The 57,065-nt window shown below is 43.1% G+C and overlaps 1 protein-coding gene across 1 annotated transcript; it reads left to right on the top strand.

Annotated features, from left to right (window-relative positions):
- The first annotated feature begins 1,654 nt into the window (after positions 1-1,654).
- Positions 1,655-48,670, top strand: GCGR (glucagon receptor). Its single transcript, XM_014061398.2, has 14 exons — positions 1,655-2,116; positions 31,269-31,410; positions 31,506-31,614; positions 32,193-32,300; positions 33,430-33,545; positions 33,670-33,776; positions 34,867-35,020; positions 37,390-37,549; positions 38,918-38,978; positions 39,231-39,300; positions 44,847-44,935; positions 45,886-46,024; positions 46,134-46,175; positions 46,996-48,670. The coding sequence occupies exons 2-14, from the start codon at positions 31,357-31,359 to the stop codon at positions 47,293-47,295; spliced, it is 1,509 nt and encodes a 502-aa protein (XP_013916873.2). The 5' UTR covers positions 1,655-2,116; positions 31,269-31,356; the 3' UTR covers positions 47,296-48,670.
- The last annotated feature ends 8,395 nt before the right edge of the window (positions 48,671-57,065 follow it).

Genomic DNA, 57,065 nt, shown 5'->3' with positions numbered 1-57,065 from the left:
CGAAATAGCTAACATTGCAAATTCTGAACAACCTTTATTATCGAAGCACGCGTTCTTATACATTCTGAAAGGCAGCGTAACACGGAAACACTTAACCTCATTTCTTATTGTTTACCTTGAGGAGAAAACCTTATAAGGAGATTGGGTCTTACTTCTCCTTTTGTCATAGGTACTGAGTACGTGTCTCTAAGCAAACTTTAGCTGGCCCTTGTGGTCTTGTGAGACTATTGAATTCTGCGGTTAGGCACTTGCTTCCTGTTCTTTTGCAAGCTGCAACTCTGCCTATGTGGCTTTTTAATATAGAAGTAAAGGGGCCCCAAGAGGCTGTCCAGCCTGACCCAGTAGGTTTCACACAATGTCCAAATCTCACTTTATGTCCTACTTTATCACCCTGTCAACAAAAGTGTGCATAGTTAAGGCTATGGCTTTCCCAGTTGCAATGTATGGCTGTGAAAGTTGGACCATAAGAAAGGCTGAGTGCCAAAGAATTGAGGCCTTTGATCTATGGTGCTGGAGAAGATTCCTCTGAGTCCCTTGGACTACAAGGCAGTCAGTCTTAGAAGAGATCAACCCTGACTGCTCGTTAGAAGGCCAGATCCTGAAGATGAAACTCAAGTACTTTGGCCACTTAATGAGAAGGAAGGACTCACTGGAGAAGAGCCTAAGGCTGGGAAAGATTGAGGGCAAAAGAAGAAGGGGATGACAGAGAATGAGGTGGCTGGATGGAGTCACCGAAGCAGTAGGCATGAGCTTAAATGGACTCCAGAGGATGGTTGAGGACAGGTAGGCCTGGAAGAATGTTGTCCATGGGGTTGCGATGGGTCGGACACAACTTTGCAACTAACAACAACAGATAGACAGAATTGCATTACAGACTCAAAAGATTTGTTCTTTGGAAGTTAGTTTGTGGAACGGCCACACTTCTATGGCAGAACTAGGTATTCACAGGAAAGAAAAGCTGAAATACTGTAAGCAGTCAGTGTCACTTAACAACCTCTTTACTTAATGACCAAGGTATTGGTTCCAATTGTGATCACTGTGAAACTACCTGTATGGGGATTATTTACATGATCAATAAAACATTGCAAAATAAAGTATTCTCAGATACAAGGCCTTTTTTTTTTTAAAGAGAGAAATCTGACATTCATAAACTGAATCACACACAAATGATATCCAGTTATTGAAAATTCAAATATTGATTATGCACGAAAACAAAGTTGGGATATGATGCTGAACAGAGCTGAGGACAGAGTTGATGATTTTTCTCCAAGCATGCAAGCCACATTCTTGATTTTCTAAGCTTGAATTTATGAATAGGACTTCCTGTAGGTTGTGAATCTGATACGGGAACAGATTCCTCCATTAATTCTCATGTGCTATTCATCCATTAAAAGGGGAGTTATTGCTTCTAACTGTCTTGCGCCAGGGAACCAAGGACACCGTCTGTCTTACTCCAAGGCCTTTTGACCATTCCCGTGTCCACGGGTTCACGCACACGGGTTAGAAAGTTGAAGCGCGCCACGCGGGGGAGACTTGTGGCTCTTGATCAGGCAGACCCGAACGAGGGAGGGAGCCTTGCTCCCGTTACTCATCGGGAGTTCCACGCACGCCGCAGCCCCACAGTCCGGTGAGACGGATCAGGTGAGAGGCCCCCTCCTCCGTAGTCTTGGCGCCTCCAGCCTCGCTTCTGCCTTAACGGCCGAGGGGGGCTCCGGCGCCGCAGAGCAGGAGGAGGAGTTCTCCAAAGACCTCGAGGGCTGAGCTATAACTTGCGGAGCTAGAGAAAGAGAGGCGAGGGAGCCGCTGAACCAGCCGCGGGGACGTCCGGAGGAAGGTTCGGAGTCTCTCCGGCTCCCTGCCCACACCTGCCGTCGGAGAAACGGCGCGATCTTGGCTGCCTGCCCGGCCCCGGTTCCCCTGAGGAGCCAGTCGGTTCCCTCCCCCGACCCGCTCAGTGGCGGCTGCGGCGGGTCGCGGCTCTGAGAAAAGTTTTTGAGAGAAACGGAGCTTGACAATCGACGGCGTGGGGCGGAGAAGAGCAGCACGAAGCTTGCCGGCCCCGCAACCCTTTGCCTCGCGATGCGCCCTAGAGGCGCCCAGAACCGACGCCAGCCCGGTAGGTCCGCGCCGGGAGCCCGGGGACGGGACGGGGATGGTGGCGCCCTTCTTGGGCCAGGAACTGGGGGTCGTCCGGCTGGAAGGTCCCTGAGCCTCCCGGGGTGAGGGTGGGGGTGGGGACAAAAGTCCCGAGGTGAGTTTTCCGGGGGGGAGTCGTCGTGGCAGTTCGTGGAAGGGAGCCTTCGGGGCTGCATTTGGGAGCTCTCTCGGCTCCCGCCGGGCTAAGAGGGAGCGAGCTGTGCACACGCGGGGCCGGCAGCCTCTTTTCGCCTCCATCCCTACCTCGGATGGTTTGGGCGCTCTCCGGTTGGAGGGTTGCTTTGGGGAGCCAAGGGAGTCTGGCTTCATCCGGATCACCCATGCGGATAAAACGGGACAACAACTCCACCGGGTGCAGAGGGTAAGTATGGTTGAGGAATAAACACGAGCGAATTCTGTAAACTTTCAACTAGGCAGCAACGAGGCAGCTCCCAAATATTCCCCTCTTCGAAGGCGCTCCTCTTTGATGGGGGGTGGGTGGGGGTGCAACCTAGATAGAAAATTCCCGCTCCTCTCTTAGTAAGTAAGGCCGAGCGGGCTTCCCTCCATCTTGCGCTGGACCTGGAGCCGGGCATGGCAATTCTCACAGCATTATGGGTCTTTCACTATTTTGCTGTTGACAATTAGGAAAGGGCAGATATCCATCCATGAGGTTGGTTTTATTTATTCCTTATGTCTATTTGACTGTATCAACAGGTACTGTTGAACAATAGACCAAGTAGAAACAATTTGGATTCTTTTATAAGTTAGGATGCATGTGCCTAGTATATAAGGTAAAGGTAAAGGTTCCCCTTGCACATATGTTCTAGTCATTCCTGACTCTAGGGGGCGGTGCTCATCTCCATTTCAAAGCCAAAAAGCCAGCACCGTCCATAGATGTCTCTATGACTAAACACCGATGGTGCACAGAACGCTGTTACCTTCCCACCAAAAGTTGTTCCTATTTTTCTACTTTCATTTTTACCTGCTTTCGAACTGCTAGGTTGACAGAAGCAGGGCTAGTGATTCGAACCACCGAACTGATGACCTTTCTGATCGACAAGCTCAGCGTCTTAGCCACTGAGCCACCATGTCCCTTGTCTAGTGTGTGTATGTGTGTGTGTGCGCGCGCGCACACACACACACACACACACACAAAATTACATTTGATTTACAGAAAGAGAATGAATGAGCCTCCATTGTAAATTCAGCTCAGAACTTTATGGCTTTTAAAAGCTAGCAAATGGATACGGTCTGACTTTTGGTGAACTGCAACTCACTTCACCCAGTGCTTTCACTGCTGCAGTCACCCCATATTGCTTCTGCAGGCTCTGCTGTGTCTTGTTACTTTAGTAGTGCTCCAATGCTGGCTACCCTCAGCCTTTGGTCCCCTGTCCGTGGCCTGGCCTGGCTTAGTTCATTAATTACCTAACACTTGGCAGAACTTCCACTTAATTAATACTAATGACAATCTGCTGCATGTGCAGAAGAAAAGGTGGCTGCAGGGAGAGCGTGCCCAGTGCTTGAGCAAACAATATTTAGCAAAGAGTGTGTCCCATCTGAACTCTTACACAAAGATGGGAATAGGGAAAGTGGGGGAGGGGGGATTAACCATCTCCCTTCTAATCAAAGAGCAACATACAGTTTAGGTTACGGCAAAGGGGGAGTGCAATGGACACTATTATTGTCCATTCAGGTGATTCGGTCTAAAATTTCTAGATGTATAATGTCATCCAGAGGTCTTCAAACTTGGCAACTTTAAGCATAGCTGGCTGGAGAGTTCTGGGAGTTAAAGTCCACAAATCTTAAAGTTGCCAAGTTTGGAGACCCCTGATCTAATCTCACAACATCCCCTGGTAAAATTAAGAAGGATTCTAGGATAGTATCCTTGATGTGTTTGGGTTCACATTCAAATTAGAGCTGTTAGAAATGATTTTGCAGTGGGAATAAATTCCTGGCCCATCTGAAGATTGGCATTTGAGAATAGACCCTGTCTCGACTGGGTTTACTGTCAATATTATTCTTATCCGTATACCATTTCATACAAAACTTTCTAATGTGTCAGGAGTATCACATAATAATCTTTGGTACTCTTTGCAGCAAAATAATGGAACGACAGCAAAATCCTAACCAAGTTGGTAGCTAATGTTTTTGGCACTGTTGGGTTAACTGTGTCTCTGTGTCATCCTTAGTGAGAACAAGGTTTATGAGGATCTGATCATAGGGATATTTCAATGTATCATTTCTTCATTGTCAGGTAAAGTCAAGACTTACAGCAATTTTATCAAACTTTTGAGCCATGCATAAAGAGCAGACTTTTTTTTTTGTCCCCAGAATTAGTTCTGACCTCTGAACTTTAGTCCAGACAAGAGTAGAAGGTTTAGGTCATAAGCCTATAATTTTGCTAAACTTGTTTTCTTCTTTTCAACTGTGACAACACTTTGGTTCTTTTTAGCAAATTCTTAGAAAAGCTGCCTTTGACCAATAGTTCCCTTGTAATCTATTATTTGGTTCTGTAATATGAAATGGAGCACTGACATGACCTTAAAATGCCTTGAAAGACTTTTTCCTATTTCTCAAAAATCCAGTTTCCAATCCCTGCCTTTCTGTCCCAATGTAGTATGGTCTGGACATTTTGTGTATCCATTTATGTTATACACCAATGTGTTTCAAAAGTGAAAAGTAGAACAAAATTGTGGAAAGGTCTAGAGTTTTAATGATAATGCTATACAGTAATACACAACAAATAAATTATAAAGAAATATAAGTATTCATGTTATTTGTGAAAAAAATATATTAGATTCATTTGATAGGTATGCCACTTTTTGAAACTTCGAATTAATTGAAAACTGTTATATTTGACATAGAGAACAGGGCTCCCATGTCTGGGATGTAACGTTAGAATCCTGTCTGTCTGTCTGTCTTTCTTTCTTTCTTTCTTTCTTTCTTTCTTTCTTTCTTTCTTTCTTTCTTTCTTTCTGTCTGTCTGTCTGTCTGTCTATCTATCTATCTATCTATCTATCTATCTATCTATCTATCTATCTATCTCTGTGTGTGTGTGTGTGTATCCCTGTTTGGTGCCTTGCCAATACACTAGACTACAACTCCCATTCTCCATAACCATTTTTGCATTCTAGCTCTCTGTACCCCATAGCTTTAAATGGGTGAAAGGAGATGCATGTATCAAATCTGCAGAAAAACAGCCTGCAGAAGATGGTTATAGACAGATTCCAAGCTGCATGTTGCCACTGAAATTATAAAGATTTCCAGGAGCATATCTCTTCTCTAACCTGAACTGTTCTCTCTCTGTTTACATGCTTCTTTTTACTGAAAGATGTCTAATATGGTTTGTAAGTTTCCGATAATCTTTGCTTTCCTTATCTTGAGTATAATTCATTGAAGCCTCCATGACTTGGAAGTTGGAAGAGATCACTACTGTTTTTGTTGCAAACATAGCAAACAATCTGTTCTGTGCACGCACGGAATGATCCTGGTTGTAATAGAGAAAGGTTATGCATCATGAGGTCATCCATGTTCTCATCTAATGTAACCAAACTCATATTGGAACATTGTTGATATGATACTTCCTCATGTCCCAATTAGCATGAACCCGAGAGTAAATCCTGAGGATTAGGGATGAAACAGAATTAGCCTTTCTGTTCTCTGCCTGACTCTTTCCCAGTATTTAATTTATAATTAAATACTGAATTTAATCAGATCTGGAAGCTTTCACTGGTTCTTTCTGTATGTGCTTAGTGATCAAGTTTTCTTTAGATAACCAGAATTTTTAAAAAGCATGAACCCCATCTATTGACGTATATATGAGATACGATACAGTAGTCCTCCTTATTAGAGGGAGTTTATTGCATCTGTGCTGAGTTTTAGAGATAGTTAAATGGTTGTGCAGCTGCTCCACTGTGTGGCCAAATCAAGATCATTAATCCCACAGTATTTTCACAGTACTCCTGATATTTTACCATGCCATCAAAAATGCTTGATCACTGGTCTTACACCTCCGTGGTAAAATCTTAGCTTGGGCTGGAAAACCTTGACTTAGCTTGTCTTAAAAGCATAGTTCTCTTACTTCATCATGGTTCCATTACACGCTGAGAAGAAGGAACAGATTCATGCAACTCAGAAACAGGCATGTTTCCCAACATTGCATTAGAATCTACGGCCTGATCAGAACAAGTTGCAAGGCAAATGAAGTACTGAACAATCTTTTTATATGTTTACTTAGAAGAAAGTAACCCTTTGTGCAGTGGGGCTTCCAGCAAAGTATGCCTGTGATTCCAGTTGAGCAGAGCAATCCTATAATTAGAGCATTTTGTGGTTCCACCACTAGAAAAAGCACAGGGGCTGCTTTGCTTGCACACCTGCAGAACATACCGTATTTTTTGGACTATAAGATGCAATTGTGTATAAGACGCACCAATATTTCAAAGAGGTAAGTAAGAAAAAAATGTTTTTCTCCTCCCTGGCCCCCAGGAGCACTATGCAGGCTTCAGCAGGGCTGGGGGAAGACAAAAATGCCCCCGTTTTTGCAAACAATGTGCTGTTTTTTGCAAAAAACGGGGGAATTTTCATCTTCCCCCAGCCCTGCTGAAGCCTGCAGAGTGCTCCTGGGGGCTGCAGGAAGGGAAAAATGCCTCAGTTTTTGCAAAAATGAGATGCAGGGGCAGGGATTCGGGAAGCCAAAAATGGCTGTATTCAGTTTATAAGACGCACCAACATTTCCATGCTCTTTTAGGGGGGGGAAGGTGCACCTTATACTCTGAAAAATACGGTTGTAAGTGTAATAGGAACACCAGGGGATGTCCTTCTTGTATCTTTCCTGTTGTTTTTTTCCCCCAGGGAAAAAAAGTTTCATTTGGTTTGGCCTATTGTGAAAGGTAAGAGGTCTTTGGCTGTGTCCCTAACCAAAGCCTATTTTGTATGTTCTGGGCTCTTTCTAAGGTCGGGATTTCCTAACCTCAGAACAGGCAGCTATGAAGTCTAGATGGGAGTAGGGGAAATATTAGTTTCCCCAAGAAATTGAGTATAGAAACAAAATACCCCATGCCACTGAGAACAGCACTTCAAGTCCTAACCCAGTTCTTTAGTTGGGTTGGCTGTGAGTATAGCAACTCGAGTTAAGCAGATAAGGAGTGTTCAGTATTTCAGGCCCAAGAAACAGAGAGCAATTCTACTTTTTGGGTTTATAGATAGAGATCCAAAGATAATGATAAAAGAGAGGAAGGAAGGGGGCCTTTTCATGTTTGTTTTTTATCTTTACACTTTTCATACCATCGGTTGCAAGTAAAGAGATATCCATACATCAATTCCAAAGCTGGCATTCATTACCCTTAATTTGGAAGCATTTTGTGAGAATGCAAATGTTATCATACTTACAAATCCAAGCTTGCCTTTGATCTTCTTGAATGCTGATGCCTGTAAGACATCATAGCTTTGTTGTCAGAGAAGCAAAGAGGTTCTGCAGTGATTGGGAAGAGAATTGTGACTTCAACTTCTCTCCCCTTCATAGAAAGATCTGGTGGTCCTATAGCAGTGATGGCAAACCATTTCGGCACCGAGTGCCCAGAACGTGCACCGGGGCACCGGAAACCCTAAGACCAGCTGGCTGGTGCACATGCAAAGACCAGCTGGCTGGCGGGCACGCATGCGCACGCCGGAAACCAGAAGAGTAGCTGGCGACGGCATGCATGCCCACAGAGAGGGTTCTGCGTGCCTTCTCTGGCATGCGTGCCATAGGTTCACCATCACAGTCCTATAGGATATCATTGGAGAAGGCTTTTAATGGGTAATTGTATCTTGAAAATGTTCCAGTATTTGTGAGAGCAACATTTTTCCTGCTGAGGTCCACTTTCCCTTGCAATAACATTAACCAATAAAATGAATCCCAAGTGTTATTTGGAATTGCTCAACAAAATCTGACTGGGGAATTGTTGCTTTCAATGGCCCACAAGAAAAAAAAAATCACACTCTTCCCAAATTACATTGACCCAGGATGCAGCAAGAAGAAAGTTGCAAAGGGGGAGGAGAGAAAATCCAATGAATATTCTGTCCCACTGCAGCTTTTGAAAAGCCTGGCTGTGTGCTGCAGTGGACTGAGCTTAAAAAATAGACGGGGCTGCCCAGCTCTTGCTTCCTGTCTGTCTGTCCATCTACCTGTCTCATTTGATCTGTTTTATGTAGCAGACTAGGAGAGACTGCTTTTATCAGAGGTTTCATTTGTTTGCTTAGGCCAAAGGTCACCGAAATTTTGAAGTCACCAAATGGCCCACTCTCTCTCTACCGGTAAGTTCTAGTTTTTTCCCCTTTGACAAAAGGTAGGAATGAATTAATACTGACAGGTATTTTTTACATTTGTACTTCTTCAAGTAGAACTAAGAAGTACAGTACATATGATTCATCTCTCTTTTTTATATACCTAACATCTGTGATGCAAACTACAAGTAATCCTTGTTTAATGATTGCCTTAGTTAGTAGCCATTCACAACAGTGATGAAAATATAACTTTATACCAATCCTCCCATTTATGATCTTCACAGGTCTGTGAATCAAAGGAAAGCTGAAGTAAGTTCATAAGCACAGTTGTGGTTACATGTTTATGGAAATTCCCAGCCATCCAGGTCATAGTTTTCCCAAAGGTGCTTTTTCCAAAAAAGCTGGACTTTGTTTTTCCTTGAAGACGTCTTGCTTCTCAGACATCTTCAAGGAAAAACAAAGTCCAGCTTTTTTGGAAAAAGCACCTTTGGGACAGTTGTAGTTACATTTAGCAACCCTCTTTGCTTAACAACCAAATTGCTGTTCCCAATTTTGGTCACTAATCAAGAATTAACTGTAGGTTGAAATAGAATTAACTCCACAAATAAGCTTCTGACCGGGTATTTTTGTACCAGAATCTTTCAGGCTGCATCCTTACCTTTGGCTCTGCTTCTTATAGATGCGGCAGATGACGTTTAGCCCCAAATTGTCTACTTTTGTGCAGTGAATAAGAACTCAACATACTTTAGGATTTGAGCCCTAACATTGTCAAATATACCAGGGAGCTAACTTGCAACAACCTAATGGCGCACCTGCTTTGGATGTGTACTTCTTTTCCATTGGTGGGGATAGTCAACTGGGTTACTTTTGATTGCTATCCCTTTCCTTGTCAAAGGCCCAAGGGGCGATCGCTGAGCTACTGCCACAGGACTACATGCTTCCCTGGAAAGCTATGGAGCGATGGGAGGCCCCAAGCAGGGTCCTTTGGATTGCATCTCATCCTCTCCTCAGTGCCCTTTGTGCCTCAGTTCCAGGCTGGGTTGTGTCAACAGAGTGATTGCAAAGAGTTCTGTTTGAACAGGTCTTACTCACCATGAGACTTTGCAGCTTGGGAAGCAGCCTCAGAATAACAACTCCTGTTGTGTCACCAATCCCAACCTACCTGGTTGGATGAGAGCCATTCATCGGCAATTCCTCCAATAAAGTCAAACCGACAGGACTAGTTTTAGATTGGAATGACAGAGCTGTGATTTCCCCTTCCCATCTCTGATGGTTTCCTCCCATCTTATAAGATTGCAGTGAAGGCTGTAGGATTACTGATTTGGTTTAGAACAGCGGTCACCAACTGGCAGTCCGCAGAAAAATTATTTGCATTTTTTATATTGCACTAAATCAGGGGTCCCTGGGCAGGATATGTGCAATGAACGCTTGTGTTGCTGCAGAGAGTCTCCCCTTTTGGGATCTTTTTGTGGGGGTCAGAGGGGGGTCAGAAATTCCAACTTGGAGTCTGCTTCAGCCTCCTGGTGTGTGGCTTTGGGCAAAGGCTGGAGGGAAGTGCCGCTGGTGGCAAAGAGCCAGAGAGGTTTGTTCCGGTGAGACTGTATCACGGCCTGGAACTGGCTGACCATCTCAGCCCACTGAGCCTTCAGGTGCCGGTACCTAACCTTGCATTCCCATAAGTCTTCCCTCTGCTTGGAAAGCCTATGCTCATAGTCCTCAGTGAGGTGCTTCTGCTGAGCCTGCTTCTCGGTCAGATCCAATTTGAATTGAGCCAGCTATTTTGCCAATGTGTTCTCGTGGTGTCTGCTTAGTTCCAACAAGTGCTTCCTATTGGAGCCCCAAGGAGCCCGGGCGGGCAGGCAAGGACAGGCTGGGAGGGGAGGGTCGAGTAGAGGCCGCCGAGGCCCCCCTCAACATGAATGACATCAAGTTGGCCACGCCCATCCAGTCACAGGACCACCTAGCCACGCCCACCCAGCCAGTCATTAGGCAGATCATATTAGCGGCCCACAGGATTTAAAATTATGAATTTAGTGGTCCCTGAGTTCCAAAAGTTTGGGGACCCTGGTTTAGAAGAAGATTCGGGAGCAGTCTTTGAACACGAGCACGTGCACATGTGTCACTTCCCTACCCCATCCCCATGAGTACTGGTGATTATAACTCTTCTTCCCAGTAGTACTGTCTTCCCTAGGCCAAATAGCAGCGGATCTTCTTTCCATGCCACTGAGTTGTTGATTTTGAAGGGGAGAAAAAGAGCAAAGCAAAGGGAACTGGAGTGCAGTATAATATTCAGACAAAAGCTATGTGACCCATGAGCTCAGGGAACTGCCAAGATGTGCGCCATCCAGGCATCCTTCTGCAACTCATGACGTTGGAGCCAGTGCTCACTACGGGATACCTGGCTGGGATAGCTGGCCAGGCTTGGCACGCGAACTCTCGTTAACCAGCTCTTCACCAGCTGTGCTGGCCAGTCTACCCGTGTTCTTCAGCCTCAGCAAGCTGTCTTGTTGGAAAGGTGCAGTTGGTTCTTCACCAGCTAAATTGATCATTGATCCTGAACTCATAGAATTGGAAGGCTCCAAAAAACTCAGATCAGAATCGATGTTCCAAATCTTGGTCTTCAATACGGACCAGACTTTGCTTTCCCTCCTGAGTTGATTTAGAGACAAGATTCTCACAGTATATACGATCAGAAGAAAAGTTATTTCTGCTATAAGACAGGCGGGCAGAATTGAAATTGGGGACCAAAACTGTAATAGTACCAGGCACCATTCAGATGAGAAATTACTGTTAGCATATACTGTTAAATAAGTAATAAAGTAAGCAACCTTCCCTTACTTTAACACCTTCCGTATGCATGAACTTCAGTTCATAGGATTCCTTCAGCAAAATGACCACTAGTGTGAATTTAGGGAGTTAAAGCTCACATATCCGGAAGAGCCTGAATTGGGTGTGGGGGGGGAGGATATACCAGATTGTAAACAATGGATCTCCCCTCTGACTCTTCATTACAGTGACCACTTTGGGCAAATTCCAAGCTCAATTAATTCTGATTGTTGGACTCCATCATATATGCAGGGAATATACTCTTGGTTTGCATAAGTGGGATAAAGTAACAGAGCAGAAGGACAAGAATCTCGGAAGAGCATCTCTTCTGTACAATATCTCAGTATCACTTTTTCAGTGCCTTCCTATTCTCCGGAGTTGCTAAAGCAACATCAGCCATTTGTGCTAGCATTTAAAATAGATGCAGGCCTATGAGAAGTTTGTTCCTACATCCCAAAATAGATACTACTATTCATCTACATTTGCTCTCTGTCCAGACTGTCTTTTTTTTTAAAAAAAAAATCCTATTCTGCTTCCAGCCAAGTGCCAGCTTTTCCTATCTTCCACAGTCAGGCAGTTTTCCATCATTGTATTGCAATATAAGGTAGGAACTGATAAGTTATTATGAAGGAGCTCCTCCCCCTACATTACCTTCCAAATGACAGAGCCCATTGGAATGAGCTGTTAAAATCAGAAAATTTCAGCCAACCATGAAGAGCTTCTATGAAACCTATGAAATGCCATTACCATTATGGTAAAGATTATTGCAAAAAAGATTGCCTGGTGTCTGTCTTCTTTAGGCTAATCATTCCCTCATCCTGACAACTTGGTAATACTGAAAAATGAAACCATCAGATTTTCTGTGGCTATTTTATGCACAAAGATAGGAAGAGGACTGGGTCGAAGAGATTACCCATCTGGCCATGGGATTGTAGAGCTGACTCAGTTGATCTGTTGTCATTTTTTCAGCCTGTTGTTTTCATCTAGCAACCTGCCAGCAAGACTAGTGAAGGGGAATGAAAATCAGAATTAAGGAGGAAGATCTGAGGTGGAAAAGCAAGTGAGAAGAGCAGGGAGGGCAGCTGTTGAATGCCTGCGAATGATAGAGCTAATGAGCTTCTCCTTAAGGAGGTTAGCTAAAGGTATTGGATCTCTATTACTGGAAAAAAGCCAACCCCACATACCTCATCGCATCAGTTCCTCCTCAGGGCTTCTCTTTGTTCCCAGCCAAGCAAGGAAGCCCCTGCTGGGCTGGATTGTAGCTTCCATGCCAACCTGGTCATGGAGTATGTGCCATTAACACACTAGGGGCTAATCCCTTAGCGTCTTAACAAGAGAGGACACACACCCCTTTTCTCCTATTCCTACAATCTTTATCTTGAGTGCTGAACATCAAGCGTTAGTGAAATGTTGGTGCCTGGGTGTTGTTGCATGTGTGTTTGCGTATATGTGAGAAAGAACAAGAGAAGAATCAAAATGGGAAGCAGCTCTGATCTTGCTTGTCTGCAGGTGCCGCCATACCATGGACAATGGTGGATGGTGCAGTACAAGTAGTCCTCGACTTACAATAGTTCATTTAGTGACCGTTCAAAGATACAGCATCACTGACTTATGACAATTTTCCACTCTTACAACTCATGGTAGGATTAAGCCGGTTTACATCGGTTCGGTAGATACATAATTTTTTGCTGAGCTTGGCAAACCAGTTAGACATGTTCCGGAAAATCGGTGTTTTTTGGAACACATCTGGTTTTCATTCAACTTCCTTCCAGGTGGGGAGGAACCTTCCCCAAAAGTCCAAGAGGTGAGCGATGGAAACCTTTGATCATGTCACTCAGGTGAAAACTGTCTCAGGCGGCGCAGGTGGGGCCTACACATAAGGCGGCAGCCAAGGGCCAAAGTGCCAGTGGCGCGCCAGAGGGTTGGGGAGGGTGCTGAAGCGAGTGTGCATCCTGCTGGCCGCGCCCATGCCGGGTGCCCCTTCCTGGGCAGAGTTGGAATGCCTCTGGGTTTAAGTGCCAGTAGATGCTAGCCTTTCCTCCGGGGGGGCTTTGGGCAAGTCCGAGAGAGAGACAAGCCCATTTCAGTGCCTGGCGCCCAGATGCCCTCGCTTCCTCCAAGCATTTCTTTGCTTACCTGATTTCCAGCTCTGTCGCATTTCTTACCATCGTGTGCAGGAAACAAAAGTTTGGGAGACTAAAAAAAAAGTTCAATCAATAAATTCCAACTTCTCACACACACACACAAAAAGATCTCGTGAAGTTGGAATTGATTGATTGAACTATTTTTTTTAGTCCCACAAATTTTTGTTTCCCTGCACACTATGGCGAGAAACGTGGTGGAGAAATGCGACGGAGCTGGAAACCATGTAGGCAAAGAAATGCTTGGGGGAAGCGAGGGCACCTGGGCAGTGGTGGGTGGGACAAGCTCCGCGTTGTGATGCTGCAATGGAGAAATGGGCAACGGAATGGCTGGCACGAGGGAATGAGGAGGCCACTTTATTTCTTTCTTCTTCCTCTCCTCCTCCTTCCCTCGTGCCACCCACTTCGTTTCCTGTTCCTCCATTGTAGCACAGCACCCAGGATCCAGTTTGATAGCGGGGTTGTGTGGGTGTTTAACAACTGATTCACCCAGGATCAAATTGGCCATTGCGGGGCTGGGCCATGTCTCCCACACAGGCCAACCTGACCCTGGGCGAACTGGTTGTTAAATTATTTAAATCCCACCACTGCTTACAACCGGTATCGCGTCCCCATGGTCACATGATTTGGATGCATGACAACTGACTCACATTTATGACAGTTTCAGTGTCCGTGAGTCATTTAATTACCTTTTGTGACCTTCTGACAAGCAAAGACAATGGGGGAACCAGATTCACTTAAGATGTTATTAATCTAACATCTACTATCTGTAGTTCATTTAGTGACCAAAGCTATGACTTTCTTTCACACTTGCATCCGTTGCAGCATCCCCACAGTCAGGTGATCAAAATTCAGACACTTGAAACTGACTCATACATATGACGGCTGCAGTGTCCCAGGGTCATATGATCACCTTCTGAGACCTTCCAACAAGCAAAGTCAAGCCTAATGGCCTCTTGCAGGACTCTGCCAGCCAAAACATTTTGGCCAGCAGGGCTGCAAGAGGCATCCATCCCGTCTCCCCCTCCCTCTGGCCGGCCCGCACAAGAGAACTACGATGTTGATCCAGCCCTTGAAGAAATCCAGTTTGATACCCCTGTTGTAGGCCTTTTATAAAGGCGTGAAGACTTGGTTGTGTGCCCAGGTTTGCAGCCCCAGGGGGGTTAAGATGCTCATTTCCTGACTAACATCCGTACTAACCGTTTTATTTGGTGCCATGGATATTTATTCTGTACTGTTTTAATAGGTTTAATAGTTTTTACGTCTTATGACGTCTGCTGCCCAAAGTCCCTTGATTAGAGGGGAATCTATAGAAATCAAGTAAATAAATATGTACTCAGAGGAAGGCTATAAGATGAAAATCTATATTTTTCTGTTATCTTTTTGCAAAGGTCTGTTTCAGAAGAATTGACTAGAGTTGCTGTTCTGTGTGCACCTATGTTTAATTAAGCAACATTGACATTCAGAGTAAACATGCATGGGATCAAGTAACTTGTGTTATTGAAAGAGGGGAGAGTGATATCCTCTGAAATCAGGGCCACACTTCTTAGTGAAATAAATATGAACCTACAAACATCAAAGACAGCTGACCCTGAAATTGAAGCATCCAGCAAAGAAGATACTGAGCTGTATATTCTGTCTGACTGTATTCGCCCTTCTCTCTTCCTCTTCCTCTCTCTCATCTGTCTGTCTATCTGTCAATCTTATCTATCATCTATCTATCTATCTATCTATCTATCTATCTATCTATCTATCTATCTATCTTATCTATCTATCCATCCTATCTACCTTTAATCAATCTACTATCAATCTATTCTATCTACCTTCTGTCTGTCTGTCTGTCTATCTATCTATCATCTATCTGTCTATCATCTATCTACCTATCATCTATCTATCCTATCTACCTTTAATCAAACTATCTATATCTATCTATTCTATCTATCTATCTATCTATCTATCTATCTATCTATCTATCTATCTATCTATCTATCCTATCTACCATTTATATCTATCTATCTATGCTATCTACCTTCTATCTATCTATGCTATCTATCTTCTATCTATCCATCCATCCATCCATCCATCCATCCATCCATCCAATCTATCTTTTATCTCTACCCTATTCTTTATGTCATGCAAAGGTGACAAATCATGAAAAGTTTAATTCAACTGACAGTCACAAGAACCAATGGCATTTACTGCAGAGTTCTTCAAAAACCCAAATGAGAAGCTGCTAATATTTAAGATATGTGTTAATTAAAACTAGTCTGTAATCATAAGATTAATAACCAGTTTGATAATAATTTGGTAGAAAGGTCCTATAAAGTATGTGAAACCCCACCACCAAAATAATAGCAATGGCATAACATTTTGCCACAAATGGAAAAACTTATTAAACAGAAAATATGAAATTACAGAATAAATTACAGGAACAGCATTAAATCAGTGATAAACTCTTTTAAACTCAGTAAAAAGTTACTTCTGGAAAGTCATGTGTAGGATTGTACCATTTCTGATTGCCATTCTACCTTCTATTGCTATGGAACATGGTGTTAATTTGGAGTTTTTACTCCCTTCATTTCTTCTGTTATCATTTTTTAAATAATTGTTTTTCCAGGATCCTAAAGTCTTCTTTTCTTATCAATGATGGAATTCACTCTCTGTCCAAAGAAGTGGCAGAGGTTACATTTTTACCACTGTAGTGGACATCTCTTCTTCTCTATAGAAAAATCTAGTAATACGAAGTATATTAAATAATGATACTAACTCAAATTCCAGGTTATGTCCCTCTAGCAGGCAGCACCAACAGAGTGAGAAGAGAAAAAGTTGAGTCTGATGACATACCATTACACCATTCTTGTATTACTACTATAAGGTTAAGGGGCAGTGAAAGAAGATGTATAAAATAGCCACAGATTCCCATTTCTTGCTCTAGCCTTATTTCTGCATTACTCTAGGATAGTTCTGAAAAATATTATAGGGCAATTAATGGAGAAAAAATCTCTTCTTGACTTTAAACCAGCTAACTAAAATGAAACTTCAATATACAGCAATGATGACACCATATATTTTTCCACTAATGTTTTAAGTCAGGACTGGACTGCTATTTTCAAGGTCAGAGCTGCACTTTAGTATCTTCAAAATGTTTGGATTCCTGAAAATTGCAGGAGGGGATCGTACAAATGCTGTGATTCGGCCATTTTTTTCCAAGAAGAAATTAAGGCGGAAAAAATAGTCTTAATGTGCTTATGTTGCCCTATAATAAACATATTTATTATACTCCTCCATCCAATCAAAAGTTTGATAGCATATCAAAAATCAATTGTTTCATTGTCAAATATTGGCCAGGGTAATTTGGTGACAGTCTGAGGAGTGCAAATTGGGATTCACCATGCTCCATTTGTCTGGCTTTTAAATGCTGTGCTAAGCCCAGAATGAAAAACTCAGCAGCTTGGAGATATTGATTCCAGCTACCCCAAAATATACCCTTGAGGGCAGAATCTCTTCTAGGAGAGAGGGATTCTGTCCGAAATGGTATTCTACCAGTTTGGACTGGTTTGTTCGAACCGGTAGCGGAAATTGCAGGTGGCCCCGCCCACCCTCCCCAGCTCTCTGGCATCCCATTTAGGCCCTTTTTTCACCAAAAGCGCATGCACAGAAGGATGAGCGCATGCACGCACTCACATTTACGAACCAGTAGGGAAAGGAAGGGAATAGCGCTCCTGAATGCTGCCTAACTTTCCTTTGTTTCTTTCTTGTAACCAAATCTATGTAAATGCCACAAATTGTACAGGGATTCCTGCTTGTTAACTTTGATTCTGGGGGCTTATTTTTGGAACTGTAAATGCTCCAGGCAAAGATGGAAATAGAGCAGTGACGTGCGGTGAGGGTTACCGTTACCGTACTGTTTATGGCGGGCATAAACACGAGACGCCTGTCGGACACAGTGGCGGGGGTGTTGCTTCTCGCCGCTGCCGCGCTCTGCCGCCTTGCCGCCCCACCTCCTCCGTCCCCACCGCAGGACTTTCCAAAAGACTCGGGCCACTGAAAGTCAGTGTCTGACTTTCTACGGAGAAAGGCACGTGGAAATCCACAATTGCACGTGCTACCGGCGGAGCAAGGATTCTGGGGAGCTTTTCCACCTTCCCCAACTGAGCTGGGGGAAAAAACCACGTGAAGAAATCGAAGGTGTTTCTCCTCCGCTGCCGGAGCATCGCGCCCCGCTGACCTGGGCATGCTGACCTCCCTTCCCTTTAGCTCCGTTTCCCCGTGCCCTCGTCTTGCGCGTCTGGACGAACCAGGCATGCAGGTCTCTGACTTAAGGGCCCGGGAGGGGGGATCGAGGAGAGGAATTCCTGGACTGCGATCCTCAAGACGCGGACCCATCCTCACGGATTAGGTGACCAGGGCAAAGGGCTCGTCCGTCGCCACTCAACCCTTCGGGATTCCCCGTAGCCTCGTCGGAATGGAGCACTAACCTCAAAGCTGACCCTGGGCGCTGCTGAGGAATAGCAGAGCCGGGAGCAGCAGCTGCCACCCGCAGGCGCGGCCGCCCATTTCCCTGCGATATGGCTGGAGCGGCTCCACAGGTGGAAGGGCGGGAAATCTCAGGCTCCAGAGATGCCTTTTGTTGCCGCTTTCTACTCTGCTCCGCTGCGCCCGCCTCTTCTTGTCACCCGCCCTTATCTCTGCTGCCCTCTGCAGTACGTGAGCCTTCCAGCCCTTGGCAAGCCGCAGGTCCGGCGGAAACCATTCCCACGAGGATGGGGTCCTTCCCTGGGGCTTGGGTGCTCCGGGGTGTAATCCATCTCGGCCGCCATTCAGAGAAATGTGTCCTGATTTGTGGCCAGGCGGCATGTTTGCTGCCTGGCCACAAACCAGGACATGTTTTGCTGAATGGCGGCCAAGCCGGCATGGCTTTAACAAATAAATAATAAGTGGAGGGGGGGGATAGAAGCGGAGCTGAGCCTCTTGCCGCTGCGGGCCTGGCTTGTGGAGTGCCAAAAGGGAAGGGGGCATCTTTGAACACCCCCACCCCCTCACCCCTCTTCGCCTTTCACCTCCGTGGCTCTCGCTCCAGCCTCGTCTGGGCTGTGGGCTCCTCATTTGAAGAAGTCAGCTTCTTTTTACCACTTAACTATTCTTCAGGGATTCAGGGAACTATTTCTCTTTCAACTAGTGAACCAACCAAATAATACATACATGTTGCAGTGAAGAGCGAGCCTCCTCCTTCTCCCCCACTCCTCTCTCCTCTGAAGCGCGCCCTCTGAAATAACCCACCCAACGTAAGCGTGCTCAACTGCAACAACAAGGCGTGATTTGCTGCTCCCAGATCAGGAGGCGGGAGAATCAGTGCCTCCTTTGCATATAAAATGTTTTGCTTTTTAACTCTTTCTTAACTTTTAAAAGGTGAAAAATTCCTTATGCAAAGGAGGCCCCGAGTTCTCTCGCCTCCTGCTTTGGTTAACACTAAGCAGACACCAAGCCATTGTGACTTGGAATCTGGTAGCAACTATCCTGGCTTTAATTATTTAAAAAAAATTCTTTAAAATTATTTCCTTTCCCTCAGGAGACTGGTGAGGCCCCGCCTCCCTTGCCTCTAGTGACTGCACGTCCCTGAAATAGAGAGACATCCTGGAGGGGCTGAGATATATCTTAATATAAGTAGCTGTGTAATAGTAGCAGCAATGAATAATTCTATATATTGGTAGCACCCCATTCCCTCCACAGAACCTTGTTATTTCTTTAATGTAAGACCTAACATCTGCTGGGTTCATTCTAGCTCCTTCTGACACAAACAGTAATGCTTTCTAGATATAGATGACTGCAATGACTATCATTTTCTTTTCATGGTCTTGTTTTGATCATTTTCTTTTGAGTATAGGGTTCCCCTTGTTCCCTTCCTCTGAAATAATGGCAACAGAGGTCAGAATCAATAGATTTTACTGTAAGAGGCCAAGAAATTTTATCCTGGTTAGGATTAACAGAGAGGTTCTATTTTCACAGTTAACTTCTAACTCAACTTTATTATTAGCATTCAAAAACAAATTTCTTCCATATCATCCTGGATGATGAAGTTTCACCTAGTGATGTACCCAGAGCTCGCTTAATCGTGTTTTTGATCTCTAATCCTTGCCTTACACACACTCCTGTCTTGTGATACATTGCTAAAATGTACAATAGGGCTAATAATATATTGTGTGTGTGTGTGTGTGTGTGTGTGTGTGTGTATAATCACCAAATGCCATCTTTTTCGGATGCTCTCATAATGAATTCCTGCCATGGTCAGAGCAAGGAGTCTTCAAGGTCTCTTCCAGCACTTCCATTCCATGACTTTATTCACAAAAGAATCCCAGAGTAACTAAGGATGCTCTCAAATGGAGGGTTGTTAGTATTGCCAACCATTGTTGTTCTATTGTAAAATAAAACTCATCCCGTACATTTCAGAAGGGTAAAAAATGGACTCCCTGTGGATTTTACTCTGCTAGTCATTACCGACCATAGCAGGGGTCTCCAACCTTGGCAACTTTAAGCCTAGCGGACTTCAACTCCCAGAATGCTTTGCTGGTGAGGAATTCTGGGAGTTGAAGTCATCAAGGCTTAAAATTGCCAAGGTTGGAGACGCCTGGACTATAGGGGGCAGTGCTCATCCATTGAACCAATGCTGTCCAAAGCCATTTCCCCATTCATGTGGCCAGTATGACATCAATATTTCAGAAATGTAGTGATTGATTGTATACTTATTTATCAGAGAAGAGAAAATTGTATAATATAGGCCATGGATAGCTTCCATTTTTTTAATGCCCCCCAAGAGGTCCAGCCATACCACATCAAAATAGGTAGATAAGACTTTCAATAGGAAGAGTCATCATGTTTTTTTAAAGACAAAATAGAGGTGTAATGCACTATTAAAATGTAGTGCACTGATTTTGTCCATTAATCACCTAGTGCCCACCCCCCTTTTAAAAAGATCTAAAAATTTCAGTTCTGGCTTTACAGTGTACACCCACTAGGACCTTGTAAGCCATGGATTCAATCAATCTCCAAATTTTGAAAAGTAAAATTAGAGTCTCTGGCCATAAGGGTTGCCTGCTTTTGTTATATATCATCCAGATGTTTTAATGTAGTGGGCAGTGCTATTCTTGTCCTTTCCTTCATTCTTTATTCACAGCCTTACCATATTTTTTGGAGTATAAGACGTATCAAGATTTTGAAGAGGCAAATTAAAAACAAAAGTTTTTGCACTCTACAGACCTCCCAAAAATGGCATGGGCATGCATAGGGCATGCATAGCCTTTAGGAGGCTTGTAGAGTGCTCCTGAGGGCTGGCAAAAATGAGCAAAAAATGGTCCATTTTTCGTGGAAATGGGCCCATTCTAGTCCAAAAAAATGGCATGCATAGCCTTTAGGAGACTTATACAGCTCCTAGGGGCTAGGGGGGGCAAACACGAGCAAAAAACGGCCCATTTTTGCCCTCCCCAGCCCCCAGGAGCACTCTATAAGCCTCCTAAAGGCTATGCACGGCCATTTTTACAAAGGGGATGGAGTTTCGGGAGGCAAAAATGCTGTATTCAGTGTATAAGATGCACCCAGATTTTCATCTTCTTTTTTTGGGGAAAAAGGTGCGTCTTATACTTATATACAGTATATATTCTCCTGGACTATGAATCAGAAACCTTCTCAACATCATTTTGCCCTGTGCTATAATCTGGGCACATGCTTATATTTATTGTTCTTGGAAAAACTACCAAACATCATTGATTTTTATTAACTATCAGGAGTTCCAACCATAGGCTTCTCAGTTAGCCACCCACCTACTGATTGATTTACTTTGCAAAAGTGCGTCAAAAATTGGTAGGTCTATATTCATATTAAGTAGAGAAGTATAAATTAAGGCGTTTTTTCCATCTATAAAGGCAACTGTACAGTGACACATTTTACTCTGTGCCTAAAAATAACATTTCAACCAATGCATCTCCAGTCTCTCTCTGGTCTCTTGAATGGATAGAATCCAGAGCTCTCTGTCTGATAGGAACCAGGCATGTAGGTCAAGCCTCCCTCCAGATGGTTCATCAAATTAAATGAGGCTAAAAGTGAAGATAAGACATTCGAAGGTAACTGAAACTATGTGTCAGGATAGTCACACATGCAGTGCTGTTTCTTGAACTGCAATTCTCCGGATCTAATATGGGTACTTCAGAGATGGTATTCAGCAGGTTCTGACCAGTTCTGGAGAACCAGTAGCGGAAATTTTGAGTAGTTCGGAGAACTGGTAAATACCACCTCTGACTGACCCCGTCCCCATCTATTCTCTGCCTCCCGAGTCTCAGATGATCGGAAGGGAATGGAGATTTTATAGTATCTTTCCCCAGCCACGCCCACCAAGTCATGCCATGCCCACCAAGTCACACCCACAGAACCAGCGATAAAATTTTTTGAATCCCACCACTGGGGCACTTGTTGTTCGGAAACCTGCAGAGTTCTGACAAATAGTTGCTCCTAAAATAAATTTCATTTCCATAACCTCTTTATTTTTCTCCTCTAAAAGTTATCATTCTGTTCTCCCTTCCTCCCTTCCAGTAAAGTTGAAGAATGGCACTGACCCATTTCAAGCCACATAATCATTTATTTAGGGGGCTTCTTTCATTTGGTAATAACTCCCCCATTCCCAATTTGTGACTTTAAGCTCTTCCATATGATCACAGTTCAAAGATGCCCCACTAACTATTTTTAGAAGATGTCTCAGGATGCAGCATTATCTTATTCTCACCCTGGAGGTAGTCGTTTTATCTGTTTTCTGTCATTCCCCAGTACAAATCTTGGCATGCAAATGATTTATGACCTCTCATTCATGATCTCTGGGAGCAATATACTGACATATCTAAAATGCTTAGAGAGTGCTGAAAAGCACTATGGAGCAGTATATAAGTCTAAATGCTATTGCTATCTTATCAATGAGAAGATAGGGACTAGCACTGGGATGGCGAACCTATGGCACACGTGCCACAGGTGGCACACGGAGCCATTTGTCAGGGCATGCGAGGCATTGCCCTTTCAGTTGGCCAGCGAGCATGCGTGCACTGGCCAGCTGAGTTCAGCCTTTTGTAAAGCCATTTTTCACCCTCCCCAGACTCCAGAGGATTTATAGGAGCCTGGGGAGGGCGAAAACAGCCTCCCCCACCCCACAGAGGCCCTCCGGAGGCTTCAGGAGCTTCCCTGAAGCCTCCAGAGTGCAAAAAAATGGGCAAACCGGAAGTTCAGGAACAAACATCCGGTTTGCTCGTAGGGTCGTTTTTTGCCCTACGAGCTCCTGAAGCCTCCGGAGGGCCTCGGGGGAGGGAGGCTATTTTTGCTCTCCCCAGGCTCCTATAAAGCCTCTGGAGCCTGGGGAGGGCGAAAAAAGCATGCAAAAAATGGGGATGGGAGTGTTTGTCCTGTACGCATGCGCGCTGAGGGGAGGATCGCACATTGCATTATGGGTATGGCACACCCACGCACGACCCCCCCCCCCCTGTGCTCCCTCCACTTATGGTACACGAGCCAAAAAAGGTTCACCATTGCTGGACTAGCATCTGCTACATTCCTCTTGGCTATTTGAGGCTGCTAAGGTGCATCTCTCCCTCTCCATCATTAATTATAACCCTCAATGGCCATTTTGGCTTGGCTATAAAAAAAAAAAAACCCAAGAGAAATAGAGAAGTGCATTTGAGCTGATGTATTGATTATCTGCATTTTTGCAGCCCAAATAGGGGTAACCCAAGTGATAGCACTCTTCATATACCTTAAATAAGGACGTCATAACGAAAAAAAGATTTGAGATCTATTTAAGGTACAAAAGAATGCAATTGCCTTCCAGACAGACAGATAGATCCTCTTTGAGTGTTAAGGGGATAAAATTCATAATAAGGAATATTTTAACAGTGGAACCAGTTACCCAGAGAGGTTGTGGGCACTCATTCACTGGATGTATTCAAGCAGAAAATAGATAGCCATTTGTCGAGAAATTGTAATTAGGACTCTTGTGCTCAGCAGGGGATCGGACTCGATGGCCTAAATGGTCTCTTCCAACTCTGTAATTCTGAACTTGTCAGGACAGAAACTTTCATGGACTGGCTTCCACTTCATCAAATGAAACTGAGGAAGTGGACTCACATCCATTAAACATTACGTATATGTCCTAAAATTTCAGTCTACAAGGGCCCATAAGACTCCTTTTTGTTGTTGTTTGTTGCAAGGTTCAAACAGAGGGAAGAAAACCATCTCTCACGGATGCACTAATCTGAATTTCTGCATTGAGCAGGGAATTGTGCCTGATGGCCAGAATAATTCTATGAGGAGCAATAACCCAACTTGTTAGTCACTAGCAATCTTTGCTGGAAAGTTACACTGGATGACTTGAGATTTTATGTGAAGTTTCTTCTCTTCAAATATCTCATTTAGGCAGGAATGTAGTTGTGATTGTCAAATATTATCAGCTTCATCATGAACTTATATAAAACCTGGTCCAAAAGGAGAAATACTATTAGGAATTATTGGCTATTATTGCGCTTTCATTTAAATTATACTCTTTTTTACTTTAATTATTGCCATTAAAGGTTCTTCTGGAATATCAAGAATTTGTGCTGCATTCCTGCAGTTTACAGAATATTAGTCGATGGAAGGAAATGGCCTAATTTAAAACATTAAGAGTTTAAGATTCAAGGATCCGATAATTGGCTAATTTGCTGAAACAAATACATAGAAAAGATGGAAACAGATGGGAAAAAAGCCTTTATGTTTCATGTTATGCATTGTTTCATGGGTGGATACATTATGATAATGAAACATTATGATGCACTAAAGAATTTAAGTGGCTTTAATCTTTTAAACGTTTTGCTTATTAAGGATGAAGTTGGAATGCTCATCTAGTGTAGTTCAATTTATTGAGAATCTGTTTTCAGTGAAAGTTTCCAGTGTTTATGGAGTAATGCAGGGGTTTTTCCCCCCTCCTTGAAGGTTCTTTCCCATTTTAATTTATAAGCAAAAAGTAATTGTAGTCTTACAATTGTATCTTACAATCTTGCAAGATAGATTGAACTGTGATAACATGAGTTTTCCTTTCCTAACCCGCTGAGCTTATGTCATGAATCAGTATATTTGGGTGCTGTAGAGAAACAGTTTTAGGAAGTCCTTGATACTTTCTTCCCAGGGGCCAGGGTCATTAGTCATTAGAGCACGTTCACCAAGCGTGGAGAAGAGAGGCCACTCCGGCAGGGAGAACACATATTTCCAATTATTGTGATTGAGCTGAGCACAGTCAATGGTGTATCTTCTTTGCCCTCTTCCCAAGGCAGACTCCAAAAACCATTAGGAAGGCCTGATCTGTAATGTAGCTTGGGTGAGACTACTTGAATGTGGCTGGTGCAAAAAAACTGGCTTCTAACCAGAAAATCCCTGCCCAACAGAGCTGGACTGCAGCAGGAAGAGGCCCTTTCAATTCAGGGACTGGGCCAGGAAAGTAGCATGTCCAGCTGGGCTAAGGGGCATTAAGAAACACAGACTGAATTATTTCTAAGGAAGATTTAGAGCAAAGGTTTTCTTTTTCTGGAACAATCTACAGCTCCCAGGATAGCGTGTGACTGGGCTTCCTTGGAGGGTACTTCTCTGCCAGCAATACAGTAAAAAATAAACTCTTCCAGTGGAAAGGTAAATCGCTAAAACTAGTCTGTCCTCCCAATGCGTGCATATACCAGTATCTCTGCAAATTCCAGCAACCCGACAGCTCTTAAATTCTCCTGGGTGTGGAATTTGAGACCATCTCCAGATGTTGCAAGCTGAAAAGGGGCTTCCTCCCTCACAGCAGGGAAGTCTGTGTTAAAGTTTGATAGCATAGTACCAAAGGGGCAGTTTCCAGAAGGACGTGACTCTTTCTTATCATTCTGGCTTTGAAGATACAGTAATTCCCAGAGGGTGAAATTTGCCTGTGGGGTTCACAGTCCAAGAAACCTGAGCCAAAGTGAGCAGAGGCTGTACAGGCTCTTTCCAATTAAGAGACACATTATATTTGTCTTATTTTAATATGAAGAAAGCTCATCCCAACAGAATGGACAGCTCTCGATGCTGCTAGCTTCCTCCAGCCTCTCTGATTAATGAGCTTTCTAGCTCCCAGGCGGCGGCAGTTAGACGCTATTCAGAGGAAACATGATTTTCCCAAGGATAAGAATAACTTAATTTGATGAATAAATAATAAATAAATAAATAAATCCTGGGAGCAGGATAGAACTTGGGGTGGGGAGGGGGGATTTTTGCTGTGGATTTAATGGGGAATTTTAAAATGCACTCTAAAGACAGAGAGCTAGACACAAACTACCCAGTCCCTGATCAGTAAGACTCTGCTTCTACCTTCAGAGTGTTGAATTTAGATGTAGAGCATTAAATCAGGGAGTTCTAGGCTTTATTTCCAGGTCTGAGCCCAGCAGGGCAGACTTCATCTAGAAAGACATTGACAGTATATCCAGAAACTCAATAACAAGCAGTGGTGGGTTCCTACCGTGACCCGTCAAAACCGCGGTCCACTAAAGCGCGCCCGATCAAAGTGCGTACGTGACATCAGCAGCAGCGCGACAAATAAAATTAAAAATAAATTAAATTAAAATTAAAATTAAATTAAAGCAAGCCGATTCACATAAAGGTAAGGGTTAGGTTTAGGTTTAGGGTTAGGGTTAGGTTAAGGGTTAGGGTTAGGTTTAGGGTTACGTTAAGCGTTAGGGTTAGGGTTAGGTTAAGGGTTAGCGTTAGGTTTAGCGCTAGGTTAAGGGTTAGGTTTAGGGTTAGGTTTAGGGTTAGGTTAAGGGTTAGGCTTAGGGTTAGGTTTAGGGTTAGGTTTGGGGGGGTTAGGGTAAGGTTTTTGCGTTAATTTTAAATTTACCACTCACAGCGTGCCGTTTTCGTCGCGCTGTGATGACGTCACGTATGCGCTTTCGTCGAGCGCGCTTTAGTCTACCGCGGATTTGTGGTGGAACCGGTTCCTACTGGTTCAGATCAGTTCAGCTGAACCGGTAGTGGTTTGGTGGCCTGGGCCGCTGGAACCAGCAGCAACGCAGGCCTGCCACGCCCCTGAATCGGTTCTCTGGTTTACCATGCAGAGATGATCTGCACATTTTGTAGCCCATGTAGGAGGGCTAATTACTTATAAAACACCTCAGAGGCATGCATGTTTCCCTGCAGCTCAACCAAAAAAGTTTCTTTCGTCAAGATATAAAAATTAGAAACAGCTTGATCAAAGTCACTTGTGGACATGGGAGAAAAAGGAAATAGTGTGGCATTACATAGTAGAAAGGCAGGGATCCCATGTCACTTCCAAACTAGAAAAGACAATAAATTTTTGTCAATGCATCCCTAAACACTTTGCTATTGTAATGAAATTTCTGAAACAAGGTAGCATAATTCAAGACTTTATATCCATTTGGCTCCATGAAGCTTTTAGCTAATAATACCAAACGTTAAAATCTGACTATCCTCCACATGAATCTATTTCTCTCTCTTTTTTTTAAAAAAAAAGTATTCTACAGAACCTTTATCGTAACCTTCAAGAAACACTTTTCACAGCTCTTTAAATAATTATTTCACTTATTTGCCACAAATGTTTACGTGCATTACTATATCCTTTATGCAACATGTGCTTATATGCATTCGTGTGATACAGGCCTGAGTTACATTCCTAAAAAGATATTCTTGCTGTTATTCTTGCACAACACTGTGTGGTTGTTAAAAGTGTTACCTCGTTGAAGTGGAATTACCTTATTCCTGTGAAAATGGAAGAGGGGACACTTGTGAGTTATGTATTACTCCAAAGTAGAGAGACAGCCAACAGGAAAATAACCATGCCATGCTTTACCCTCTAATTGCTTTTCCCTGGGAAAAACAACCAATTCTGATATGCATATTTCCACATAATCTGGAAAGCCCTTGATTTAAACCTCATCTTGGATAATACTGATCTAATTTCCTGGACGCTACAAAAAATTTGGAGGATGTTATATTCAGTGCTCTGATTTTCAACAAACAGTTCTCAGTAATCATTAAATAGAAGAACCATTTTTAGTTGCTAAAACTGACAACTAATTCACACATCATCTCTCTCCTAATCCATGAGTCTAAAATCTGCACCGCTCTTTTTATTTTACACAATTATGTCTTACTTTGACCCTAGTTGCAAAAATGGATCGTAACGAACAATATTGTTATCAAAATCAAATTGAATCAAACTTTATTATGCTCATAAGGAATGGGAAGGTAATATAATTTATACAAGTAGGTGTACGAGCATAAAGGATATGAAAAGCGTAGGAGGCATAAAAGATGACATCACAAAGAAAATAAACTAAATGTTCATAAGTGGCTATTAAATGTTCTGTGGTGTCAGACCTTACAGCTGAGTGCTAATCGTGAGCCAGTTCTAACCTCTTCTATAGAAGAGGTTCCACAAATCTACAGTGCCGTTTAGAACCGGTTCCAGCTCCTTTCCCCTGTCTGTCCACACATCATCAAGATGAAGAGCGAGAGGAGGAATTCTGGGAGTTGAAGTCCACAAGTCTTAAAGCTGTTTGAACACCCCTGGTTTTTTTTTCTAAAGGGTTAGAGGTGCAAGGGTCTTGTAACTTGACAGCTTTAAGACTTGTGTGCTTCAAATGCCAGAGTTTCTGAGCCAACATTTTGGTTGCTAAGCAAGAGCGTTGTTAAGTGAGTTTCACCACATTTTACAAGTTGGCCACACCCACCCAATCACATGACTGCCAAGCCACTCCCACTCAGCCACATGATTGCCAAGCCACTCCCACCCAAACACATGACTGGCAAGCCACTCCCACAAAGCAGGCCACACCTACAGAAGAGGTTCTAAAAAAAATTGAAACCCACCACTGGCCAGAAGTCATTACTTGGAGAAAGTTCAACACAGCTGCACAAAGCCTAACAAGATTGCATGATGTACTTGGATTGATGCCTGAAAGCAGCAGGCAGTTTATCCACAGAATACTGTATATCCCACCAAAGCACAGAAGAATTAAAAGCAGGCGTGAACACAGAAATCCCCGTAGAAGGCCCTTGTCTTCAGAGAGGAAAAGCTGAGCCTGTGGTGCAACTACTGAGAAGTCTCTGGCATCCTCCATTCAAATGCAGACCAGCCATAGAAGCAGGGCATCAAGTTTTAACTCACTTTGGGTTCAAGCTTAGAGGCAAAAGGCAAGATATAAAGCAAATCTAGGAGAATTTTTTTTTAATGAGCAAATCAGTAGCTTTCATATGCGGGAGAGAAATATGCACGGTATAGACAGAATTTATATGCAGAGCACATCATGAGAAAAGTGGGGCTAGATGAATCAAAAGTTGGAATTAAGATTGCTGGGAGAAATATCAACAATCTCAGATATGCAGATGATACCACTCTAATGGCAGAAAGTGAAGAGGAACTGCCTGGATGGAGTCACCGAAGCAGTAGGCGTGAGCTTAAATGGCCTCCAGAGGATGGGTGAGGACAGGAAGGCCTGGAAGAATGTTGTCCATGGAGTTGCGATGGGTCATACATGACTTTGCAACTAACAACAACAAATAGACAGAATTACATTACAGACTCAAAAGATTTGTTCTTTGGAAGTTAGTTTGTGGAACGGCCACACTTCTATGGGAGGACTAGGTATTTACATTCTCGAATTCTCAGTGCCAGAACCTTGAGTTAGATTTTCTATGGCTGGAAAAAAAATGTATTTATGCATTGCCATTTAATCACATCAGGGAAGGCCCAGTTATTTCTATACTGACTGAAGGATCACCAACTGCTCTGGATTTACACTATTCATGCCTGTATCAGTGGGTGTTGGTTTGACTATAGGTTCCAATTACTGTGACCCACTTTTGTGGATTCATTGCAATCAGTAGGTGGTCTACAAATGTCTTAAACGAATTAATTTACTGGATGAGTATGTTGTTTCCACGAGCTACGAAGGGGAGGCAGCAAGAATTATTAGCCACAGGGACTCCTTTTCTTCCTAAACCCAAACTGTCTTCTTTGGATCAATCACATCCTGCCAATTTCGGAAAGGTGCAGTTGCCGTCTAGCAAAAGAGGATCTCCCGGTTTTCTGGTTGTCTTTTTCCATCGTTCAGAGAATTCTGGGGAATGGGAAATTCTTGTGTCTGGTGGGAAGTTGTTCCTTCCAAGGCTCCACAGTTAAAACTCCAGCAATCTAAGGCCAAGGGCTTTTTGCTTCATGGGGTAAGTGGAGCAGCCCCCTCTTAATCCCAGCAGAGCTCTGGCGGGATCTGTTGCCAAAAGCTTGGTCTGTTGTTGCAAGGTGCCCAGCAAAGAATAGCTTGTTTGTCCGGAGCACTGCAGTCCCATTCAGAAGCCCTTTAACCAGATTAGAGAAGGATTGAAGGCATTAGTTCATGGGTGCCTCGGAATGTATTCTGCACGAACCCAGGGCATTGCCCAACCACCCATGGGAACCCAGCATAGCTTTCCAGCCAGGAAGCCTGACTCTGGGCACATGGGGGATTTTGTCAGCCACCGGGAAGGGGGCTCCTGGGTTAGGAGACAACAAGGCTTGAAGAGCCAGGGATCCCTGGAGGGTGTTAATGATTAACTGCCTTTTGAGTCCTAACTGGACTGTGCCAGGAGCTGTAAACAAGCCAGAGCGGTGCTGGCATATTTTCCCTCGTCCCTCCCTATTTTCTTGGACAGGGACTGTGGGGAAGGGGAGGGGGAGAGACATATTGACTGGATCGGGAGGAGAGAGTCCCGGCAGGCCCAGACAGTGGGATGGAATGCAAAGAACAGTATCCACGAGATCAGCACTGAAAGACATCCAGTCCCTTGTGCTCAGCAGACTTCAGCCCCTCTGTCCTGGTAGCCCAAGGAACATAACCTTCCCTGCTTTCCCATGCATGCTGCTACTTTTGACCTTAGGAACATGCATGCAAGCACACACATCGTCTTTCGGCTTTGGGTGTCATCTTGTTATTGCTGTTGCACCCAGAGATTGCATAGTTATACTACCCTCTGCTGGTTCCCCCAAGCAGCACAGTTTCTGGATATCCCTCACATAATTTACTTAGTGGCTCTAATGCATTTTATTTTCTATGCCCTCTTGTCTAGAGATACTTAGTTTACCATGCACACATCACACAACTAACTTACCATCCAATTCTTCCACTCCCTGGCAAGGGGAGCGTGTCAGTCAATATTGCGGGCCAAGGTGCCCTTCCAGGAAAATGAGGTGGCCTTCCTAGTTCCAGATGTGCTTTTAGTCATGGGATCAACTGCTGGATCCTCTGTAAAGAAAACTTCAAGCTTTATTTTTTTTTTAAAAAAATGTGTGCTCTTTTACTTGGCTGCATATTATTCTCTAGCAAACGTGCGCTCATCTGTGAGTGAGTTTGCAAGGCGAGAACATACTGTGGTTCTTCTGAGGCGATGAGGCAACATAGTCCTTGTGCTTGCAACTCTAAGCCCTCAGCGGTGGAACCAAATCCAGCCCAGAAATAACTCCCCTTCCCCCAACAGGCTCCAATTGCAATGGCTGGCATCTGAAGCAGCCCCCTAAGTTGGTTGTCCTCCACTCCCCCTGGCTCCAGTGACGGAGGCCCCAGCACCAACCAGAGGGAGTCAAAACACTAGTGGGTCCTTAACACCTGGCCTGGGAGGAGGCTGAGCATCCATCTTTATTCCTGACAGGTTCCTTTCAATCCATGATTTGCTGGCACTTGGCTGACTATCTGGATGTAGCCCAGCAAACCCTGTCTCCGCCTGCGTCATAAACCTTAGAGACACGCTCCTGAAGCTCGGAACTAACAGTTGAGCAGCGAGGAGCACGCAGGCATAAGTAACTTTGCTTCCCCTCCCCTTCCTAATTCTTTGCAGGAGACCTGATAAAACATCAGTAGGACATCTTGCAGGATACCAACATCTCCAGGAGTATCCCTATGCAGTTTTGCAGCACTCCAGAAGGATGTCCCAGTCGCAACTTGTCGGAATCTTGCTTGCATTGGTGCTCTGCCTTCAGGTAAGGGTCTTGAGTCCTTGTCTGGTTGTTTCAGACCAAATACACAAACACTGAGCAGGCCAGTCCACCTATTTTCTTTCCTTTCTTTTCCTCAGGGAGCCTCTGCCCAGGTTATGGAATATGTCTATGAATACGTGTATGAAAGTTGGAAGGCTTACAGTGAAGAATGTCATCGCAACATGAGCCTTTGGCCACCATCTACTGGTGAGACAAGATCCCCCTGGAGATTGAGTATCAGCTGGCAATTTATCTGAGCAAGGAAAGTGAGGCAGGGGGCAAGCATTAACAGTTCAGCAAAGTGTTTACTGATTTTCTTCCAGCTTGATCTGCTGGAGTCATATGCTTTTGAAAGCTGGGTTCCTATGCTTTTTGATAACATCCTGAAAACTATTAGGCAAGAATTTTGGAAATGCTGGCATTGGAAGAACGGAGAAAGACATCACAGAAATAGTAGAATGTAACTTAACAGATCACTTTTTTTCCTTGAGAGTGATGCATTCATGTATGTACAGACACACACAAATGGTTACAAGGCTGAGGTTTATGAATGAAGTACAAGGCAGGAAATACTAGGCAATCATACACCTTTTCACATGTGAGTAAAGCAGACGGAATGATCTCACGGATATTGATCTTCAGTACAACTTATTTGAGTCAAGTCAATTCCTCAATAGAGTTTATTGGGTAAAACATTTTAGGTCCACATAATGTGAGATATTTCACACACACACACCCCACATATAATTGTTGTACCTATCTTTGTATTTTCTTCTCTTCTCTAGATTTGGTTTGTAACCGAACCTTTGATAAGTATTCGTGCTGGCCTGATGCACAACTCAACAGCACTGTCAACGTTTCCTGCCCCTGGTACCTGCCCTGGTATGATCAAGGTACAGTATTTGCACTAGGGAGATGATTGCCATTGCAGCATGTATTTAGCAGGGAAAATGGGCTGTGCGTATCTAAACAATGTGTATGGTGATTCTAATGTCGGAGAACTGGGGAGACCCTTTTACTTCCATCTTCAGCCAAGGAAATTGACTGGATAATTGGAATAAACAAACCTACTATCCTACCTTGTCTAAGCAGGGAGATACAATAAGAGGATATGATGTACTGCAGAGGTATCAAACTGGATTCCTTTGAGAGCAAGATCAGCATTGTAGTTCTCTTCTGTGGGCCAGCTGGGGGACAGGTAGTGGGGTGGGATACAGGATGGACGCCTCCTGCAGCACCCTGCTGGCCCAAAGGGGGCATGCCCTCCCATAATCCCCCCATGCTCCATTTTGGCCAGCAAAGTGCTGCAGGAAGCCATCCAAGCCAAACACATGTCCACCAAACATGCGGAGGCTGCATGCACCCCCATCCCACCCCCCCCCATGCCCCATTTTGGCTGCCAGAGGCACCGCGAGCCAGTCCTTTGCTATTTCCAAGCCAGCCCCACGGGTCAGATTTAAGCATCCTTGAGTTTGACACCCCTGATGTACTGTATTCTTCTATTATATATGCCTGCAAGGTAGTAAAAAATTCAGTGATACATGTCAACTTTCAGCCTAAGAGATGGCCGTATATTAGTCAATATGCTTACATATGGTCTATAATTCACAGTGGGGGAAATGAATGATATACTATGCCATTATTATTTCAAAGCTCTAGAAAGTCTTTTTCTAGTTTTTACTGTTTTGTTTATTTAGTTTTTGTTACCTATTATTTGAGATACTTCCCTAAAATTTAGATTTAATGTAGTTTATCAATTTTAAAATATAATTTAAAAGCTTACACGCACTGTGCTTCGGTTCTGAATGAAAAGAGGGTCATAAAACTAATATAAAATAAGGGAAATGGTCAGCGAATGCATAAAAGATTAGCCTAATTTTCTGGGGAAAGGTGAGATGAAAGTCAGAATTTAAATTTAGAACAGACGTTAGAATCAACAATAGATGATTAAAACTCAGAACAGGTAGAGGTTCTCCATGGAGTCACATATATTTATGATAACGTTCCTCTTTCTTCCTGTAGTGAAGCATGGCTATGTATTCAAGAAATGTGGTCCAGATGGACAGTGGGTAACTGGTCCCGAAGGGAAGTCATTGCGCAATGCTGATCAATGTATGATAGACAACAAAGAAGACCAGGTTAGCAGAGATCTAAATAAGCTCTATTAATTTCTAAAAGATCACCTTTTTCTGGCTTCCAATACATATTTGAATTGATTTGGTTCATCAGACGAACGTTTTTCCTATATTCCCCCCCCCCCAGGAGTGGTTTGATAGAATCTACGGAAGCTTCAGAGTGATGTATACGGTGGGCTACTCGGTGTCCCTCTGTGCTCTGCTTCTGGCCTTGGCTGTGTTGCTGGGTTTCAGGTGATTTGGAAACTGGACTGGGGCTGGAGGTGGTGGGCTGGTTGACGCTTGCAATAATGGAGGAAAAAGGAAGAAAAAAGAAAATGAATTGGGTTGGAACGAGATGGATTCCTTCAAAGTAGGAGGAAAAAAGAAAGAGGGGGGGTATTAGTAGAGCTGGGTCATGCATCTACTATTAATGCCATCAGAGTAAACATCCAGGGTCTCACTCAGCATAATGAGCAAAAGAGGCCCTCAAGCAAAACAGGTGTGGATTATTGATAGCTACATAATAGTAGTGTTCCAATGTCTCAGGGGCTGCCACAAAGAAGAGGGAGTCAAGCTGTTCTCCTAAGCACCTGAGTGTAGAACAAGAAGCAGTGGGTGGAAACTAATCAAGGAGAGAAGCAACCTAGAACTAAGGAGAAATTTCCTGACAGTTAGAACAATTAAGTGGAACAACTTGCCTCCAGAAGTTGTGAATGCTCCAACACTGGAAATTTTTAAGAAGATGCTGGATATCCATTTGTCTGAAGTGGTGTAGGGTCTCCTGCCTAGGCAGGGGGTTGGACTAGAAGACCTCCAAGGTCCCTTCCAACTCTGCTATTCTATTCTATTCTGAAATATACATTATCCTCTACTGAGGAAAGCGCTAGTCTTCAAGTCCAACCTCTTAAAATTATCTGCTTCATCTCTCTCTACTGATTAAAACAGTCACTTTGACAACTTTAAGTTGCCTTGATTTCAATGGGAATTTGAGGTCCAGACATCTTAAAGTTGCCAAGATTGAGAAAGACATGATTAAAAGGACATTTAACCCTATTCCATCTCATTCCACTTTGGGCACACCTTGGAGGAAGATGCATTAGAGTAGACACACCTAGTGATTCTGGAGAATCTGGATTTTCTTCAGAACTGTTAACGTGAGAGGTTGTCACAGGGGGTTGAAGGAGAGTGATGAAACTGCAAGAACTGGAAAATTGATGAATAGAATGAGGGCAAAAAAAAAATGGAATGGAGGAACAGTGGCCCAGTGGGGTGAAAGTTTAGGCAGAGAAGTACCGCGTGAGCGAGATGGACAGGCATTTTTGACAAGTTCCCTGCTCTCCAGCAAGCTGCACTGCATGCGCAACTACATCCACATGAACCTCTTCGCCTCCTTCATCCTGAAGAGCGTCTCAGTGCTCACCATCGACACACTGCTCCACACTCGCTACAGTGAGAAGGTTGACGACTACAACGTGAGCCTTTGGCAGAGTGACAAGGTAACAATATCCTCTTTTATAGTCCCTCATTTATTTTATTTTCTCCTGTTTCCAGCTACATTGTAAGGCTTCCACCCAACCAACCAACGCCCACTTCCTATATAGGTACAGATCCAATAATCCCTATGCCAGGAGTTTCTGAACACTGTGATAATGCAACCCCCTCAAGTGATAAATGAACTTCTCTGACACCTCCGCCATCATGAATTAGGATGGACAAATAATTAATGTGTCTAAATAATTTATGTACATATAAATAATCACATTTTTTTTATTGAGGCCAGCTGGTTCCTCTGTATCATTAGAAATTCTCAGGTTTGAAGAACTACAGTGGCCCACTGCAGGCTCCGGAATGGGACTTTTCGGCTCCTACCCTTGGCTGCACCTGCTTCTCCACCTGGGTTCTGCCTCCGGCCATTCACCACTGGCTTTTCTCCTCGGCTGGCCCGCCCCCACCCATTTGCCCTGGACAATGGGCCACAGCCCCTCCGTCCCACACATTTAACTGCAGCCCATTCGCCAAAGCAGAGTACGTCCTGGGTTTTTTTGCCACCTGGGACAGTTAGCCGCCAATGCTGGCAGTCAGAAGCCATGGTGCAATCGATCGCAGTTTGGGGGAGAGGCTGCAGGCAAATGGCTTTAGGAAAGCTAACACTTGTTAGAAGGTGTCCCATTGGCCAGGGCGAATGGGTGGAGGCGGGCCAGGCGAGGAGAAAAGCCAGTGGTGAATGGCTAGAGGCGGAACCCTGGCAGAGAAGCAGGCACGGCCAAGGGTAGGAACCAAAAAGTCCTGGACCCGCAGGCTCACTTAGTCACAATGGGGAGTAAAAGCCTGACTGAGTTTTGACAATGCTACTACCCCCCGTTAGTTTTTAAATAAATTGTGACACTCTACCTCCCCTCCACACTTCTTGAAGATCCTTGTGCCTGTCTGAGAGGTCCCAAGCTCCAGTCTAAGAATCTCCATTTTATGGCGATCATTCTACTTTCTACAGTCTTAGTTTTTTTGTTCCCATGGCCAAACAACCAAGGACCATTGAAAAGTTTGGGGATGGTTTAAAATAACTTAATGGGGGGGGGGATATTTTTAGGTCAGCTGACACTTACATCCAGTTTCTCTACCACATAATGCTACATGTCAATAACCTTCACATAAGGATGTTCTATTGTTCTTCATGTATGTCATTGCTGAAGATAAGATCCTTGTGAAAGCTCATCCTGGAGCTAGGCTTTGATTCAAAGTGAGCTATGGTCATGCTATAAAATCTCTGTTCAGTGATTCAGTGTTTGTACTTCCTACGTTTATTTGGTGAGAACATTCTGATCCTCTGGAAGTTTCTGAACTACATTTCCCAGCAGCTCCAATCAGCAATTCTACCTTCATAATATCTGGAAAGTCACACATTACACGTTTTGCAATCCTAGACATGAGAAGCAGCAGTGTTTGCTCTCATCAAGCAATTTCTAACAACTAACAACTGTAATTCACAATTCAAGGAAAAGCGACTGGCACACTGCCCAGAAACCTCTGAATCTTGTGAAAGTGACAAAAGAGTATTTCATCCTTTTCTTTTTTAACTCCAAGACTCCCAAGGCTGTCCCACTGCTAGTTTTTAACCCTAAGCCAATGTTCCTCAGTCTTAGCAACTTTAAGATGTGTGGACTTCAACTCCCAGATCTAAGACCACCCGCACCCACACAGACAGGCAAGCCACCAGAATATAAAGTGACAGCAAACAGCTTTCCTTACTAGCACTGATGATGTTACCTGTTAGGGTAATGAAACATCTGCAAGAAAACGCTGTCATAAGGCATCAACCTGAGAACTATATGGTTAGGACAAAACCACTTCCCAGCCCAGAAACCTGTCGTTTAGAGCAGGGGTCCTCAAACTACAGCCTGCAGGCCTGATACAGCCCACTGAAGCCATTAATCTGGCCCGCGAGGGACCAGGAGGCTGCCCCACCCACATCACCCCATCTACCCCTGGCCCCCACCTGCCTTCTGGAGGCCGAGGAGGCCAAAAGGGCCCCTGCTTTTGGCTTCCTTGGCTTTCAGAGAGGGAGAGAGATGCACACAAACACATAAACAGAAGTCCCTCACACACACCCTAAGCCAGTCACATCCCTTCACTAAACTGCTTTACACCCCCAGAAGCATAACAAATTAAAGTTTAATTTGTGCGCATTGCTTAATGGATTGCCAATAAATTGGCCACGCCTACCCAGTCACATGACCACCTAGCCACACCCAGCCAGCCAGTCCGGCCCCCAACTGTCTAAAGGACCATGATTTGGCTCCCTGTTTAAAAGGTTTGAGCAACATGTTCTTGGGATTATCCTTCTTCCTGACTCCTTTCCTTTCTCCAGGCAGCCACAGGGTGCCAGGCAGCCACAGTGTTCATGCAGTATGGCATTGTGGCCAACTATTGCTGGCTGCTCGTGGAGGGGATTTATCTGTACAACTTGCTGGTGTTGACTGTCTTCTCGGAACGCAGCTATTTCACCCTCTACCTCTGCATCGGCTGGGGTGAGTATAGGACGGGGAGTTGAGTGTCAGTAATCATCAGGGGCCAGATAAACCTCATCTTTAGGAGAAGAACACAAGGGAGTCAACTGTAATAGCAGAACAGGAAACAATATAATTGGGGGTGGAACTAGAGCATGTGATCATATTCCTGATGTCTGGCATAGAGCAAGTGCGACAATTATGATTATGAGAATAGCCAGGAAGTATGGATTTGACCCAGACTGCTTCTTCGGTTCCACTGGCAATTAGTTTAGATCCAGTGGTATCTTCTTCTGGAGAAACAAAGCGGAGGGGATGTCTATTGAAAATAGCAGCTGCAGTCAGCAACCTCCAGAAGTTCACACATTGCCTTCTCATTGCAGTTTCCCACTTACTATTTCCCATGCTGTTCAGGAGGATCCAATTACTCTTCAGGAAACCTCTTCTGAGGAAAGGAAGCATTGTGGAAAATCTCTTCCTATTTCTTCCTTTTTGGGGAATGCCCTATGGTCCATCCATGGGGGATCTCTGGATTCAAGCCTGAATGTGTTTTTGTAGGTTCAGTTCAGCTCAGCTATTTTACCTGCAGGTGGGAAAGATGCTGTCATTCTGCTCTATGAAAATGAAAATTGGTGCTCTTTGCAAGTTTTCCAAAAGATCAAAATGTGTAGCAGAGGTGTTTTGAAAGCAATTGAATAGCTATTGCCTGATTTAAAAAAAAATACAGATAGAATCATTGCTTCTAACTTTTGCTTCTGTCCTTCAAAGTCTCACTTAAATAGCTTGTGGTTTTACAGTGCTATCATCCATCATTATTGACCATGCCAACTATGACTAAGGAGAATTGGACTTCTGTGATACTTGGAGAACCTTGCATTGCCCATTCCTGATTTAAAGCATATATAATGAGCAAGTCAGGAAAAGTTGGATGGTCTCAATAAAGACAGAATCTGAGAAACATGAGAACAAACTAGTTGTGATCCCAATCACACAAACAGATTTTGCATTGGCTTTTTAACATGTTAATTACAAGCATGGGCTAACTCAAATCAGGATTAGGAGATGAAGGCTAGGGAGTTTGATCACTATGTACCTATGTACATGCGCAAAAGCATCATGCACGTGCGTTGGCAAACCAATAGTTACAAAAAAGGAAACCCACCACTGTACTGGGGCAAATGCCATTGAAACCAATAAGTATCTGTGCAACTTCAAAAAACTGAATGAGAAAACCTCAGAATTTGAAAACTTGCCTCCCTCATATCTATATTTGAGGAATTGCAGAAGATAGGTGAGATCTAGAACATTGACTTCTCCTGCACTGACTTTTTGGTTGTGATGAAAAGATGATCATTTCTTGCATAATTCTGTTTCCTTTTTTTTTTCCAGGAGCCCCAATCCTCTTCATTGTGCCGTGGGTAGTGGTGAAATATCTTTACGAAAATATTCAGTAAGTTACAAAAAAAAATGCTACAAAAATGCATTGTCCACATGTGTAGATGATGTGCAGGCTGGCTATGGTCTTTCTGTAATTCCATTATTACCAGGTGCTTTGGAAAGTGCCACTCACATGAGATTTGGAAATGCTTGGTCAAGGACATCGTAACATACAATGTATGAGCAGCACGAAAAATTGCTGAAGAATAAGAATTTGTACCCATTTTCTTTCTTTCTTTTTTTCTTTCTTTCTTCACTCCCCCAGTTGCTGGAGTACCAATAATAATATGGGATTCTGGTGGATCCTGCGTTCCCCTGTATTCTTAGCCATTTTGGTAAGCCCCCTTTTTTTCTTTTCTTTATTGAAGCCTTTATTGGAGCTAAATGCTCTGTTCCAAATTGCATCATTTTCTTGTTTTCAGCTGTGCTCTTTGTATGTTATGTTTTTTTAGCCAATTAAGGGCAGGAGTGGGGGAACTGTGTACAGTATTTACTTTTCATCTGTGAAGACGATTCACTTGTCAGGCATGCCTCCTTCAGTATCCAAGAAAGAAAAATCTCAACTCCATTTGAATAGAGATAAAGTACTTTTACTAGATATGAATTGATAGCAGCGAAAAGGAAAGCAAGATCTGAGCCAAAAAGGTGCAAACAAGTACATATCAAATGATTACCCAGCCCCCTCCCTCCAATTACCCCAGCCCAGGTTAGTATGTGAGACGGTTGACCAGCCTGATGAGGCCTTTTGAAGATGCACCCCACATGACACCTTAGGGAATTGTAGATTGGACACTGGGCTGGGGTAATTGGAGGGAGGGGGTTGGGTAATCATTTGATATGTACTTGTTTGTGCCTTTTTGGCTCAGATCTTGCTTTCCTTTTTGCTGCTATCAATTCATATCTAGTAAAAGTACTTTATCTCTATTCAAATGGAGTTGAGGTTTTTCTTTCTTGGATACTGAAGGAGGCATGCCTGACATTAAGCAAGAGCTCACCTCACACCCATCCCAGAGTTAAAAGCTTCCGTGAAGGGATCACCCAAATGTCTAACCCTTGCAGCGAGCAGGAGAAGGCAATGGCAAGGGCTACAACCAGCCGAAAACCAGAGGGTGCCTGACACTTTTCCCTCCTGTCTTTATTCACTTTTTTTAATTACGCATCCTAGGATGGCTTCCAATAATGAATCAATCAACAAATAAGACTTAAACTTTATTGTCACTTTGAATGTACGCTAATCGGCATACATTAAAATGAAATTTTGTTGCTTACAGCTCTCACCAAGGGTCACCACCTCCAATAAACAATACATAAACATGACAATATAAATAAATAGATACAAAAGTATGCATATACCCACATATGTTATATGACAGGGAGAAACAATGCAGTTTAGTTCGGATGTAATACAATATTGTGAAGCTCAAATCACTGCTTATTACAAATAAACATCTGAAATTTCAAATATTAAAACAAAAACAGTATAAACCTTCAAAAAAATCATTTTAAGTTCTAAAACTCTTATTTCAAGGTAGAAAAAAAGCCTGTTTAAAAATATCTCCTATATTGTGCCATAATTGCTCTAAGAGGGGGGTAGATGAGCCATAGTCTGCCAAGTGTGTGTGGGCCACATTGGATAGGCACATAAAGAAGAAAATATAAGCGGTATCTTGATGGAATGAACCCCTGGCCCATCTATAGGTAGTCCTAGACTTACAGCCGTTTGTTTAGCAACCATTCAAAGTTACAACAGTACTGAAAAATGTGACTGGCAACTGGACCTCCTTATTGTGATTGTCGGGGGCAATATGATACCATTTGTAAACCACTTGGAGAGTGTTGTAAAGCACTATGGAGCGGTGCGTAAGTCTAAGTGCTATTGTTATTGCTATTATAACCATTGCAGGATCTCCACAATCATCTAATCACAATTCCAGCCCTTAGCAACCATAATGTATGTATGCTGGTTGCAACATCACAGGATCACCATTTGCGATCTTCCCAGCCAGCTTCCAACAAGCAAAGTCAGTGAGAGAGGCCAGATTTGCTTAATGACTGCATGGTTCACTTTGCAACTGGAGTGATTTGCTTAACAACCATCATAAAACTTTGGCGTGACTCATTTAACAATTGCTGAGCAATGGAAATACAGGTTCTAGTTGGGGTCATAAGTTGAGGACCACCTATAGTCCTGCAGTCTCTTCTTACAGACTGCACAAGGAAGCTCAGTGGTTTTACAGCAGATGACCTTCCGAGGGAGCCACAAGGCAGGGGTGAAATCAACTTACCTTCGCTACCCGTTCGCAAATGTGAGCATGCGCGCATGCACAGAGCTTAAAAAACAGGACACGATGACATCCTGGCGGCTGGGCGAAGCCTCCCACTGCCACCGCTACCAGTTCGGGCAAACCGGATAGAACCGGCTGAATTGCACCACTGCCACAGGGCCATCATGGCTAATAGCCGTTGATCCCATGACTTCCATGAATTGGCCCAATACTTATTTGAAACCAGCCCAGCTGATAGCCAGATCCACATCTCATGGTAGCAAATTCCAGAGCTGAATTGTCTGCGTTCCTCCTGCCAGCAGAATGATTTGCATAAAGGCAGTCCTTCAAGTAACTTCTGGGTCCCATCCCCCCCCCCCAATTTATGCATTGTATACTGGATTTGTGAGTTTTATTCTATCCATTTTGATCATATAATCTTCAAATATTTGGATTGCAAATATCAAGTTGATTTTCATACTAAGCAGACTTTTTCTCATTTTGTTTTCTGTGTATAATAATAATAATCCCCAGTGTACATATAGGCATGTATATTTGGGAGTGGGGTGGGGGATAACTTGATCCCAACTGTTTACTTGTAAAGAGAATATAACTAGTATAATATTTTGGATTAGAATGGAACAAAGCATTGGAAGGGAATGAATGAATCTTTTTCTGGAATCACACAACTGTCCTCTATAACTGCAATGTGATCCTGCAAAAAGAAACAATGGTTTAAGAGATTGTGGTTTAAGAGATTAGCAGCTGGTATTACATGAGCAGCTCTGCACACCCCAAAATGCTACACAACCTTAATTGAAAACAGTAAGGAAACATAGTCCTGTGATCCTGGAACTATACTGTGGTCTGAGAACCAGGTCCTCATTCCCGTTTGAGTGACTACCTATGTGTAGCAGCTGAAGATTTTGGCTAGTCTGATGTGATAACTTAACAAGAGTTATTATTAAGAGTTAACATCTTATGAAGAGCCACACTAGTACACAACTTATTTTTGAGAAAATACCAGAAGTTCTCCAGTAATGAACATACATTTTCCTCGTGAGTAGCAGAATTCAGTTTCTATAGCACTTTTCTTAAATGCTTACGTCCCAACACATGATTAATAAAATACTTCTCTGCCAGCCAGCGTCTCGTCTGTCTACCTGGCCATTGAAATATTTTCTCTAGGAAATCTTATAGCACTAATTAAGGATAGAAATGATCAGTAACAGGACAGAAGCTACAAAACAGTCACTGTAAATTTGGGGAGAGTGAGAAAATAAATCAAAACTATAACAGTGTTCAAGAATCCTACAGGAATCCAACAGGAAATTGAAACTGCTCAAAAACAACTTGTCATGATGAATTATAATAAGACTGCCTTTGCAATAAGGGTTAGAGGACTGCGTGAAAACCAACAGGAGAATTTGAAACAGATCTTCTTTGAGGCTTTCAGCCGCTTGGTGGGAAGTCCGGGATTTAACTTTGATTGGCAGATTCAAAGAATTTACTGCCAGAATTCGTGGGTAGCAAAACAGCGACAGCTTCCGAGGGACATAATAATATACTTTACCACAAGGGAATCCAGAAATGAGATAATACAGAGGCTTTACGGAAAGAGGTTGAGAATTGATGGACAGGACTTGATTGTTTTTAAAGAGGTACCATCTCAAATATTAAGAACAAGGAAAGAGTACGCTTTCTTAACCGAAGAACTCAGAAATTCTCAGATTCCATACAAATGGGAAGTCCCAGCTGGTATTACAGTTACATTTGGCAACCAAAAACACCGCATTAATTCTGTCTGTGAAGCCCGAGAATTTTACTACGAGACCCTGAAGGCGGGACTTCCTGATCCATCCGGACCTGGAGAGAGACAAGGAGAAGGAGGAGACAAACAGCGAGACACGTGGCTACAAGGCGGAGGGTGTTGCTTTCCTCTTCCGGAAGAGCAGAAGACTAAAGAATAAAGACTAAGCGATGTTCTTAAAGCTTTATGATTTCCGTCTGGGACAAAATGGAAAAGTGGTATATTGATGATGAGACATGGAGACTGAAAGAAGCGTTGCTGATTGTGGACATATATTGTATATAAGATTTGTCTGAATTCTAACTCAAATTGCGCATGAATTATTTTCCTAGGCGAGGAGAGCGGAGATTGTGATCTTTTTGAGTTGTGGTTTGGGACGAATGGAGTTGGGAGGCGCGTGGGAGAGGGAAGGGTAGCGAAAGCTTAATTAGACTACTTGGGGCTAGAATGCAAGCTGAGGTTTGTTTGAGTTGCTATTTCAATATAAGCTCAAGAAAGATTGGTCGGAGAGTCTTCAGGAAAGTGGAGTAAATATGGGAGGAGCAATGGACGCGGATAAAATATATATATGGACATGGATAAAGGCAGGGTGGAAGGTAAAAATTTACATGTGGAGGTGGGTAAGGATAGAAAGGGAGGTGTTGGAAATGAAAAATGAAAGAAGTACTTGAGTTTAATGGTTTTATAGAAAGGTTTGGATATTTGGATAAAAAAGAGATAAATTAAAGGTTTGAATAGATAGACAAAGCAATGAGACTTTTAGTTGAGGAATCCTAATTGATCAACTTACCTGGCTCTAATACAGTTTGAAACCCTGCAAGTAGTAAAATAATCGAAATTTGGAATGAGCTACATTGTTTAAGATTTACAGATAATGGGAAGCTGTGTTAACGTAGTGGGTTTATTGACCCTTCTCTGTTTCTCCTTTCTTTTTGGGTGTGTGTGTGCTTTTTTTTTTTTTTTTTCTTTTTTTTTTCTTATTATTCCTTTTTTTTTTTGGCTTTTTTTTTCTTTTATTTTTTTAATTTTAAAGTTAGCTGGCCTTATTATACTCAAATGCTTGTTAAAGAATTATGCCGGGTATGGGACCTGCGAAGCCGTAAGGGGGTTAGGGAGGGGGGATTATAGGGGGGAGGGGGGAGGGTGGAATTACAGTTTCAATTCTTAGAACAATAAGAATTCACTTGTATACTGCGGCTCGTTTTCCTTTTTTTTCTTTTTCTCTTTTATTCTTTTAAAAAAAAAAAACTGATGGATACACCAAAGCGAGGAGAAGAGGGAAAGAGGAGGGAGAAGTAAAGAGGGAGTGAGAGGGAATGTAAGGAGGGTGAGATGGAGGGAGGGGGAGATGTCTGAGGGGGAAGGGAAGTAGAAGAGGGGAATGCTGGAGGGGTGAAATGAAAGTTGGAGGGGGAGAAGAGAGGGTGCATGGGGGATTGAAGTGTTATGTTGGGGGGGGGTTTCTTTTTTTTTCTCTTTGTTTTTTTTGTTACGCACAGTATATAAGTGATTGTATAAAATGAAAATGAAAATGAAATAAATAAAATGTATTGAACACAAAAAGCGGAGCAGGAAAGCTGATATAGAAAGCTGTAAAATTACTGTATATTTTTATGCATGTTTCTGTTTTTTTTTTCTTGTTGTGTCTTCTTTACTGTTTTTAAAGATTAAAACATTCAATAAAATAATTTAAAAAAAAAAAAAAAAGAATCCTCTAGATGTTTACTATGCATAGTTCTCTGGTCAACTTATGCAATGCTTTCCCTTCTGGCCACTCAGTCACTCTGCTTCTTTTTCTTTCTTTCAGATTAATTTCTTCATTTTCATCCGTATCATTCAGATCTTGGTTTCTAAGCTCCGTGCCCACCAGATGCGATACACAGACTACAAGTTTCGGTATTTGCTCTTGGCATTTTCCCCAAATGGCAAGCTTCTTGAGAAAAGAACATTATTTTCTCAAGAAGCATGCCACGATGTAAAAAAGATGTTGAGACTCTAGAGAAGAGCAACAAATATGATTAGGGGACTGGAGGCTAAAACATATGAAGAATGGTTGCAGGAACTGGGTATGTCTAATGAAAAGAAGGACTAGGGGAGACATGATAGCAGTGTTCTAATATCTCAGGGGCTGCCACAAAGAAGAGGGAGTGAAGCTATTCTCCAAAGCACCTGAGGGCAGGACAAGAAGCAATGGATGGAAACTAATCAAGGAGAGAAGCAACTTAGAACTAAGGAGAAATTACCTGACAGTTAGAATAATTAATGGAACAACTTGCCTCCAGAAGCTATGAATGTTCCAACACTGGAAGTTTTTAAGAAGATGTTGGATAAACATTTGTCTGAAGTGGTGTAGGGTTTCCTGCCTAAGCAGGGGGTTGGACTAGAAGACCTCCAAGGTCCCTTCCAACTCTGTTATTCTATTCTATTCCATTTTTCACTCTCCCTATGACATCCTTGACTTTCTAGATCCGGGTAGGGCTTTCGGTCTGCACCATGATCTATAGGTTTCTAAAATAGCCATCCAGACATTAAGACTATAGTCCTTGCCATCTTTTGGTGTGACTCCCCATAAAAGTTTATTCTGAGTGTAAATTTGCATGTAAAAATGCTTAAAGTGACAAAAAGAAGAAACTAGGAAGTGAAGCAATCACAGTAACTGCACTACATTCACATCATGTCAAATTCAAATTCCGATTTGGATCTGCCTAGTTTCTGGGAGTGATGCATTTCAATCAGATTGAAAGTAATGCTTGTTTCTCACCCTGAAATATGGTGTGCCTCTTCCCTACACCTCTGATTAACTCTTTTTCCTTGTGATGAAGCCTAATCACCTGCTGTTCATTTAGGCTGGCGAAATCAACCCTGACTCTGATTCCCTTGCTGGGCATCCATGAGATGGTTTTTGCCTTTGTTATTGATGAGCAAGCTCAGGGCACTCTACGCTTTGTCAAGCTGTTCTTTGACCTCTTTCTTGGCTCTTTTCAGGTGAGGAACAAGAACTGTACTAATATTCGGGCTCTTCCATATCTTCCGTGTAATTTTATTATTGGAAATGATTGTTACAATGTTGGTAACTACCCTTCTGTACCCCTAGGGAATGCTGGTGGCCATTCTCTACTGCTTTGTGAACAAAGAGGTAAGTCCTAATCAGAGAAATATGGGGCACAGGCTTTGCCCCTTCTGGCTAAATTATGAGAGGTCCAGAATTTCAAGCTGCAATCATTTGAATGATGATGGAGTGGAGTACAATGTCCTTTTGAGTTTCAGGAGTCTCCTCATCAAGAAGCAATTAAAAGGGCAGCTATAACTATAGTTTTCAGTTCACACATCCATATGTGGCCAGAACTGGTATTTTAGTTGTCAAGGCATGCCTGCTGTGCAGTTTTTGGTAGAAATATAGCTGGAATATTACTAGATTTGGGTAAATCTAACATACTTGTTTGGATTTAAAATGCTAGCTGTAGTTGTAGGTGCCTTACACATGAAATTATTTGAAGTCATTTTTTTTTTCATTTGCAAGAGCCAGCGTCCTTTTCCCCTTTTACACTTTCAGACTCTGTCCATACTCGGTTTGAATCCCTAGTGCTGCGTAACGGGGTGAGCTTCTGCTAACCTAGCAGTTCAAAAGCATGTAAAAAAATGCAAGTAGAAAAATAGGGGGCACCTTTGGTAGGAAGGTAACAGCATTCCATGCGCCTTCGGTGTTTAGTCATGCCGGCCACATGACCACGGAGAAATCTTCGGATAGTGCTGGCTCTTCGGCTTTGAAACAGAGATGAGCACTGCCCCCTAGAGTCGGGAATGACTAGCACATATGTGCGAAGGGAACCTTTACCTTTACTCTGTCCTATGCTGCAAACAGAGGTATAGGGCTGTTCAAGGAGGTCAGGATGCTACAAATAATGGTACCAAAAGGGCAACAAAGCCAACTTTTTGCTGGTGTGTCCTCCTTGTAGGTACAGTCGGAACTCACCAAAAAATGGACACGCTGGAAACTTGGTCGGGACATAGAAGAAGAGTATAAACACACATACAGCAACACCCCCAACGCTCGTAACGGGAGGAGCAGCAGCACCTGTGAGAAGCACAAACTGGTTGGCAACTACCTCAATGGTCTGAGCTGCAGCCAAGCAACTGTACATACTAGCACGCAGTATCTGGAGAGGACCCACGGCAGCATCAGTGAAAATCTAGCTGTGAATGAACTACCTCCTTGCTATGAATTTCCTGACATGAAGGGGGAGAGCAACATCTAAAGCAGTTCAGTCCATTGTCTCCAGCAGTTTGGGCTCATTGATTCTTTTCTCATAAGACAGCCATATTGCAGAGCAAGGATGGCAGAGCTGAAAGTCCAGGAGACACTGAGTGGGACGTGTGATTGGAAACCGACCAATGTCTAGCTCCCTGAAGTGATACCTCAGTGTCAGGTTGTGTCCTCTCTGAGATAGAAAGGCATATCCTGATGAGACTCATGTCCTCCTCCTTGTCTGCATTCATAGTATTCCATGGGTGAACTCCACTGTAGGTGAGCAGAAAGGAACAAGTCAGTGATAGCCCAGGTATGGGTCTGGGAGAGTTATAGGCTAAAGGTTGGAGATGTCATGAAGTGGATTTTGGATGGAAAGAGAATCTGTACTATAGCTAGAAGGTCTGAAAGTCTACAGTTCAGAAACTGCACATTGATTAGTGTTGATCAAACTAAGAATCTCAGAACTCTTTCTAGCTCTTGCTTTTATAAAGAACAAGCTGAAAATGTATCAGCAGTATTTGCTAAAAGATAAACAAATGGAGCAGAAGGGGCTGTGCAATTTTTTAAAAATTAGTCATAAGGGAGCGTATATTCAGAAATTGCCTATTCCCTAACATGCTCTATCCTGATGGAAAATTCTGCCAAAAAGATCTGGAAACCAAGTCATCAGCAAAACATGCAAAGTTATATAACTGTTCGGCATAGCTAAATATTTTATTTCCAAGTTTAGTCATTGCAGAATTTGGGTTTGAGCACAAGAGTTCCAAATTCCTTCTTGAAAATCTTTGTTTTGCCTCTGGAGTGGTGGTACCTGAGGAATGAGGGCCATGCTTCTTGAAGAAGGTATGGTATTCAACACAGGTGGAGTCCATCTGGAGAATTAGGGGCATAACTTGTCCACCTGAGCATCTGGGTGATTTCAGGAAGCAACTTAGTAATGCTGTAATGTCCCTCTTAACTGGAGGTTAGAAATGAGAATTACAGGATTCTGGGCAGCAAAATGCCCAGAATTTAACATTTAACCACAACCACAGTCCAAAACAGCCTTGCCAATTTTGCTGTGAGATGCCCACCTGGGTTATCAGGTAATTTGCACGTTGTTTTGTGGTAGGTGACAATATAAGTACCAAAAGTAGTGCCTGTGATCTTAAGTAGGCAGCAATAGTAATGCTCACTCAAAAGTGAAGATGTTATTGACCAACTTTATGGCTGTTCCATTACATCCGTGCTGTGGAAACCCTTACTTCATTTGTTCCCAGGATAACTCTGTCCTGAATGATTCTGTAAATTGATTTTTGCTGAGGGCTGCCTCCAGTCTGTGATGTCAGTGCCAATGTTCTGGAGATCAAACCCTCAATAAATGGTGTTACGTGTCTTGGCAACTTGGATGGTTTCCTTCTGATGCACATCACAGCTCATCTTACCTAAGGACTGGGCTATACAACAGTTACTAACATGGACAGGAACAGCTGTCCTGCACTGGCCACATTCATCAAAAGCATTAACCTTCATAGGAAAGTTATGCGACAGGTTTAAATTAGAACCATTGCAACAGACAGGTAATTATTGCCCTCTACAATTATGCAATGTCTTTCTCAAAGCCTAAGATTCTGTTCTCCCCAGAATAGGCGTGGAAGAATTCCTCTGGCATTTCCAGGGGCATTGAAACATTCCGATCCAGACATCGCTAAGTAGAAGCACAGAGATTATGTACGTTAGTCATGGAGCTCTTCATCACAGTCTGTCTGTCTCTCTCTCTCTCTCTCTCTCTCTCTCTCTCTCTCTCTCTCTCTCTCTCTCGCAAATGTTCTTATTAAAAAAAAAAAAACATTCCTTCTGAGCATGAACTCAGAACACAGAATAACTTCATGCATGCCCATCCTTATGATGTTCCCTTAAAATCCTTTGACTGTAACACAGTATGAATAAAACAGAAGTTTCTGCAATTGAGCTGCCACAACTCACCAGACCATTTAATGACTTTGTGTTTGAGAGAAAACCAGCTCAGGACATTAGTTTAAGGTTCAGTGTGTTGTGTGAATCTACGGTATTGGGATAATCACTTAAATCATAGCTAAGTTAACCATGGCTGAGTGTATTGTGTGAATTCAGGAATTGAAATGTTACTTCAAATTTTCCATTACCTATTTTTCTTCTGATTATTCCCACCTGCTTTTTGAAGTTGAGGTTTATTCGATTTATATGCCGCCCTTCTCCCAAGGACTCAGGGCGGTGTACAACATTAAAAGAAACACATACTACAAAGGTTAAAAAGAAATTAAATAGAATATCCCCAAACCCAATTAAAATTAACAATGACACATTTTTTAAAAAGAATTCAAATTAAAATTAACAATAATCAATACTTTTTCCCTCCTGTATTCACCTGACCCAAATTCTCCTGCCCTGGATGTACCAAATAGTTTCCTGTCACAGGCTTGCTAGTCATTCTTAGAAAAACCAGTTTCCCTGTTGCTAGTATCTAGTTCCAGCAATCTCCATTACAGACATTATCAAACCCATGTTAGCAGAAAGAGCGTTTTCATAAGAGGAGAAGGTTACGATCATTAGCTATGTGGGACTTTCAGTAACAGAAGCAGTAGGACTTGTGATGCTCATTGCTGGAGGACATGAATAGGAAATGCCAGTGTGCTAATGTTCCATTTGTGGAATCCCCAATTGCATCTGACAGGAACATTGAACTAAATAGGACTTTTGGTCTGGTGTATCATATCTCTAAAGGGGCACGGTGGCTCAGTGGCTAAGACGCTGAGCTTGTCAATCAAAAGGTTGGCAGTTCAGCGGTTCGAATCCCTAGCACCACGTGATGGAGTGAGCTCCCGTTACTTGTCACAGCTTCTTCTAACCTAGCAGTTTGAAAGCATGTAAAAATGCAAGTAGAAAAATAGAAACCACCTTTGGTGGGAAGGTAACAGCATTCCATGCACCTTCGGCACTTAGTCATACTGGCCACATGACCACGGAGACATCTTCAGACAGCGCTGGCTCTTCAGCTTTGAAACGGAGATGAGCACCGGCCCCTAGAGTCAAGAACGACTAGCACATATGTGCAAGGGGAACCTTTACCTTTACATATCTCTTCTTACCTACAAGTCTTCTCACAGCAGTGGAAGAAAATAGGAAAAATGAGGCAAGCATTGGAGCAACAAGGAAAAGGTGAATCACATTTACATACATGGAGTTATCTTGGAAAGGAAGGGCTGTGTTCCATTCCAGGCCATACATATACTGTCTGACTTCGGCAACATTACTTTCAGCTTCTGTTTCTCAGCTATGTTGAGAATAACGAGAGCTTTGCAGTGCGGTTTCAGTTATTTGAAGATCGATGTAGGTTCTGCAAAAGAAAAACACAATTGGTTGATCCTAGAGAAATTTCTTTGCATGGCATGCAGTTTCATAGAAGCATAATTTAACTCATTAATTGGCAAACAATACCATGAAGCTACAGAAAACTATTGAAAAAGGGAAAAGGTTAAGTGATCAACCTTCACACAGCATCCAATTGCCTTACACCACTTTGACACTTGGCAGTCAAATAGTTTTTCTGCCCGAGTGTATAATTCTGATCCAATGACTGTTTTAAGAATACAACGAAAGAGTTTTAATACTTGAACCAGGAGGAAAAGCTTATCGGGTAAATGCACCAGTTTTGTGGAGGACATTGTGCTGTTATATAAGTGTGACCCAATCATGCCAGAAATACTCAGAGTAGGATCTTCAATCTAAAGTATTAGATGATCATATACTGTAGGTTGGTTGGTTGGTTCAGATAACACTTGTTCATGTTCTGACGTAGGCTTCCGGAGAAAACATAAATCACATTCTTAGTCCCCAAAATCCTCTTTTATTTATACGGCTGTAAATTATGGTCATTAACAGTCCGCAAGGCTTCACAAACAGTCTGTCAATGTTTCAACAGATGTCTGCTCGAGTTGCCACAGTCTTTCAGGGGAATGTTGATAAACACCCACCTCCCTGGGAATGCTGCCAGAGACCTAATTGCTAAATGCAGAGCAAGACCAACTTAGCACAGAGTCAAACAGAACTTTTCAAAGCTTGAACTGACCAGATGAACTAACTGCTTTCTGCAAAAGCTCACGTCCCGTTCGTTCCTCTTTTATGTCTTATGGGAGGGGCCAATCATCTCAAAGCCTTACTCCCAAGTTGACCCTGTTTTCTGAATTGTTCTTGCCTTCTGGCAGCTCTGTCCATGTGTACACTGGGAACAGGCTCCCACTGTTCTTCTGCCTCACTGATGTCAGACTCTGGAGGCAGCAAATAACTACCAGATGGCCTTGGTCCCCTCTCTGCCTCCAATGCAGAGCCTTGTCCTAGCCTTTCCCAGACTCCAGGACTGCTCAGGTTCCTCCCCTACCTCCGAATCTGCTGGCCGCTCTCAGGCCACAACAGTCCATATGCGAAATGGTCAAGCCTGGCTCAGTTCCCCATAGTTTCGTTGCGGATCTTTTACTTGCTTGGCCCCCACTCCATAAGTAAACTTTTCCCAACTTTCCAGATGTGCTACCTACTATTCCCATTATATCTAGCAAGCACAATCAAACCTCATGTCAGCTGGCACTGTGACAGTTGCAAATCCAGTATATTTTGAGGTTACCAGATTGAAGGAAATTGCCTCAGAGGACATATTTGCAGGCTGAGGAAAGAGACATGAAAACAGGTAGCTGAAGGTCATCTCTGGTTTTCCCTTTAAGACCGTGACAGGTCATTAGTTGGATTTCATTTGATTTCAGCTTCTGCCTCAATAGGCAGCCAGAGGCTATTGTTTTGAGTTCAGCATTGCCTCTTGAATAAACTACTGTTAAGGTAAATGGCTAAAATAAATTCTGAGGTCAGCTGTGACCTTTCTGCCTAGCAATGTCTCTTCTAACAATGTGTTTTTTCCCCAACTATACAAAAGAGATGGAGACTACCAGTCTAGAGACTAGAAGGGAAAGTTGAATGCAAAATGAGGAGGAAGGAAAAACAGCACAGGGCTGATTGCCAGAAAGTTATTGTTTCCCTACCTGCTAACACCCTCACAGCCCACAGCCGCCTGTGACAAGTACAGTCAGAGCCGTTGTCTATTCCTCTCCCCAAGGGAGCTGCTGCCTTTACCAGACGCCTGGGGGCGGCCCAAGATAATGAGCCTAATTGAAGCAAATTGCTAGAACACAAAGGCACTTTATGAGAAGGTAAATATGCTTGGTGAGCCATGCATATGACTTACGTGTGTGTCTCTTTCTAACACTTACAGATATCTCACTATTTTTACTTCTCAACAGCAAAACACACAAGGGCAGCTGTCCTCTGAAAGAGATTTTGCTCTCCTCACTACACTGGTGCTCTATTCCGACTGGTGGTCCATGAGAAAATTTTGGTGGTGTGCAGAAAAATTATTTGCATTTTTTATATTGCACTAAATCAGGGGTCTCAAACTACGGCCCCTGGGCTGGATACGTGCAATGAATGTGTTGCTGTAGAGAGTATCCCCTTCAAGGCCCTTTTGTGTGGGTCAGAGGAGGGGCAGAAATTTTGATTTGGGGTCTGCTTCAGCCTCCTGGTGCAGGGCTTTGGGCGAAGGCTGGAGGGAAGCACCGCTAGTGGCAAAGAGCCGGAGGGCCTTGTTCCAGTGGGACAGTATCATGGTCTGGAATGGGCTGAACATCTCAGCCTGCTGAGCCTTTAGGCACCTGTATCTGGCCTTGTACTCCCACAGGTCTTCCCTACGCTTGGAAATCCTCTACTCATAGTCCTCAGTGAGGTGCTTCTGCTGAGCCTCCTCATTGGCCAGATCCAATTTGAACTGAGCCAGCTGTTTTGCCAACTCTTTCTCTTGGTGGCTGCTTAGCTCCAACAACTGCTTGGAGCCCTAAAGAGCTGGGTGGGAGTGATTGGGAGTGGTGAGTAGATGGTGGCAAGGCACCCCTCAATGTAAGTGGCATTGAGTTGGCCATGCCCACCCAGTCACATGACTACCTTGCCACACCCACCTAGCCGGTCATTAGGCAGATCATATTAGTGGTCCCGGGATTTAAAATTATGCATTTAGTGGTGGTCCCTGAGGTCCGAAAGGTTGGTGACTCCTGCTCTACTCCATTTACTCTATTTACACACACACACCCAAATCCTCCTATCAAAGTAAAATAGCCCTTACTTTCAGCCTTCATTCCTTACTAGTTATGGGTCTATGTCTTTGGAAAGTTAGCATTCCTCATGTCAGTGGCCTTAAGGAACACGATGATGCTCAGAATCAGTATGTATCAAAAAAAAAAAAAAGCTGCTGTGCTTAATGTTCCATCTCTAGTCAACTTACAGACATCAATGTATCATTAAATCTAATGAAGAAGGTAGATTAAAAAAAACCCTACAGATGCTTGGAATCATTTGTTTTTCCATATGATTATTTTTTTTTAAATATTCTGTGTTCATATAATCTTAAAACATGAAATGTGTCTTGCCTTCTTTCCATGAGCTCGGCCACTGTCACAAATCCAGTCATTTTTGTAACTCAAACCATGAAAGATTGCTGCTGTTGGTGTGGAGAAAAGGGGCTAGTACAGGGGACTTGTGATTATAAATGTTCTCTCTGGCATGAGCAGAAACCTGCTGCTCAATAATTGCCTATTTGGCAAATAAATGATCACCTCACGTCATATCATCACTGTCACTTACAAGCCCGTCTCCATAGGGGGCACTCTATTAGCCCCAGAGTTGATTACTCATGAGCTGGGAACTGTATGTGTGCAACCACATAATGCTGCATCTGAAAAATGCTTCCTCTCCAAGATCACCAACCGCTCACCTCTGCAGATTCACAATTAATTTGTGCATATTTTGAATGTTGGTGATAATAGCAATAGCACTTAGACATATACTGCCCCATAGTATTGAACAGCACTCTCTGGGTGGTTTACACTGTCAGTGTATTGCCCCCAACGATCTGGCTTGTAATTTTACTGACCTTGGAAGGATGGAAGGCTGACTCAACCTTGAGTCAGTCAGGATCGAAACCCTGGTGGATGTGCAAAGTTAGCCTGCAATACTGCATTCTAACCTCTGCGCCACCACAGCTCAAGAGAGCCAGAGTCAGCCAGAACAGAGATCTCTCTGCTTCCCACCAGGAAACTTGTGCCTCCAAAGGAACTGAGGTGCCTGTGTGATCAGCATCACTCAGTCAATGCATCCTGTGACTACCGAAGTGCACTCTTTGGCAAATGACACAAGGTAGCTGTTCTGACGGAGGCTTCCCAAGAGCATGAAACAAACTCCTTGTCCTGGCAAACCCCCATTTTATTAATTTACAGTGAATTCTGCTCATTCATCGTCTGGCCTTACTCCCAAGTTGACCCCTGCTCTTTAGTTGTTCCCTTCATCTGGCAACTGAGAATGCACACACTGGAAACAGGCTCATCTGTCTCACTGATGTCTGACTCTGAAGGCAGCTGATGACTGGCATACGGCTCTGGCCCCCACTCTGCCTCCAACACAGAGCCCTCATCAGAGCCTTCCCCAGACTCCAGGACTGGCCCATGTTCCTCCCCAACCTCCTCGCTGTCCAAGTCTGCAGCCAGCTCTGCTGGCCACTGGTGGGCCACAACAGATACTGCCCTTTATTGTGAAAAACATTTCTTAGCTATGAACCTTCTGCCTTGAGCTGGGGTATGAAAGGCCAAACATCCTGCTGGAGTAAATAGCAGAATTGTACCCATGGGCCCTGTATGTGCAGATATTTTCCCCTTTTCACAGTGTAGAACCAATGAAATGGGTCTATGGAGATTCTCCATCATCCAGGTCATGGTTGCCCCAAAGTTGCTTTTTCAAGAGGCAACTGGAGTTTCTAGTTTTTCTTTCACTTCTCATCTTGAGGTTTCCTGAAAAAGCACCTTTGGGACAACAAAATGGGTCTCTCCTGGCCAGAAAGGCTTATGTTGTTTGTTTTGGAAGTAACAGGGAGATGGGGTAAAGTAGTTAAAACTGGGTACTCCCACTGAATGTAGGACCAGGACAGACAGAACCTGGGGGCAGTCAAGGGAGGAATTAGCATGGAATCATTACATTCCCACACACAGTTTAAGTCCAACCCTTCTTGAATCCTGTTAACTCTTCTCTAGCACCAATAAAGCATTCACTTTAGTTGACTAGATTCTTATGTAGAGGCATGAGCAGTAAATCAGTTTAACTGGAGCTTATCATGTCCTGATTGTTTGCACCTGGCAGCTTATGGGATATAGAAAGTGTTAAAAAAGAGGAGGGAAAGGACCCCAGCTTCCATCCTTTCTTAAAGAATATTTGAGTCACAATCATGATATTTTGACTAAAACTACCTATCATGCCTTTTCCTTAAAATAGTTCAAGCAACCTAGCAAAGAGGTGGGACAATATAAGCCCTGGGTACATGATTGCTCCCAAACTGGCATGGCTACCACAGGATTATGGATCTAGGGATCAGCCTTAGACAACGGCACTCTGTTTTTACATTAGCTCCCCTGAATCTTTCCCACCTGGCTATTGACTAATCCAAAACTGTATGGATAATAAATGTGTGACTTTTGCTCATTTTGAATGGAAATATTTTTTGTAAAACTGGATAAACCATTTATTAATCCCAATATATTTACAAATATATAAAAACCAGTGGTGAAATCTAAATGTTTTGCCCGCTGGTTCTGTGTGCGTGCCTTGGTGGGGGTTGCAGGAGGCCGTGGCAGCTGAAAACGGAGCTCAGGAGCCCCTTTTAGCAGGCAGAAGCACCATGGGCAAGTCCTTCACTGTTTTAAGAGTGGCCGCATGGGCAGATCTAAGTATCCTGCGGGCCAAATCCAGCCCCCAGGCTTTGAGTTTGACAACTCTGCTTTAGGTCAATAAGTCTAGATGAGTCTGCTTTCAGACTTAATGAAATAAAATTTTACCTACAAACTTAAGAACTTTAAAAGATTGAAATAAACAGCACAGAACTAATTAAATTTGATTTTAGAACATTATAAACAGATTAAGGATCCCCATAAATTAGATACAAGATTTTAGAATTATAAAAAATGTAGGAAAGACAATTTCAAAAGCAGGACACTAGAGGGAACCTTGATTAACGGCTACAGGATGACACAAAGTATAACATTGGAAATATTGAAGGATTATTTTGAAACGTGGAATCAAAAGTTAATTTCAACAATGTCAATAGCTTCTATGGATGGAAGTTTATACTTTCAGACTTGCAAGTTTTTGTTAATGTAGTCTTGCAGTACAGTAGAATTAGTTCATCTAATTATGTTTCTGGTCTGGTAGAAAAGGGAGGGCTGACATAAGGAGCATGGCCACCAGTATATATTATCAAATACTCTGTCCACCTAATGAGAAGACTGAACTCATTGGAAAAGACCCTGATTTTGGGAAAGATTAAATGCAAAAAGAAAAGGGATAGCAGAGGATAAGATGGCTAGTGTCAGTGACATGATGAACATGAATTTCGGCAACTCTGGGAGACCATGGAGAACCAGGGTATGTGTGTGTGTTTCACATACTTTGATCCCTGGAGTTATGAAGAGCTAGACATGACTTAGTGTAAGCAATAACAGCAGCAACAACAACAACAACAACAAACACACGTATGGATTGCAATTACAATCTTTAATACATTTTTTTTTTAAGGGAAAAAATAAAAAAAATTATAATCTACCTGATTTCCATTGTCCTCCACTATACAATACATACAGATGTGCTGTTTGTGACTATGGGAATTGTTATCCAATCCAAATTATC

Source organism: Thamnophis sirtalis, unplaced genomic scaffold, assembly GCF_051295495.1.
Source record: "Thamnophis sirtalis isolate CommonGarterSnake01/CBP01778 unplaced genomic scaffold, rThaSir2_p1.2 scaffold_3, whole genome shotgun sequence".
Classification (NCBI taxonomy): Eukaryota; Metazoa; Chordata; class Lepidosauria; order Squamata; family Natricidae; genus Thamnophis; species Thamnophis sirtalis.
This window is presented reverse-complemented; position numbering and strand designations above follow the sequence as displayed.

What these genes read in the sequence shown, in the direction of transcription:
- GCGR (XM_014061398.2), top strand. Translation starts at nt 31,357, where the DNA reads ATGTCCCAGTCGCAACTTGTCGGAATCTTGCTTGCATTGGTGCTCTGC. An exon ending in GCTGTGTTGCTGGGTTTCAG is followed by an intron (nt 33,777 to 34,866) that starts GTGATTTGGAAA and finishes CCTGCTCTCCAG; the next exon opens with CAAGCTGCACTGCATGCGCA. An exon ending in CTACCTCTGCATCGGCTGGG is followed by an intron (nt 37,550 to 38,917) that starts GTGAGTATAGGA and finishes TTTTTTTTCCAG; the next exon opens with GAGCCCCAATCCTCTTCATT.